The sequence below is a fragment of the Pinus tabuliformis genome, chromosome X, assembly GCF_031772625.1.
Source record: "Pinus tabuliformis cultivar Carrire ecotype Pingquan chromosome X, CPIR1, whole genome shotgun sequence".
In the NCBI taxonomy this organism is placed as follows: domain Eukaryota; kingdom Viridiplantae; phylum Streptophyta; class Pinopsida; order Pinales; family Pinaceae; genus Pinus; species Pinus tabuliformis.
In genome coordinates, this window is record NC_142308.1 from 141783598 (window position 1) to 141855686 (window position 72089).

Sequence of the window (72089 nt, forward strand, 5' to 3'; positions counted from 1 at the left end):
TGAGAGAAGGGGAGTAGGGGAGGATATTTCTCCCACCCAAGTGATTGTAACTACTCTCCAAAAATACAATAAACTAATCTCCAAATAGCACAAGTGGTCCACTAAGAGAGAGCACACCACTTTAAAAATAGGCTAAGACCATGTCAATGATAAAATAATAGCTCCAAGTGGTAGTTCCTCAATGAAAATCTTAAACCATTAGAAAATCTCCCAAAATAGTAAGGGCAAACTAATTCCATATCAAATATTATTTATCATGGTGAAAACATAATGTGAACAAGGCTTATTCAAAGCTATAAGTGGACATTCTAGCGTAATGCACCACCTAGAAGAGAGTGCCAAGAATATGGAATCAACAAGTAAGTGAAAAAGTGGTTAGTTAAATGTAAATGGGGATAATTTGTTAGGGTGCATGTATAACTAACCTACAAAGCACTATAAAAGCTCAGTCACCTCCTCAACATATATGCCAAGGATTAAATGTGGTCAATAAATGTGGCACAAGTGACTGTGAAACATGGCTAAAGAGACCTAACAAGTTCTTTATGAGGGTAACCACTAAAAAATATTATTCCTCTTTTTTAGTATTGGATTTCCTTTACATGTGTACCAAGGGGGAGCATTTGCCTCAAGTTGTGTACCACATAAACATTAAGTTGCATTTCTTAGTGTTTTTTCTTTTATCTAAATTTGCAACTTAGGAAATGAGGCCTCAATTAAAGTTTAGAACCCATGAATAAAATAGGCTAATACTAAACCTAAGGTTTGGCTTTGATTAATTAGTGATGAAAATATCTCAAACCACTTTCGCAAGTTCACCCATGAAGAAAAGTGAAATAATCAAGTATGTCAAATGATAGGTTAGTTATGAAGGAAAAACTCTATGAAAATGGATGAAATGACTCATGTTCCCTCTAAGAGTGGAATATGTGCATAAAATGGATTATGTCTAGGGAAAATGAAAGGGCGGTGAAATAATGGATAGTAGGTCTATGAAAATGATAGAATGATAACAAAAGGGGAATGACATGTACGCAAACCACAAGGAAATCACCCCACCAAGCTAGAAGACACAACAACTAGGAATAAGTCTTAAATCCATCATGCAACAACTAATTTAGAGTGGTAATTGAAACATCACGAGCACAAGATAGAAATAATAAGAGATTTTTCAGCTAATAATTAACCATGAAGTAACACCTATAAGAAGATAAATATACATACTATGCCATTGAAAAAACCTCCACAATGGTACAAACATGACCAATCCATTTGATGTGATGAAATGAGTGAAAAGGATGAGACAAATGATCATGCCAAGTCAACATGTAAGAATGCTAAAGATCAAGGAAATCATTAGGATAACACGAAAATAACATGTGCACTGCAAAAATGTTTATGATCTACAACTAATACATAGTAAGTCCATGAATGTCATCCTGTAAATCAAATAGTTCTTAAACACCCTATACAACATATGGTGTAACGATAGGCTCCAAAAATCCACATCCCAACTATGAAAAATTAGACCCTTATCTTCTTACATGGAGGAACACATAAATCTTTATTTAAAGATTCATCTTCAACAATTTTCTTGCCTAAACAACTAAAAAATGAAGCACCGAAATTAGAAATTTGGAAAGAAAAATTACTCATTGATTCCTTGTCTTTATCACAAGAAGCATCATCTTCTAAATCTGAAATATCATGAGAAAATGGTGTAAGAGATGAAGGTTAGTCCTCCAAGGACCCTCATCACAAATATCATACAAGCTATGTGGATCACAACTATCTTCTCAATGCATACAAAATGCATGTACCAATCCTACAAATGAAGATATCTTCTTGTCCTTGTTTAAATCCATGGACCAATCTAGAGCAACAAAAAAATCATCATATCCTTGTGATTGATACCAAGATTCAACATTACTATCATGAAGGATGTAACATGTCTATTTTGGAATCATTATGTCCATGAAAACTCTAGCCCTACTCATCACAATTTTCATCAACTTATGTGTGTATCCTTGACCATTTGAAAAATCAAATGTTGGATACAAATTATGATCTAAATATGCCATATTTCTTCACTATAAATAGTTAAAATTTGAAAATGCAAGCATAACAAAATACATCATACCCAAAAATGCAATGTGAAGTCACCAGGATGAGTTCTTCAAATGCTTACCAGCTTACCTCATTGTCAAAATCAACAAACCATCAAATTTGGAGTCATCATATGATAATAAGATCTTCAAGACAAAATCCTCATATAAAAATGTGTCTAGGAAATGGACTTTATCCCAGGCAACAATGCCATAATGTTACAAGAAAATCTAGCACCCCATATGATGTAAAGTCCTAACCATCAAGGAGCTATACTTGTGCAGTTCAAGAAGGCTATCCATTATCACCATAATAGCTCTTCCTCTCACTTTTGGTTCGCTCATCTCTAACTCCAAAGGGGCTTCCCTAAGGATAGAATTTCTAAGGCTATAAAGTGGACACACAACGCGATTTATTGAAGAGTAAGCCTACACAAAACAATTTGGTTGCAATATGGATGAGTAAATACATGGTGTCAGGACAAAAGATAAAGGCAGAAAATCCCAAGCCCAAGTGCATAATCAAATCTTAGACAAGTGCAGTGAAAAAAGTATGGGTCCAAGAGAGAAAATGCATGAAAATGTAAACCAATAACTATTTTTGTGCATGCCATAAATCAACCTTAACTTGTTGAAGTCTATTGCACAAATTTTTTCTTGGAAAGATTGGGATACCATTCAAAAAATTTGCTATGAAGGTGATGCCATATTGTGGAGCAACAACTAGGTTCATTACATGAAAACTTAACAACTTAACAACAACAATAAGAGGAATTGTATCCTGATATTACATTATCCAAATGCGACATTGTTCATTATAGTCCCTTCACAAAAATATACAAAGGTTTCCAACAATAAAAATCAACATATGAAAGATGAATTGCACACATCAAAGCGTCACATAAATAATTTGTTATACCTCCAATCTTCCATAAAGCTCCTCAATCCTCAAAGTCTCAATAACCATCAAAATGGAGAGAAATATCCTCTTTATAAGAGTTTCTTGTCTCTTACAATAAGAAAAAATTATCATTCTCCAACTAGCTCCATGACAAGTTAAACATATAATATAAAATGGAGTAGTTAAATCTCTCCTCAATCAATGGTTGACCATGTCCAGGTATGTAGACACTTACCTCTCCAAGAGAACTCACCCTCATCGACATATAAGAAGAAAAATACAATGAAGATCTCCAAGAGAATGTGTACTAGCAAAAATAGGCATGATAATCAAGTCAAAATTTCAATAGTCCACATAAAATGCACCCTCCAAGATGGACAAATGCAAAAAATATATTAAAATCAATTCAACATAAGAGGATGTGCTCCATGGTCTAGAAAAACTCACAAAGAATGCCCTACATGATGCATGAGAGATAAAACAAGAGTAATCATCCTAGAAGAATGCTCCATAACAACCATTCAAAAATAATAAGTGGTCCACAATATGCATGCAATCAATCCACACGTTTGAATCCCAAGGCAACCAACTTCATGGATGAATGTGCAAAGTGCCGACTAAATGGAGCACTCCACAAGAAAAGATGTGGTCAAAGCCCAAAATAACAAGTGGAATATCTCTACATGGTTGCCTTCCAAAATAATGCTCCACGAATAGAAAGAAGACCAAGCAAGAGCACACAAAGTGACACTTGCGGCCATCTAAGAATTACACACTCCTTAATTAAACTACTCCATAACCAACTCTAATAAACTAATATATGTGCCAAGTCAAAGAGGTGAGGGAACTCTCCAATAGAGGTCAAAAGATGCCAAGTGTAGCTGAAATATCCATGCAATAAAAAGAGGTGCTCCCTAGAAAACTACGTCGTGCAACTACCTCAACCACCAAATAATAATAAAATATATCCATGTGAAGTGCACCCTAGGAATAAGTGTCCAAAGTGATTAGACCTTATCAATGCTCATGACGAAACCATGTGTTGTTTTCAAATACCATCAACTAATTCCCCAAACCATGTGTAGAAGAGGATGGCACCCTAGATAAGTGTGCTAAGGTGATTAGACTCCTAATCAATAAACAATAAACATACTCCTCCATAACCACCTCCATAATGATGCTCAACTAACTAAATGACTATGCACCCTAGAGAAGTGTGCCAACCTCTCCAATAATGATCAAATTAATGCATGTAGACCTTGACAATTGTGCCCAAGAAAGAAGTGTTCCATTCAAAACCCTAAGTTTCCTCAAAATGACCCCTCCAACTACAAAGAACTACCAAGTAAAGTAGGGAGTTCAAACAATTAACCTTCAAAATGATGAAATTAACCATTAAATGATTAAATCCACCTCAACATGTATGCACAAAGGTTATTGCTCTAATAAAACCATAGTCCAACCTCCAAATAGTCACCTATTGATTAAATCAACATGAAAATGTGTGCCAATAGGGGGTGCACTCCATAAAATGGTGTACAATGCAAATAAGTTGTTCCTCCTAGCAATAATCCCACCATGGTGATAAAATAGAAGCTCAACCTAGGCTTGAATCTAGGGCATAACAGAAAAGGACTATAACATGATACACCATCAAATTTGAGGAAAAGTCTTAATCACCATCAAATAATAAGTAGGACCCTCGATTAAAACTCTTAATTAGAAAAACTAGATCAAGAAGGGTACTAGTATCATCTACCACATTTCTTCCTAAGTGATATGACTTGCCATTATATCATTCATTAATAATCACCTAGGAGGAAATATGTTTGATGATAGTACCCCTATTGATATACTTTCTTCTAAGTTGAGTTAGAGTTGGGGTACTAATTATTTGATGGTGATCAAGCCTTTTCCTAGGGTTTGGTGATGTATTATCATGTTAGTCTTTTGGTGGTGCCTCCTAGGTTCAATCCTAGGTTGAGCTTCTATTTTATCATTATATTGTTATCATGGAGAGATTATTGCCAAGGAGAACAACTTATTTGCATGGTATAACACTTGATGGAGCACACTCCCTTTATTGACACAAATGTTCATGTTGATTTAATTAGTTGATGACTATTAGAAGCTTGGACTATGGTTGTGTAAGTTTTAAACCTTATGTAGTAATGCAATGCATACATGGATTCTTGGTAAACAAAAAAGTAAAATAATGGCAATCACATATCACGTAGAGATTTACCTTGAAAGCCCAAACCAAGAAAATTCAATTGATCATTTAGGACTGCACCTCTAATTTTTAAATCATTAATCAACTTCATTGTTTACAATACAATATACATGATCCCATAGCATCCAAAACCCCTAATGCATTAACCCTGATTATAATACAACCATAGTTCCTTTATCAGAATTACATTACCATGAGACCATAAAATTGTGTGCCATAAAACCATCAAAGGCAAAAAACCATATCGAGAAACATTGCACAATAAAAACCTATCTTTAATATCTTACTACTATTGTGGAAAAATTAAAAAAAGGATCTCAAGTTCTCAATCCACATAACCAATGTGTTGTGCAAGAGGATATAGGCAATGTTGGTCCCTGTTGGGTTAGTTGGAAGGCTAGGTATCCCTAACCTTTCATTTCTCCTTTGTCTCTTGTTGCCAACATTCCCTTCTAGTTCCCATTATTATTATTATTATTATTATTATTATTATTATTATTATTTTGTTAATTATTTGGCTCTTACATTGACAACTCAAAGTTTATTGTGGTGAAAATGTAGCTAGCTAAGTCAATGAGCGGTCATCATGCTAACAATTGCAACCTCCTACTTCATCTACTTCTGTAGCTTTGAACTACTCTTCTATAGCCTCTTCCTCCATAGTGAGATCAATAACTCTTCTTTTGCAGCCCCTTCAACATCTTCCCTTGCTTTTCAACAACTTCAATAGCTACTTCAACATCTTCCCTTGCTTTTCAACAACTTTCATAGCCGCTTCAATATCTTCCCTCGCTTTTCAACAACTCCCCTAGATTTTTCACAACTTTTGCAGCCTCTTCTTTTGCTAATTATTTTGCTTAACTTGAATCGTATGTCATTTATGTTTGTTTAGGATCCATTTCATTTGTGCAATTCATTTTTATATGTTGATTTTTGTTTTGCTGAACTCTTCTTTTGTAGCCTCTTCTTTTGCTAATTATTTTGCTTAACTTAATTCATATGCCATTTATGTTTGACTAGGATCCATTTCAAATCATTTCATTTGTGTAATTCATTTTTTATATGTTGATTTTTATAATAGGAAACTCTTGTAATTTTGTTGTGAAGGCAAATTGTAATGAACCATGTTCCAATTTGAATAATATGATGTGAGGATATAATCGCTCTTATTTTTGTTGCCATGTTAATCTTCCACCTAACAAGCCTAGTTGTTGTCAGCATGATATAACATCACCTTCATAGCAATATTTTTTAATGGGCACTGCTAGCTATCATAGCATAATTTTTGCAATAGATTTCAGCAAGTCAAGGCTGACTGCAGCATGCATAGCAGCCTTTATTGCCTTACATTTTCATGTGTTTTCCCTCTTCAATCCCTGCCTTTTTTATTCCATTTGCCCAAGGTTTGATCATGCACTTTTGGCCTTAGGACTTTTAACCTTCATATTTTGTTCTCACACCATTTACTTACCCATCCACACTACAACCAATTGTTTTGCTTAGGCTTACTCTTCAATAAATCACCTTGTGCCTCCACTCCATTAGCCTTAGCAATCCTATCCTCTGGCTCCTTGATGCTTGGGATTTTTCCTCATATTAAGTGCTAGATTTTACGGTAACTGACCCAACTACCATTTTTTATATTAATAGTGTTCAGATATGATATTATTGAACCTTGACTTCTAAATCCTGATTGGCACCCCTGCTAGTTTAGGTTTTATAAACCGGTATCTTCCTCTCTTACTACAATATTCTAACGAATTCACAGCCACATGCAACAGCTATTGGAGACTATTAATCTAAAAAATGAAGGGGTTTCCACAAATGTTATTATTTAAATGTGGACTTAAGCCAGTTCCCTTTACTATTGTACCTTCAAGCATGATCTCATTACCTATTACCATCTAAGGGTGTGAGACAAAGGTTCTGTACCACAAAACAGCTAAGAAATTATAGAATTACAACATGCTACAAACCAAATTAAAAAGCAAGCAGCTGTAAATTATAACATGAAATATTCAGTCAAGTGCAAGTACCACAAGGCAATAGCTTGAACATACTTTTCACTAGAAATTGATAACATTTCATTTGTTTCTCAGAAGCAGATCCGCCTTATTATTGTGCAAAGGGAAAATATTCATAGAAATTACTTGTATGCACACAGAGTAAATGAAAACTTTGATGTACGAACATATGAACATCTCAAGATTGTAAAGAGAATATGCAATTAAATGGTAAAATGCATCCTCAAGGAAAGAGTTGCTTACATGGTAAACAAAATGCCTTTGAGTTACCAAGAAAAATTTGACCACGGAAAAGAGGCATGCGAAAAGGGCTCCAAATCCCTCTTGCTAGTTACTGCGAGTCATGCATAAAAGCTAATGATCATTAAAGGGGGTGACTTCATACTGCAATTAAATAGCACTTTTATCCGGAACAACCATTATACAGGGGCTAGATTACTAGTTATTAAACCCCAAGCTTCTTAGTATACGCATCCTGACTCGAATGTTCTTGATTTTAAAAGTTAGTTGCACAGATACTCTCGAAACAAATGATCCTTACTTCAGGGTGTGCTAACCTTATCATTGCAGCATCAAGATCATTGAGACGCTTTTAAGACCTGATATAATTGGTGCATTTAGAGATGGATAAATGAATGATACAACAGCAAAAATAGTTGCCTGCAAAAACATGCAAGTAAATAAGGGACAAATTGGCAAGACCATGCCTAAAAAGCAAGAGCCTTGTGCTCAACAATCCTTCCATGCAATTCTGGGAGGAAGATTTCTACCTCATTAAGGAATACCGAATAGCTATGTTGGATAAGGCCCGAGTCTATCACTGTTCATATTGGTTCCCTTGATACAATTTAGGAAGGACAGATAAGTGCATTAGCTGCATGGAGACAAGAAACAGGAACGAGGGAACTGAACCTGGTAGCAGAAAAATTGTATTCTTCGGGAATCAAGTGATTAATTGCAAGCAAGACACTGTGCGTGCATTAACCAAACAAAAGGCTACTGGTATGACCTTGTAACGATGCCCTTCATACTTTGTATCCTATTTTTCACCTTTTTCCTGTCTCACCTGGCTACCATCATTTACAGCAGCCTCATAACCAGCTGCTGCATCCTCTTCACTGGCATTTGACTTGGGATCTGGCTCATCTTCAGGGTCCTTATCAGGGAAACATTCTGCCTTCAAGCATGGCGAGATCCCTTGGATATGTAACCATGTCATCTCCCACAGGCTATCACCATTAACTGTACTTTTTTGTACAAGCACCCCTCGAGCCTTTAATATCAGTAGCATGTTCTTCAATAACTCAGGAATAAGTTCTTGAAGTTTTTCACTGCCTTTGCCCCTAAGCTTTGCCTTCATGTATTTCTCCATAATGCTGAGCACCCCAAGCCACAGTTTTCGAAAATTAGACAAGGAAGATAACTGATCCAACAACTGCAAAAATAATTTCGACAGGAACTTCACTGCATGTTGAAGGGTATATTCCATGTTACGGTACTCCTTACGAGAGTGTCCTTGGGCAATCTCAAGCAAATCATCAAGCATTGTAAAAATTACTTGATCAAAACATTGTGACCATGTTGACGGTGTTATGTAAATGACCTCTGCTGCTGACAAGCACCGCTGCAGTGACAGTATGCCATGATTTCTGATTTCCTCTCTTGGATCTATGCAAACCTTTCGGAAGCAATGTACAAGTCGCAACCACATGTCTCCTACTTCTTGGGAGGCCTTTGATGTATCTTCTTGTGAGAGACCAACAACTATGGAAGCATGGGAGTCAGTTTTTGACCACTGCACCAGACATTTAACTGACCCAGCAATCAAGTCCAATGCTCGCATAGACCTCTCAGTTGTACCAATCCGAGATTCTGCAAAAGAACGAGCAGCATCAAGGCATAATACATAGTTTGCACGGGTTAAGTGTGCGCCATCTGCCATAATAAATGATAGTGCCTCAAAACCAGGCTCAGAAGCATCTGGATGGCGAGCAGTGATGGAAAGCAGAGATACTACAGTACGCCATCCTATTGGAGATTTAATGTGCCCAGCATTTGTTTTCACAAGTTGCATGATTTCTTGAGTAATGCGCTCACAATACACATCAGCCACCCTAGCATCCAGTTTTAAAATAAGTTGTAAAGATCTTAAAAGCTCGTCTGAAAGGTTTTCCTTGTATGGAAGCAATCGTTGACAGATACGTAAGAGTCCAAAGACAGCCTTTTCTACGAGAGCACAAGGCATACCTGTTGACTGTACAATACCTGCAATATAATCATGAATGCCCTGCCATAGAATCATAATCCTGTCCCGATTATTCAGTGCAATAGCAATCAATAACTCAAGACAAAACACAGCAGTATCCTCATCTTCAGTTGAATTGCCCTTCTGCAGTCTACTTGCTACCCAGATGAGGGCCCTTGTTAATTGCAGCAACGATTCAGCTTGCAAAAACTTACTCTCAGTGAATATGCTATCAATACGGCACTGTTGGATTGTTTGCACAGTGCGCTGTTGTGCAGCAAGTTGCTGTTCAGTTGGCTGGGTCCTTGGTTCATCACTGTCAAGATACAAAAGCTGACTAAATCTACCCATTAACCCTGATGTTCGCCGGCGTGTGCCTATTGAGGGCATATGAGACAGAGATGGACCCCCAGAGGAAACTTTCCCATGTATAGAATCATTTACAAGTTCTGGATCATCAGCTGCATCACTTGCAATTCGGGCAGGCAATAGACCTAACTTGTGTAATCTGATAATACAATCAAGGGTACTCCTCCATCCATTCCGAATATAGTCCCCAAACCTATTGGCTATTGTGAAAACTGCAACAGTCACCATCCTTGCTTTTGTATCATCGCCAAAGGCAAGAACAGGTTCTTCAATAGATGCAGATGGGTTCAAAAGTGTTGTGAATTTACACAGAGAAGCCACCAAGTCATCCAACACGTCCTCCAAACGATGGCAAGCTGACACTTTTGCCACAGCAAGAAAACCATCCACACATTCTTGGGAAACATCTTCATCCTCTGCATGGTCAAAGACCACTGACATGGCAGCAATGGTTGGACCTGATATGATAGAAAACATGTCATGATCAAGGAAAGGTCTAGAATCACAAAGAATGTAAGGAGGAGTTTTCTGAGATTTCCGAATGAGATCAATCCACCGGCTTGGTGTCATCTCAGGAATAGCTAGATTTTGATCATATGATGTTCGGATTTCATTACTCAGAATAGAGTGGTATAGTTCAGACAATAATTCTCTTGGAAGATCTTTCCCACCATTAATGCGCCTGTTATTCCTGATAAAGTCATCTTCTGTCATCTTTCTCTTAACTTGCGCATTATGCTGATCTGTGTTTAGCAGGATCAAGGAGTACGCTAGCACAAAAGCAGCATCCTTATCTGCAAGAATTTGGGGTGACTGCTCATAATATCTTTCTGCAAATGCCTCCATCACTCTCTGTATTTTTTGTGACTCTCCAGGCAACCGGAAGGTCTCAAGAAATGTGCGAAGTGCTGTGTCTATATTCATGTCAACAAAATCAAACATTTTTGTAAATTCCTGCAGCACTCGCACACAAAACTCATCATGATTTCCCAAGAAATCACCCACAAGAAGCTTTTCCAGACCACATGTGTATCTAAAAAAGCAAGCAACACTTTGGGGATCAAGCTTCTCAGGTAGGAGGTGAATGCTTTGTAAGAACTCGAGACCTTTCTTGGTATCCCTATTAAAATGATCAGCTCCAATCATCAACTTCTTTTTGATATACTTTTTGCGGCGAACAAATGGCACCCAATGAGTGGGATCTTCATAATTATCACATGTTACCGTCCAGAAAGGCTCATACTCTTCAATCTCCCTTACTGGTGTTGGTTCAGGAAGTGAAGATGCAGCATTGACTCTGTCTGCCATGCTATGAATGACTGCAATCAGCCCCTCCAATGCTAGAACGTGCATGGCTGACAAAGGGGAATTTACAGGAAAGGCACTTTTTGACAGCAAGTTACAAATATCTTCAAATAAGTTACTGCAAGTAACATCACAATCAAAATTTGCATACATCTCAAAGATAAATGTTGGTTGTCTGCAGAAGTCTACCAGTGCTTCCATTGCAACTTCTTGTTGTTGGTATGATGCACCATACCTGCCTTGTGCAAGCCTAAGTATGACACACGTGAAGAAAGCTTCCAGCTGTAGCTTCAACTGACAGCGCAAATGATGATAGAGATTAAGAACAATGCTACATACCGTGGACAAAACCAGAGGACTTGATGATAATCCCAACTGAATCAGATTACTAAAAAGTTCATCCTGCACCAGAGCCAACAACTTTGGGTGCTTGCCCAGTGCTGATCCCCCTAGTTCAATAGCAGAGTTTATTAAACCCAATGCAAAAAGTGGAACATCTTCATCGAGGGCTAAATGGTTTGATCCGGTTCCTAAACCCACTGTCTCAACGATATTCAAAAGGGAGCATAAGAAGTGTAAAATCTCAATAATGCTAGTAATCCCATACGGCTCCCTAAGAACTCCTAAATCGGCAACCAATATCTTCTCACCAATGCTGCTATCTACCATTTTATCGTTCAATTCTGCTTTAGAATTGGCAGTAAATGAACCATCAAGAGTTAATGTACTTGACAATGATTTATTACTAGAATCGGAATCTGCAATGCCATTATCAAAATTAATATATTTATGCCTATCGCCTCCACTTTCTTTACCACTATCATCCACCTGCAGGAAAAAGTTTAAAGAAATCTAAATAAAATTTGAACCAAATCACTCCAGAATATTGTCTCTGGCTTTATTAGTGCTTACAGAAAAACAGACAAGCATATTTAGCTGAGATGAATTAAAAAAAGTCGAAACAATTTCACCAAGGTCTAGATATCCCCAAATATGTAAAGCCATAACAACCTGGAGTTCACTTACATGAGAATTAAACATGATAGAAGAGCTTTCCACACCATTTGTACATGCAGCAGCCGAATCAAGATCGGGTAAACGAGCAAACATAGACCTCACAAGCTCATGCATGCTGTGACGTGCTGTTCGCTGTAGCAACTCCCCCTTGGTTCCAGCTTGATGAACTACTCGGAAGCATGTATTCACTATGGTACAAACATCCTGGTTACTCAAGACTATAGAATTCTTGCTTTTCATACAAGCCAAAAGAACTTGGAGTATCTTCACCAACACCACCTCCTCTGATGCAGGATCTGTCACTTCAAATCTACAGCTGGTCACAGCATCCACTATAGAACACATTGCATCCTCAACATGGACAGTATTCAAATCAAAAACTTCCATAGTCAAAATCTTGTATATAGCAGATAAGGCAACCCCAGTGATCGGTGCTCCTGTCTCATCAGAACGGATAACATCTAGAAAAGGCTTTAAATAAACAGAGGGATTGATGCTGTGCCATTCTTGTTGCAAGCCGAAAATTTTTCGCCGCAATGCCTTGAGAGAGTGTATGAGTGAATGCTCTAGTTGATCATCTCCGGACATATAATGGCCTGCCCATCTGGCATTTCGCCTCATCACAGCCAATACAGAACCTACTTCTGTGTTTACTATGCATGCTAAAGCCCCCCTTCTTGCTACATTATTGCATTGATGGGGCTGCTCTTCATTTACCCTAATTTCGTTTTGAGTTTGTGAATGCCCCATTGCTCAGCTACCTCTTGTACACTTTCAGTAGTACTCACTACTCAACTAGCAACAACATTCTGACATTTCACAAATACTCTGAATCTTTTGCTTCTGGAAAATACAAGACAATGATGCTGCTGATTTTTTCGACCCCATTCACTGATCAGATGAATGTTGTGATTCATCAGGAGCTAGAGATGCGAAAAGCTCGTGGAAAAAACATCAGATTCCTGCATGCAAGAAGGTTAAATTAGGTCATGGAATCCATAGAACATAACCTTATTAAAAATATTCAAGTCATATTTCGTAGGATTTTCTGCATTTATTAAAAGTTTCACCAGAAACAGCTCAGATTGGGATCGCAAGGAATGGCGTTCTCAATGTGAATTATTTGTCATGTTAATTCTTTAGTCTGCACTGTCCCCATTTTGTAACAGAAGGAACCAATACTAGGCACTTTAACAAGAGTCCAAATCTCTCAAGGCACGTACAAAACCTAAATGCTACTTTATAGCTAGTTGATTTACATGCCATTTGTTCATGCGGAAAACAAGACTCATATGAATTGTCGTAAAATGGAAAATGTGCAATCTGTGACCAAAGAATTCTATGTATGCATGCTGCGTTAATCAGGTTTTCTGTGTCTCACGGCGTTTTGAACTTCCATAGTTGAGAAAAAACCGTACCTCACTACTTTTTGGTCAGCAGGTAAAATATGACATTCAAGATGCGCAAGACAGGTACAAAGACACACCAAACTGTTCCACTCAACAACCTTCACCTACAGAAACTACAATTATCGAACCAGCAAGAAGCAACAAAAGTCACAGAGAAATCATTGCTATCATGACATACCAAAATGGCAAATATAGAGATGAGTACAAATATCCAGATATCAAAAATCCAAGTTAAGGTTTTAACAGCTTCTATCAACAGATAGCAAAGATAGAAAATAAGCTTGTTAGGAACATAGAGAAGATAAAATTGCAGAAACAAATCCACATATAAATATTGCAGGCTAATTAAACGTGAGCTTGTGATCTAATGCCTAAGTGGAGAATTTCCCAGATACATCTCTAATGCCAAAGTGGAGAATTCCCCAGACACATTTGTAATGCCAAAGTGGAGAATTCCCCAGTCACTCTAATTCCAAACTGGAGAATTCCCCAGATACATTTCTGATGCCAAACTGGAGAATTCCCCAGATACATTTCTGATGCCAAACTGGAGAATTCACCAGACACATGTGTCACGTACCTCACTAGTGACAGCAACACTTCTGTGCACAGCTGACAGCAGAGCCAACTATCAAAACGAATCGGTAATGATTATCCAGGCTACCTACTGGTATGCTTCTTGTGCTTGGGTTCATACTACCATCTATGTTATTAGCTACCGGATACGGTTGTAATCACACCCACCAAATAAATGCTAACTTCACATTAAAAAAACACGGGCTAGTGAACTTATCATAGAACCAATTAGATAACACCTTAGCTCCTTCTGAGAAAAAAATCAGACTCGGATTCAATTAAAAAGAACCTTAAATAACAATTAAACCCTAGCAAGCAATAAAATCCCATTTAACCATTTAAGCATCCCATTGAGATCTCTCTCGAGTCTAAGAAAACGGAGGTAACCAGCATGGATCTGGGCTGGATCGGGGTTTATAAAGCTTTGGTAATGCAAATCTCGGGGTAATATCTACAAATCTCTGAGATTTAAAGATGCATAATCAAATCCGGAAGCAAAAAACTCAAAAAGATAAAATGGATTGAGATTACCTGGAGCGACAGATGCATGTGGGTGTTCAATTGAAGCCCTGGCTTTAGATTTTGCTCCGAAAATCAGTCAAATTGGTCTGTAGCTGCACCGGCATTGCCAACGCCAGGACCTCAATTCACCTGTCCTGAGTTTAAAAACATTCATATTTACACCATTGCACAAGACGACCCTCGAGACGAAACAGTCCATTTGCGATTTTCATGTCATTGTAATTAATAATTAATTTTGGTCTCAATGGTCAATTTCCCCATTTGACCTTATGGAGTATTAAATAACAAGCTTTAACCTAAGGCTTTGTACTTATGTATGTTTGGAACAAATTGGTGCTGAGGTGGCTCATAGCATAAGTTGGAAGGAGCAAACTGGTGCTCACCTATCATTCTCAGAGATGGGGCAAGAATGAGATTTATGGTTGTAAAAGTTATTCTGATATTTTGATAAATGTATTTGATTATACTAGATTAATGTTAATTTTAGATGAATAAATATATTATTAATTAAGTTTAATTGAAATGGTAAAAAGCGAGAAATTTAAATTTAATTTACTTGAAAAATATTAATTGATATGTTTATTAAATGTTTTGTTGATATATAATATATGCTAGATTTTTTCTATTTTGAGAATGGTATTAGGATAAATCATTTTATAATTTTTATATTAGGTTAACAAAAGATTTATAGTTATTGCAATAATATATTGATTAAGAATTTAATATGTTATTTGTTAGAATAAAATTAAGTTGATGAAGATAATAATCATTTTTTCTAAACCATTATGGAAAACTAATAATTTTTTTTTTCTAAATCATTTTTTAAATGAAACATATTAGTTGTATTTGGGTTAGCTTCAAATACTTCATTATATAACAATATATTTGTTCATAGTGATAGAATTTACTAGTTATGACGCATGCATAATAGTGTGCTACAAAGTGGTTGAGTGCTTTGAGATTCATATAAAGAATCTTGAGGTTGATCGCATGGTTTGGTTTTCTATGTTGTGTTTCACTCAATATTCTTCTTGGGTTAGGAATTGTAATTGGTGTCAATGGGTTTTACTAGATAATATTTATAAAATGTGAGGAACTACTCGATTTTCCAACTAGGTTTTTCTTACAAAAAAGAAAAAGAAAAAAGAAAAGTGTGCTAACTTTAACTTATATTTAACCAAACAAACTAATATTGATGAGTTATGTGAATTAAAGAAAAATATTATATTAGATATAGTAAACCTTGATAGATATTAGAGAGCATAAATCATAAATCTTCAAAAATAATCCCTTAAACTATAGTCAACTAGGTTCTTACAAAAAAGAAAAAGAAAAAAGAAAAGTGTGCTAACTTTAACTTATACTTAACCAAACAAACTAATATTGATGAAGTTATGTGAATTAAAGAAAAATATTATCTTAGATATAGTAAACCTTGATAGATATTAGAGAGCATAAATCATAAATCTTCAAAAATAATCCCTTAAACTATAGCCAGTTAGGTTTATCTCAGTTAGTTGGGAGGAAGATTGTTATCCTCCCCACCCAGGTGCAATTCTTGTAATTGATATGATGAGCTCATAATAGGTATGTTGTTGTAGTGGATTTGAACCTTGTTATTAAATGACCTTCAGCCTTGTAGAATATCTTACCCTTGCCTACGAGATGAAGGGTGGGGTGTCATGTTACATGGAAAATAAATTCTCTTAAACTACATGATATTAACACATTCACCATGAACAACACAAGAATACAGAGAGAAGAACCTTTTTTTTTTTTTCTCAATCTGTCTACTTCTATTATTATACAAAAAGGAACAAAAAGTTACAGCAAGGCCATAGCCTTGAAAATCTTGCCAAGAGGTTGGCAATTTGCACAAATGTTCATATTCTCAGTTCTCAGTAGACCTCCATCTGTGATTTGGCTTCTTATAAGACCTGAAACATTGCTGAACATAGACAATATAACACGATGCATAAATGACACAAAGACATGCAGAGACCTGACACTAGCATAATTCAAGATACAAAACAGAGTAGTGTTCCTACTTCTGAAGCTGCCGAGAGCGGAAAACCGGACAAGGTCAATCATCATCAGTGGTATAGGGTTCCTCAACGACCCTGCATCCAAATTGTAATGAGTCATCCGAGTCGGAGTGAAGAACCACCGAGCCTGTTGGTTCTCTCTGAGCTGGCTCGCTTGGACCTGCAGAGACAGCCTGATTCGCCATAGAGGAGCTTCCTATTGCTGGACGCTGACTGTCTATTGGAGTCGCCCTCCTCTGATCTACCGGTATTTCAGGATGTGCTTCTCCCTGGCCTCTGAGATCTTCGCATTTTTCAATAGTGACGGAGACGATAAAGGTGGAATTAGCAAGAGTACAGGGGATGCGATAGCGAACCGTGGGGTGGGCCGCATGCTCACAATCATCCCTCCTACCACGCCCGCGACCTCTGCCTCTACCAGATCTGGTGACAGGGGGACTGCTTCGCCCAGGTTCCAACACATCCGTGGAAGAGTGTGTAGGAGGGGTTGACCGCTGAGAGATGGCACGTCCCCGGGAGCCACCTCGCCTGCTTAACATCCTGAGCCGTTCTTGCGGCATTGCAAGGTGCAGAGGTTTATCGAATGAGCAGAAACACGGAGGGTAGTAACCAAATTCAGATTGAAACCAAACTCCCACTAAGTCGCAGGCCCCTGGAACCCGAGCTCGGCGTTTGAATAACGCTCTTGAACCTGGAAAGGGGTCGGACTCAGACACGCTAATGGAGTAGCTCAGAGTGACACAGACCACAGTGATCCATAATGCTGCAGAAATGAGCGATGGAGCCGCGGGAATGTAGCGTATATGGTGCGCCATTGCACAGTTCACCATGAAGCGGGTGGAGGAGTTAAGAGCCTGCATTAATAACCTTGTGTGAGACCAGCTCGCTCGTCCTGCGCAGTACCCCGTGGCATGCTTGGGCAGACACCTGCCCATGTGACACACCACCTGCCTGCCCTTTATGCTTTCAAACACCCGCATCCGGGAGAGAGAAGAACCTTTAAGGTAGGGTAACACCATCAATTACTCCTCGTGGAAGGAATTATTCTACAAATCATGTTCGATACAAGACAATACAATCCAAAAAACCTATAATACAATAATATTCATGTATATTTTCTCATGAATATTGTTATTAGTTTATTCCAAATATCTTATTATTATAATTTTTCATTTTAATTACATGTTGAACCTATTCCATTTATAGCCACATTACATTCATTAGCCCATTGAGCACTTCCCTACCTACCACATAATTTCATATTATACTCTAATTGTGTACAAGTTTGGACCAGAACTAATAACATACTATGTGTACCTTCACCCCCAACCCAACACATACTTACATTAACAAAGCCTTACTAGTTATAGTTTTAGCTTATATTTAACCAAAAAAATTAACATTCTTTGAGCTAAAACATAAAATAATTTCAAATAACCCAAAGCATCAACTATTATACTCTAATTGTTGCACTTGTTGGACAAAAAATTATAACACTAACATATAGATATATTTCATTGTTAATTGGGTGTAAGTTGACTTGCTATAAGGAAATGTTGTTACCCTCTCCACATAGGTTCAAATCTCACTTCATGACATGTTTTCTCTCAGTGAGACAAATGTTGAAGAGGTATACATGATATGTTTATAATTTGTTGATTTGGCCTTATAACCTAAAGAGTCTAGAGCTTACCATGGGTACCATCCTCAGAATGAGGAGAAGTGCCTTATTTACAGGTACCATAATTAGAGTGAGGGAAAGTGCCCTATTCATTAGTAACATTCTCATAATTAAGTGAAGTACCTTGTTTACAGTTATTATCCTCAAAATCAAGTGAAGTGCCATGCTTACCTATGATATAATACCTAAAAAGAAGAAGAAAAATATAAATTTAATGTCAAAAATTATATCAAAATAATTGTGTTAGTATGATATTGAGCTCTCCCTCAATTACCTTTTATTTATGCAATTATGTATAGATAGCTAAGTATTACCTCAAGCTATGCTATTTAGATCACCAAGTAGTATTGAACATGTCAAGGGTTGGGTTATTAAAACGATTACCTCTTCAAGATAATTCTTTGGAATTTATCATCAAAATACTTGGCAAGATGAGTGAAGTAATTTCAATATTTTATAAATGAGAAACTATTTAAGCCTTTCAAAAATAGTTGAATTGTCTAAATATTAAGAGTACATGCTACTAAAGCACGTTGTGTTGTCTTCAACCACAATTAAATTGTTTGAATATCAAGAGAACATGCTACTGAAACACATCATGTTGTCATGAAAGGTGTAATTATTGAATGACTTATGAGTGCTCACTATTGAATCATTAAATTGTCTCTTACATAGCTCATGAAATATTAGGATCCAAAGACAAATATTTGGGTACCAATTTGTGAAGTCAACTAGGTGGATGAGGAGGGTGGCACTTGTAGATGCATTCAACATAGTTTGTTAAATAAAAATTATGTTAGTACAACGTTGTTGTGTATGGTACATTTTGCATAAGTTACTACTCTATGGAGGCCAATGTTAAGAGGTTCTAAATCAACTTGTTGAGCTATTGAATTTAAATGAGGGTACCTTTAAATCAAATTTGCAAGCTTTTTGTTAGAAAGTGTAGCAAGAAAGGTTCATTTGACTTTAGCCTTAGTCAAATCGAGTAATTTGATCTTCCACATCAGCAAGATGATTGGGATTGTAGTTAACTTGTGTGACATGTCTTTGTCTACTATTTTACTCAGTAAATTCGAGTTATAGGCTAGAAGTAGAGTTGTGCATGTATTGATTGCTAAGATTTAGTAATCTAGTTGAGTTATTGTTAGTTGAACTCAGTTAATTGAACTCTAGTCACTAGTTGAGTCAGTTGATTAGTTAAGATTGTTGTTAACTCATTGATCCCTTAGTTAACTAGTCAATCAGCTAAAAATCAACACAATCGTGCATGGAATTCGAATTGCCTAGTTGAGGTGGAGGAAAAGGCATGTTTGTATTTATATTTGTATAATGTTGAGTGTACAGTGCTTTTGCACTAAGCAGGTGATCAATTCCTCAAGCTATTGCGCAAGGAAATAGGGAATTTCTCCTATTTTTTAGGGGCTAATTCCTCCAAGATTGTGCAAGGAAATAGGAGGTTGGTTGAGGCTTGAATTGGCTAAGTGTTGGCCAGAGCAAGTTAAGAAGCAAGAGAATAAGATTACAGTGTAGGGTGTGCTTCAAAGTTGAAGCAAGACATTGTAATTGTTTCTCTTTTCATCTGAATTAATGCAAAGCAGCGGAGGGGTTTTTCCCAGTTAGGTTCCCCTATAAATCATTGTGTTCTTGTGGTTTTAATGGTTGCATGTCATTGCATGTGTTTCTAAATTGTGATTTCCATTCCACAGTATTGTAGAGGAAATTTGTAATCTCTTGTTTTCATTTCGAATTCATCAGCAGTAGCAAATTTCTATTATTTTCTACATGGTATCATAGTAGAAATCACACTAGAAACCAATCAATAGATCTTCTCCTTCAAATATTTCGATTTGCAAATTCAATGAAGCAGTTTTCTTCCGTGCGGGAAAATGTCTTTCAACGGATTGAGATTGGAGTATGCCTTGGAGGGAACCTCGAATTTCATAGCTTGGAAGAACATGATGGAAGTTATGCTCGATGATAATGGAGTTTTGGAGTACAACGAAACTAACATTCCAAAACCATCAGTGTCATGCCCCCAGGCCGGCGGTAGTCTTTCAACCGCTCTTGGCAAGGTGCGGCACCACCGAACACTTTCTTTTCACCAGTACTTCTGTTCGTGGACTACACCTAACCATTAGTCTGCTTAGTTTTTTTTTTGCAACCAAGTACTATTATGTTTCCTTTATACCAATGAACACCCATACACATTCATTATCATCAACAATTATAAACGAAGAACACAATTGCACAGTATAAAGGGAGGGGCAACTCCCTGAATAATGAGTATTCCTGAATACAATATATTATAATGTTTACAAAGCTTTACAAGTATACTTGGAAACACCAAGTTTCATACTTAGCCAATTTTACAACTTCGTCACACCATCGTGTGGCAACCAAGATTTCCTTGCCCAAGTCGGGCGGGCGCGCCCTCACACGAGCTGTCTTTTCGCAATTCACAACCGAACCTTGTTTTGTGCATGACGGGCGGGTGACTCCACCAAGTCACCAAGACACCCTCTTCCTTCACACCCGGCTTCACCAATGTTCCACTGTTCAACCTTCGCACAGTAGTCTCACCCAAGTCCCACCATTTACAACTTTGCACGACGGGTGGGCGCTCACCCGAGCTACCCAAGAACCCGTGCCATTTGCGGGCGCCCGACACCTTCACTCGTGCACGGCGCCTCTCGCCTTCCTTCAAGACTCGTGCTGCCTAAACGAGCTGCCCAAGACTTGGGCGCATATAACCTGCACCTTCTCTTCTTGTTGTTGCCCCTTTACCTTGCACTACTTCGTAGAAGACTTGTGAACACTTGCCTTCACCCGCGCTCCTTCCGAACAGTGGGCGCACCTACCCGGGCCTTCACCCGAGACTTGTGCGATTACCTTTGTGCGACCTTGCCCAAGGTTGGGCGCATAGAGCTATGCCTTCCCTTCCTCGCTGCGGCTACACTTTAACTTCGCACTTCCTCCTTAAGTTGCTTTTTCGAAAGATTGAGCGATTCCAAATGCTCCAACAATGTGCTCAATATATATGCATTGTAGTGTGTTGTGCCATTACCATAGGCAACCCTTGTTTCAAGCTAACTGACGCCTTTTGTATGTCTTTGCGGTTGGTCGGCTCATCAACCAACGCTCCAATTCATAACTTCCACTGTCGGCTCGTTAAGGATGAACGCCCTCACTCGTTCATCGTATAAACCATGTAACTCGCTCCTCCTCTATGCACATTTTTACTTATCACTTCACGCATTTGTTCCAAGCTCGCACTTTGCTTATGTTTTCCAACTCAGCCCTTGCCAAACGAGTTGCACCTTGTGCCGGAGGTCGCAGTAAGAACCGCAGGTCCTTACATCCTCCCCCACTTAAAATCATTGTCGTCCTCGACAATATCTTGTCCCGGCAACCAACTGTCACCAAGATCACCATACCAAGGTATACACCCCATCGGTATGTCATACACCAGAAATCATCTCAATCCATGACCATCGACCATCTCGTCGCAATCTCCACATGTTGCTCCCCATCGTGGAAGGCTGGTCCCTCCATCTCAAGCTACATGCTTCCTACAACCTCTTGTGTCGACCTCATCATGTGTCGTCCTTGTGTGAACTGCTGCCATGATACTCCAACACAATGCTAACACATCTCTATACATTGAGCTCCCTCATGTTTGAACTAGTTGGGTAGCTAATCCAACTGTCATGCTCAAACCATGAGAATGCACATCCTCATGCCACCATTAGTTGTTTCTCTGAACATCCCGTCACATCCTCAACTCGATCAAGAATCCATCTCCATACAAGTGTAAGCCATGCTCAGGTCCATGAAGTAGTCTCCATCTCATCTACAACATGTTGTCCATGATGTTTTCCATCCAACAACATCATCCATCTGCAAAACATCCATCTCCTCAAAGTGAAGAGATCATCTTCTCAAACTCCGACTCTCGATGTGCCACATCCAGGTCCATGAAGTCACCTCCATCATATCTGTATGTGCCATCCCTCAAGTCTTCCATAGAAACAAGTATACACCTGTCTCATCTATCCATGTGTTGCCCATGATCATAGATCAATCAACTTCCATGTGTCAAAAGTGGTTAAGTCTCGGCTCAACCCATGCCCAAGTGTTGTCACCAAGGCATCATCATCGTTGTAACTCCATCACTCCAAAGTGTCTCATATCGATCCTCCACATCAAGTCACTCTTCCAAGCCACACCCATACATGTACTTGAAAGTATGCACCCCATCCTGCATCAAAGTCTCTGACCTCAGCTCCTCAATGCATCAGATCCTCTAAGTCCACCATATATGAAGTCCCCAAAAGTCACAACAATCTCATGTCATCGTGAGCTCCATAAGCCATCCCAACCAACACTCTAGCAAGCATACAAGTCTCAGCCCAAAGGTCTCTGCAAGATTCCTCAGCTCTCCATGTAGTAGGAATGCTCCATAGTCTGCTCATAATTTCGTCCGAGTCCATGGCCTTGTTGTACAAGAGTGTACAACCTCTCCATCGGCTCATAAATAAAACATCTCCACGTCACATCAGCAAATCTACCTCCACAACATCCCTACCTTGGCACTCCTCATTGGATGCCCATAAGTGACACCTCTACAAGTGCTCCTGCCTAATGTCCCTGCATAGACTGCCATGCTCCATGTCTCCAACTTGATGTCCATGACTTAGTTGCCCATGTAGTCCAACCAAGTAGACCCATCACAATAATCGATCATCTTCATCCAAGTCTGCAATCTTCGGTCTAGTGAACTCGGTCACCCAACCATATCATCATCATCATGAGTCCCTTCCAGCATAGCTCCCCCACTGAAGGTTCCACCAAGACTATCTCTTGGTCTCGGCCATGAGAAGTCCACCCAAGTATCATCATACCTCAAGTGTGTGCCCTTCTCCAATATGTCCATGAGTCATGCCGTGCACTTAGCCAATTCTCCATGTGGCTAAAGCATGACCCAATTCCTCCGCAACGATCATCACGTTCCTCCCTTGTCATGGGCCTTTGTACCTTCTGCCATAAGGTCACAAACAACCCCAACAAGTCCTACAACAGTAAAAAATCCTTGCTTCTCCATACAAGGTCTCATCATAGACATCCATGGTAAGATGCTCCCTAGCATCAGCAAACTGGCTTTGCCCTTCCCTGCATACGGTCCATCTACCAAATGCTCAAGTGAAACACAAGTATCAATTGTACTTACATCATCATCACGAGATTCCTCCATGTGAGTATCCTCATCCATCCATGTCTGCAAACTGCATGATCCTAGTCCAACTTGATCAATCTCAAGTTCATCTTCCATCGTTGTCACATCTGCAACATCCTCAATCACCACGGCTTCCTCTTCCTTATCATCGCATTCTGCAGCTTCCTCCTTATGAGTCAAAGCTATGAAATGCTTCTTCTCAAGAGTTAGCCATTTCCACTTCTCTCGAATCAAGTCCTACCTTATCTTCAATTCCTTGAGTTTTGCATCAAACAAGTCCACTTCCTTTGCAAGTCGATAGGCTTCGTCCCTATTCCCGTCAGAAATCCCTTCCTTGACCAAAGCACGAAGAGCATCCTTTGCTTTGAACAAGCCTTTGCCCCATTCTGCAAATCTTTGTTCAACCTTACTTGATTCTTCAAGTAGACTCCCTTCAAATTCCTTGAAGGTTGCAAAACCCATTTCCTGCAAGATAGACATCCTTCTTGATTCTTCACCAAGTTGCCTGCAACCATGAACTAGCCCTTGTTCCACTTGTATGTGAAACCAGCTTCCTTCACCTGCAAGTACCTGCTTCCACTGTCATCAACTATCAAGTGCTTACACACTTGCTTCACCCAGCTTCCTGCAAGACTTCTCCAAGTCTTCAGACTAGCTCTGATACCACCTGTCATGCCCCCAGGCCAGCGGTAGTCTTTCAACTGCTCTTGGCGAGGTGCGGCACCATTGAACACTTTCTTTTCACCAATACTTATGTTCGTGGACTACGCCTAACCATTAGTCTACTTAGTTTGTTTTTCGCAACCAAGTATTATTATGTTTCCTTTATACCAATGAACACCCATACACATTCATTATCATTAGCAATTATAAACGAAGAACACAATTGCACAGTATAAAGGGAGGGGCAACTCCCTGAACAATGAGTCTGCCCGAATACAATATATTATAATGTCTACAAAGCTTTATAAGTATACTTGGAAACACCAAGTTTCATACTTAGCCAATTTTACAACTTCGTCACACCACCATGTGACAACCAAGATTTCCTTGCCCAAGTCGGGCAGGTGCGCCCTCACACGAGTTGCCTTTCCGCACTTCACAACCGAACCTTGTTTTGTGCATGACGGGCGGGTGACTCCACCAAGTCACCAAGACACCCTCTTCCTTTGCAACCGGCTTCACCAATGTTCCACCGTTCAACCTTTGCACGGTTGTCTCACCCGAGTCCCACCGTTTACAACTTTGCACGATGGGCGGGCGCTCACCCGAGCTACCCAAGAACCCGTGCCAACTGCGAACGCCCGACGCCTTCACCAGTGCACCTGCACCTCTCACCTTCCTTCAAGACTTGTGCTGCCTAAACGAGCTACCCAAGACTTGGGCGCATACAACCTGTGCCTTCTCTTCTTGCTGCGGCCCCTTTACCTCGCACTACTTCGTAGAAGACTTGTGAACGCTTGCCTTCACCCGCACTCCTTCTGAACAATGGGTGCTCCTACCCGCGCCTTCACCCGAGACCTGTGTGATTACCTTTGTGCGGCCTTGCCCAAGGTTGGGCGCATAGAGCTGCACCTTCCCTTCCTCGCTGTAGCTACACTTTAACTTCGCACTTCCTCCTTGAGTTGCTTTTTCGAAAGCTTGAGCGATTCCAAATGCTCCAACAATGCGCTCAATATATATGCGTTGTAGTGTGTTGTGCCATTACCACGGCCGACCCTTGTTTCAAGCTAACCGACGCCTTTCGTATGTCTTTGCGGTTGGTTGGCTCATCGACCAACGCTCCAAGTCATAACTTCCACTGTTGACTCGTTAAGGATGAACGCCCTCACTCGTTCATCATATAAACCATGTAACTCACTCCTCCTCTATGCGCATTTTTACTTATCACTTCGCGCATTTGGTCCAAGCTCGCACTTTGCTTATGTTTTCCAACTCGGCCCTTGCCAAACGAGTCGCACCTTGTGCCGGAGGTCACGGTAAGAACCGCAAGTCCTTACAATCAGTATCAGATGCACAACAATTAGCCCAGTGGAAGAAGGATACAACAAAAACCAGGAGGATCATCCTAGAGGGTGTAAGAGACCACATAGTATCAAATTTAAATGGAAATGAGACTCCATTTTCTATGTGGAAGATCCTCACTGAGTTATTCGAAAATGGTGGTGATGGAAAAAAAATGGCATTGAGGGAAAAGCTCAGAAACATCCACATGCAGAAAAATGAAACCATTCCATATTACCTCTCCAAATTCACTAAGTGTCAAGATGAGCTTGGAGGAGTTGGAGAAAATGTGTCATCTTTTGAGCTAGTGAGCCTAGCTTTGCTAGGCCTTCCAAAATCTTGGCATAGTTACCCGGACTTTGTAAATGGAAGGGATAAATTTCCAAATTGGGAGAGACTTTGGTCCGATTTGGTGCTGGAAGAAATTCAAAGGAACACTATAGATGGAGTAACATCCAAAGTTGAAGTCGAAGAGGACTTTTCTTTAGTTGGAAAATGAAAGGATGCCAAGGGAAAGAAGGCCCAAGATGAGTCAGATTCCAACCAAAACAATGGAAAGAAAAAGGACCTAAGCAAAATAAAATGTTTTCACTGCCATGAATATGGACACTATGCAACCAAGTGTCCACATAAGAAATCTAGAAAGGAGCCTATAGGAGGAGTGGGAGGAGAAGCCCTAGCATCTCAATATGAGTTAGATTTCACCCTCTTTTCTTGCATGGCAAGCACGGTAAGAGGGAGTGATTGACACCTATATTCTAGTGCCTCATACCATATGACAGGAAACAAAGAATTCCTCAACAACCTAGAGGAGAAGGATATCCAGATGCAAATAGAACTTGGAGATGATAGGAGGTACAATACTCAAGGAAATGGTACTGTCACCTTTAAGAGGGAGACGGGCTCCCATCTTCATCTGAAAAATGTTATGTATGTGCCGGGGCTAAAGAAGTATTTGATTTCTATAGATGGATTAGAGGATAGAGGCTATGATGTTATTTTCAGTAAGGGGAAAGCCTGTCTGAAACATGTAGCTATTGGTCAAGTGAAACAAATTGGAGTTAGAGTGAAAAATCTTTATAATCTAGAGGTATATTTTGACACGCATGCAGTTATACCTCTAGGAGTGAAGTGGGGCGATGTTGAGCCTTAACCCCAGAGTTGCAAATAATTGGGCAAGAACCATAGGAGAGAAATTGCAATTGTAGTATACTTTCCTCATGGATCATTACCTTGCTACAAGGGTCCACAATGTTTAGTAGCAGAATGATCAATGTCAGTTGGTGTAGTCAGGTGCTGAGGAGCATAAAGGAGTGTTGATAGAAGTGCAGGAGGCATGATGCAAAATTAACATCAGTGCAATTTTCCCGATAGACAGTTGCAGATGCGCAGGTGATTCAATATTTTGGTGGCTTCTCAATTGTAGTTGTTGCAATAGCAACTAGAATAGTGAGAGGTAGTGCTACAGTGCATTCCACAGGTGCAGGATAGGGATGGTCAAAAATCCCTTTCTTGCTAAGAGGGAGTGTCAGAAAGTGTAGCAAGAATATATCAATTTGACTTTAACCTTAGTCAAATTGAGTAATTTTATTTTCCACATCAGCACGATGGCTAGGATTGTAGTTAACTTATGTGACATGGCTTTGTCTACTATTTACTCAATAAATTCGAGTTATAGGCTAGAAGTAGATTTGTGCATGTATTGATTGCTAATAGTTAGCAATCAAGTTGAGTTATTGTTAGTTGAACTCAGTTAACTAAGCTCTAGTCACTAGTTGAGTCAGTTGAAGGTCAGTTGAGTCGTTAAGACTGTTGTTAACTCATTGATCTCTTAGTTAACTAGTAAATCAACTAAAAATAGACACAATCATGCATGGAATTGGAATTTCCTAGTTGATTTGGAGGAATTTGGCATGTTTGTATTTATATTTGTATATTGTTGAGCGTATATTTCTTTTGAACTAAGTAGGTGATCAATTCCTTAAGCTATTGTGCAAGGAAATAAGGAATTCTCCTATTTTTTAGGGGTTAATTCCTCCAGGATTTTGCAAGGAAATAGGAGGTTGGTTGAGGCTTGAATTGGCTAAGTGTTGGCCAGAGCAAGTCAAAAAGCAAGAGAACAAGATTACAGTGTAGGGTGTGCTTCAAATTTGAAGCAAGACATTGTAATCGTTTATCTTGTTAAAAAATGTAGCAAGAAAGGCTCAATTTTACTTTAGCCTTAGTCAAATTGAGTAAATCGAATTTCCACATCAACAAGACAACTTGGAGGCAGTTAACTAGTGTGACATGGCTCTTGTCACTCAATTAGCTCGGTAAATTCAATTTAGAGGCTTGGAGTTCATCTATGCATGTGTTGGTTGCTAAATTTTAGTAATATAGTTGAGTTATTTTTAGTTGTATTCATTAATTGACCTTTAACTACTTATAGAGCCAGTTGAAGGTTAGCTATGCACTGGGACAACATTATGACTCGGAGATTTGTTAGTTAATTGATCAATCAACCCAAAATATCTCATGCATGCATGGAATTCGAATTGTTAAGTTGAAGTGGAGGAGATAAGACCAGTGTAACATGAGTTGTATACTAGTTGAGTGTACGTTGTTGCATGAAGTCAGGAGATCAAATCATTGGCAATTGCACAAGGAAATAAGGACCTCCCTATTGTTTAGGAGCTTGAATTTTCTCATATTTTCACAAGGAAAAAGGAGGTTGGAGGAGCAGATAATTGGCTAAGTGTTGGCCAAAGTTTCTCATTCAGTAGAGAGAGCAATTATTATTTTGCAGGTTGTGCTCAAAGTTGGAGCAAGTAATTGTAATAGTTTCTCTACTCAGCTGATTAATGTAAAGAGGCTTGAGGGGTTTTTCCCAGTTGGGTTTCCCTAGAAATCATTGTGTACTTGTGGTTTTACGTGTTGAAATTCTATGCATGTTGTTCTAAATTGTGATTTCTATTCCGCGGATCAGTAGAGTAGAATTATGTCTCTTGTTTTTCAGTTTGAAATCTTGAGCAGTTGCAATTTCTATCAAATTTCTAGATGCTATCAAAGCCTTAAAATCAACTTAGAACCAATATTTCGAACTTGTCCCTCGGAAATTTTGAATTTTCAACTTCAATGTAGCAACTTTTCTTCAGGATCGGGAGAATGTCTTTCAACGGGCTGAGATTGGTGTATGCCTTGGAGGGTACCTCGAATTTCATAACCTGGAAGGACCAAGTAGAAGCAATTCTATATTATAATGGTTTATTAGAATATGTTAAAATTGACTTTGAAAAACCCCAACAGTCTGATGAACAACAATTAGCCCAATGGAAGAAGGATGTTGCAAAGGCCAGAAGAATTCTTCTGGAAGGTGTGAGAGACCATGTGGTCTCAAATCTCCATGAAAAAGAGACACCATTTTCTATGTGGAAGACACTAACTGAGTTATTCAAATATAGTAGAAACCGCAAAAAATTGGCCCTGAAAAACAAATTTCAAAACATTAGGATGCAAAAGAATGATATTATTCCACAATATCTCTCTAGGTTCACACAGATTCGAGATGAGCTTGGAGGGGTTGGGGTGAATGTTGCAGAAGATGACCTGGTGAGCTTAGATCTTCTAGGCCTTCCAAAATCCAGGCACAACTACCAGGACTTTGTGAATGGAAGGGAAAAATTACCGAATTGGGAAAGGTTGTGGTCTGATTTGGTTAAAGAAGAGTTCAGGAGAAATACCAAAGATGGAACATAATCTAGAGCAGATGATGAAGAAAAATTCGCATTGGTTGGAAAGGGGAAGGATGGAAAAGGAAAGAAGACCCAAAGCAAGCCTAAATCCATCCAAAATAATGGAAAGAAGAAAGACTTGATCCTTGGTTGGAACAAACGCTCTAGAGCCCTGGAAGGCTTGGGTAGAGACCAATATGGTGATGGTTTTTTTATTTCCGATCGTGAGGTGGAATCATTGTTTGATGGGTTGAGGTGGTTTGGCCTTTGGAAGCCCTGGATGGTTTTAATTGATGTTTTTTATGATATCCCACATTCATGCTTGGAATATGGCATGGGGGTGATTGGTTGAAGAGAGATTTGGCTCAGCCAAGTCTATGGTCAGGTGGTTCATGGAAGTCTCGAACCTGGTTGGCCTTTACATCATTAATATGAGGTTATTTCTCTTTGTTATTTCATGTGTAAATGTACTGGTTTATATGTGGATTCTATGGATGAGGTATCCTTGATATTTCTATTGTTATTATGTTGGTTATAAGCATGTATTATGACAGTGATGATGTATGGCTCTCCTCATGTTTAAATTTGAAAATGAATGAACAGTGTATCTATGACCTAATAGATGATAATGCAACTAATGATATAGGGGAACAATGCTTCTTAGCAATTCTCAAATAAGTATGAGACCCCTAAGCTCAGAGATGTTGTTTAAACTTGTAGATTACATATTTGTGACATGTTTGACGAAGTGCCTGTAATGGCTAGTAGGGGTCTAGTCTAGTCCCTGTCAATTTTTTTACAAATGTATCATTGTTTTGTTGTGTAAATTCATTTTTGAGTCTTTCATTGAGTTCTAGGCAGTGACTTGGGCTCTGGGCCTGAAAAAGTGGTACAAATCCCAAAGTTGTAGGCACAGGTTTGAGGAGAAAAGTCCCTAGATGCATGCATACGCATGTCATGGGAGAATCTAGAGCTTCTAGGACACATGCTTATCCATATCAAGGGAGCATCTAGGGGTTTAATGGTCTAAAAACTCAGTGGGACCCAAGGGATGGTACCTAAGTGGTTGGGATGGCTTCTGGGAATTCTGTAGCTTATGTGGAAGGTTTGTATGGTGTGTTTCCATTGATTCCACTTCCTTAATTGACACATAGGGAACCAAATAATATCATAGTAACTTCTCGTCACATGTTTACCCCAATTGGTTGGTTACTTGGGTATATGTGGGAGGAGGGTGTTACAAAGTGGTATTATAGCATGGTTCACCCCTCATACTGGATGGGATGTGTGTTGGTCATGCATTCATGTCGGTTTCATGTGTGTTTCTTGTGTTGTAAGGTCATGTGCTTGTTGCATTTGTATGGTATGGGTTATGGTTGCAGTGAGGTCGCCATGGGAAGTTGATGGTGTTGTTGTGGAGTGCGTTGTCATGAGAATATGGTGATTATGAATTGCTTATGCACGTTAGTATTTGCATGTGGTCAAGTATACAATGATGTGGTGGTCGTTGTCATGCATGAGGTCATGGTATATGCAGTTGATATGGTCATGCATTGATGACTGGACTCTAGCTAGAATGATGGTTATATGCTTATATGCTTATGTGTTATATTTCTATATGTTGTCATGATTATGTTATACATGTATTATGATGATTTGTTGATCTTGTAGACCAGGTATCCTCTCCAGGTTATGCTAAGGTACGTTGGTTTATTGTGATTTGGTTTAGCTGACATGATATACCCTGCAAGAAGAATATCGAAGATGACTAGCAAGATGGTAGGCTATAGTTCCCAAGAATCTCCCTATGGATCATATGAGTAGCGTGATGTCGGGAATTCTTCTGATTTGGTAGACACATTGAGAAGCTTAAAGGTAGAAATAAGGAGTTTTAAGGCAGACAATGATATAATCATACAAGCACTGGAGAAACAAGCAGAGGCAAATGCAGTGATACTTCAGAGTTTGTCAGAACTACAACGGAATAGACCCCTTCGGATCAGCCATGGGAAGGTGGACAAAACTAATGGGGCATATGGAAACAGGTCTCATGGTGAGTACAGTTCGGATAGAGATGACACGATTAGAGATGGAAGATTGTTAGATACTATGGATAGGAAAGGTGATAGACACATGTACTACTCTAGTTTTGGTTCTGACAGGCATGATGATCGACATCGTTATCACCCTTACAGGAGGAGTGACAGGGGATATTTTTCGGATGATTTTAAGAAAGCAAAGCCACCACATTTGATGGGGAGATGAAGAAATCACAGGATGCAAAGGCATGGTTGCTTAGCATGAGGAAGTTCTTTGGGTTGCATGATTATGTAGAGAACATGAAAGCCATAATAGCTACATTCAATCTCAAAGGTAAAGTAGATATTTGGTGGGAAGATATGAAGAATGTCAGAGGTATTCATGAGGAGGATTTGACTTGGAATGAGTTCGAGAGACTATTCAAGAAGAAGTACCTAACAGAGAGATACTTTGATGACAGGGAAAAATAATTCTATGAGCTAAAGATGGGATCGATGACAGATGATGAGTACACTAGCAGGTTCTTGGAGATAATAAGGTATGTGACTTACCTTAAGGAGGAGAATGCCAAGATTCAGAGATTCACTAGTGGGTCACCGATTACATTCAAAGACAGGATTGAGTTCGATGAGCCTAGATCATTGGAGGAGGCCATCTGAAAGCTAAAGCATTTCTATGAGCAATCAAAGCACAGATATGAGACTAAGCCAGACTGGAAAGGTAATGCAAGGAACAAAGGAAAATGGGACAAGAAATGAGCAAGACATCAGGGTACATGTAATAAAGAGAATGCAACGTCGTTTAAGAATTTCAATGCATCTGACAAAGGACAGGGACTTCAATCTGAGGAGCAGAATAACGAGTTCGTGTGGTGTTGTACTTATGGAGGAGAGCATCGTAGGAGAGATTGTCCACAGTATCAAAGTGGTAGACCGTAGATCTATAGTGCTCAAGAGGCACAGATAGTGGGAGATGTTGGGAAGAGTATTCCTAGGATATATGAAATGCTGGATAATAGACAGGCATATCATCATGCGTCTATTATTGATATGGATGGTAAGGTTTGTGATCAAGTTATTTCTATTTTGACTGACCCTGGATCTAATTATAGTTATGTTAATCCTGACCTGGTGGATAAGTGTGATTTGAATAAAGAAGTGCATGCAGAGTCTTGGTTAGCGCAGTTGGCTACAGGTACCAAGAAGAGAGTTCATCATTGGGTAAGAGCTTGTACATTTGATTTGAATAATATGCCTACCTCAACACATTATAATGTATTTCCATTTTGATCATACAATATGTTGTTGGGCATGGATTGGTTGTACTTTCATAGAACCAAGGTGGATTTTTATGACATAGCCATTAAGTGCTTGGATGAAAATGGAGAACAAAGAGTCTTGCGGGGTAAGAAGAGAGAAACATTTGTTATAATTGTGACAACTATACAGGCCAAGTGTAGTCGCAGGAAAGGGTGTGTGTTACTTGCAGTACACATTTCTAGTGACAAAGGTAAGGAAGTTGAGGATTCAGATGTTTTGAGCAGGTACCCAATTCTATAACAGTTTCGAGATGTATTTCCTGCAAATATTTTAGAGTTTCCACCTCACAGGGAAGTAGACTTTTCTATTGAGTTGGTGCTAGGGGCAACTCCAACATCAAAGGCACCTTACAGGATGAGTACACTTTAGTTGGTAGAGTTGAAGCTACAGTTGAAGGAAATGCTAGACAAGGCACACATTAGGCCAAGTGTATCGCCATGGGGTGTACCAGTGTTGTTTGTGAAGAATAAGGGTGGTACTATTAGGCTATGCATTGATTATACGTAGTTAATAAAGTGACCATCAAGAATATGTATTCGTTACCGAGGATTGATGACTTGTTCGATCAGTTGAAGGGAGCAACAGTTTTCTCAAAGATTGATCTAAGATCTGGATATCATCAGGTACACATTAAAGAAGAGGACATCTACAAGACAACTTTTTGGACCAGGTATGGGCATTATGAGTTTGTTGTAGTTCCATTTGGTTTAACTAATGCTCCAACTACCTTTATGTGCTTGATGAATAGTGTGTTGCATCTGTATTTGGACAAGTTTGTTATTGTGTTCATTGATGATATATTGGTATATTCAAAAAATGAAGAAGAACATGCCAAGAATTTAGCAACAGTGTTGAGATTGTTGAGAGAGCATCAGTTGTATGCTAAGCTCAACAAGTGCAGTTTCTTTCAGATTGAGGTACACTACTTGGGACATGTGGTTTCCAAGGATGGCATAGTAGTGGACCCAGAAAAGGTAAGAGCTATCATGGAGTGGGCAGCTCCTAGGAATGTGGATGAGGTGAGATATTTCATGGGGTTAGCAAGTTATTACAGGAGGTTCATCAGGAACTTCTTGCAGATTTCTTATCCTATCACATCATTGTAGAGGAAAGGTAATAAGTTTGAATGGACAAAGGAGTGTGCAGTTAGATTTGAGTAGCTTAAGCAGTTGTTGACACATGCACCAGTGTTAAAGATTGCAGATCTGGACAAAGAGTTTGTAGTATGTACAGATGCTTGTAAGAGAGGACTTGGTGGAGTCCTTATGCAAGATGGATAGGTGGTATGCTATGAGTCACGGAAACTGAATGAGCACGAGCATAACTACCTAACACATGATCTTGAGTTGACAATGATCGTACATCAATATAAGGTGTGGAGGCACTATCTTCTTGGAAGGAGGTTTGTATTGATGAGTGATCACAATGGTTTGCGATCTCTATTTGACCAACCGAATTTGAATGGCAAGCAGGCTCGGTGGTTGGCCACGATCAGTGAGTTTGATTTTGAGATTAAGTATATCAAAGGTAAAGAGAACAGGGTGGCAGATGCTCTTAACAGGCGGATACAGGTAAATCACATAGCAACTATGAGCTCCTATGGGACAAATTTATAGGATAGGATCTTGCAAGCAGGTCAACAAGATGACAAGTATATGGAGATTGTGCATAGGTTGTAGCAGAGTACATATACATGTATAATTAGTGGTATGGGTACAGGTGCAGGTACATATGTAGGTGCACAGGATGTGGACTATTGTCTCACGACAGACGGATTGGTTAGATTTAGGGACAGGATATATGTGTCAGATAGTAGTGAGCTCAAGAAGGTGATCTTAAGGGAGTTTCATGTGAAACCATATTCAGGTCACCTAAATTATTAGAAGATGTTGACAATAGTGAAGAAATTCTATTATTGGCCAAATTTGAAGAGGAACATAGCAGAGTTTGTGGCTATGTGCTTAGATTGTCAGCAAGTGAAGGCAGAGTGTAAGCATCCAAGTGGACTGCTACAACCGATTCCACTTCCAGAGTGGAAATGGGAGGTCATTTCCATGGACTTTATCATATGTTTTTCGAGGATAGTGAGACAACATTTTTCCATCATGATAGTGGTGGACAAGTTGACAGAGGTAGCGCATTTCATTCTAGTGAAGTCTACATTCTCATTAAGTGATGTAGCACAAGTCTTCATTAGGGATGTGGTAGATAACATGGAGTTCTGAAGAATATTGTGTCAAACAGGGATGCAAAGTTCACTTCCAAGTTTTGGAAGGAGTTATTTGCAGTTTTGGGCACATAGTTGGCCTTCAGTACAACTTATCATCTGCAAACATATGGACAGACAGAGGAGGTCAACAGGATATTGGAGGATATGTTGAGGATGTATGTGATGCATTAGCAATGAAAGTGGGAAGAGTATCTTCCATTGGTAGAGTTTGCTTACAACAACGGGTACCAGGAATCTTTGAGGATGAGTCCATTTAAGACATTGTATGGGCAGAGTTGTAATACTCCCATCAATTGGAGTGATCTAGTTAACAGGGTGTTGATTGGACCAGACATGTTGGCAAACATGGAGTAGGAGATGAAGGTAATCAAGAAGAATTTGAAAGTAGCACAAGATATGCAGAATACTTATGCAAATCGAAATAGGCTGTTCAAGGAGTTTTAGGTTAGGGAACTGGTGTACTTGTGCATCAAACCGAAGAAGAACTCCTTGTGGATTGGATCATGTGCCAAGATGGCACCCTGATTTTGTGGACCTTTCAGGATTATTGAGAGGATTGGGCTAGTAGCCTATCGACTTGCACTGTCTCCAACAGTGAAAATCCATGATATTTTCCATGTGTCATTGCTTAAGAAGTATGTTAAAGATGTTGATCATGTGACTAACTAGTTTATATTGCAGGTGGATCCAGAAGGCGAATTCCAGCCAGAACCATAGTGTATTTTGCAGAGAAAGGTGTTCATGCTTCAAAACTGAGCAATCGAGCAGGTTAAAGTGGAATGGAAGCACTTTGGGCCCAATGAAGTTACATGGGAGATGGTAGATTAGATGCAGGCTACGTATCCTTCCTTATTTGCTAGTTGAGCAGATGTTTTGGTATATGTCTTATGTACATGTTTGAGTGATGTTTGGTATATGTAAATAAGTATATGGATGTAAATATTGCCATGAGCTATGTTATAAATCTCCAATAAGTGATATGGGTATCATGTCATTATGATGTCATAATTTTTATGTTGTCATGTTGGTTTGCTTCTGAGCAAGGTGATTATTCTAAATACTACAATGAGCTAAGTTATAAAGCTCTATGGGAAATATGTTTTGCTTACGGTAGCCTTGTTGGTTGTAGGTTTTGTTGAACACCAGGGGCGGTGTTCCCCCAAGGGGGAGGGTTCTATAACAGCCTTGATGAAAATTTCATGTAATAAAAGTTAATGAAGGAAAAATAATAACCACGGTTGATGGGACACTTATTCCAAGCTGAATGTTGGGCAAAAGCATAGTGATGGGGATCATTGGTGATTAATTAATGGCTAAGGAAATTGGCTAAGGCAATTGCAAAGGCTTTAGAAAGGAAAAATGATATTTTGGCACATTTATTTATGAAAATAATTGAAATTAGGAGAAAAGGGAGGTGAAAGGTCATAGGTTGCATGTGAGGAGGAAAATGAAGGAAAATAATGGAAAATGAAGAAAATAGAGGCCTCATTAATAAAAAGGATTCTGAGGATCAGTTCATAGACTTTTGTTAGTTTAGTTTTGGAACTCTCTCTCTATTCTCTCTCTCTCATACTCAGACATTTAGAGTTTTCTTCAAGAACTCCTTCTTGCGTGGCAAAATTAGATTTTTTTGGCTTTAGGAAAATACCGAACTTTCTACACTTTAAGAAAACTTGTCTAAGATGATTTAAATGATCAATATCAAATTTGGAGTAGACTGTAATATCATCCAAGTATATCACTACAAGCCTGAGTTTTTCTTATGAAAACGCTATGTCCATGGCCCTTTGAAATGTAGCTCAAACATTCATCAACCCATAAGGCATCTTGGCATACTTGAATGCACCCCAAGGTGTAATGAAGGTTTTATTCTCTTGATCTTGTGGATGAACTAGAATCTAATTGTACCCAGAAAAACCATCCAACATGGAAATTATTTCAACTCCTACAACATTTTATAGTGTGTGACCCATCTTGTGTAGAGGGTAATTATCTTTCAAAGAGACTCTATTCAAGTTCCTAAAGTCCACACACAACCTAATTTCTCCATTATTCATCCTCACTGGAACTAGATTGGCTACCCACCTAGAAAATATCAAGGCAATGATGATTTTTGCAGCAAGTAACTTTTTCACCTCTTTTTCTATTTAAGGAAAAGACAATGGATTTATCATTCTGAGCTTCTATATGAAAGTAATTTCATTTTCTTGGATTGGAATGGTATGATGGATAATGCTTTTATCATACACTCTCAATTCCTCATACTTCCAAGCAAAAAGTTTTGTAAACTCTTTCAATAACTCAACATACTTATATTTTTCCTTTGCAGTCAATGATTTGGACAACTTGACCAATTTAGGCTCTTTTTCAGTCCCTACATTGCAATCCTCCAGCTCACTGTCATTAGGAGTGACCTTTGGTTTCACTGCAACATCATTATTGTCAAACAATATTTCCAAATGAACTAAGCCTCTAGGAATGAAACTGTTCTTGAGTTGTATTATCTTCTAGTTTCCTATGGAATTCAATAACTCTGTTGAACGAGGGCCCAAATCTGGTTTCTCTTCGTCATCTTCGTCAATTAGTGTAGTGGAAAATTCATTAGTCATTTCAAGAAATATTATGATTTGTTCATCATCTTCAAAAACTTTCTACTATTTAATATTATTTGGAATTGGTGGCTTGTGTTTAACTTCAATCCGATACTTCTTGTTTGGATACACAAGAATTTTTAAAACACTAGTTGATGTGGGCAAAAAATCAACTATATAATTATGATCTCTTGTTATAACTGAAATATTATTTCTGAGAAAAATTACCAAACAAATCCCAAACTTCATTCCTGAAATCCCTCATCCTTGGGTGCTTGATATGATAGACTCCTTTAACTTGATTTATAACTAATTTTGAACCCCTCAAAACACAAATTATTTGGGCCCTATGTTGTCTTAGTATATTCAACTCAATAATTAAGGCTTCATATTCCGCAACAATATTTGTAACTTAAAAATACAATTTAAAATAACACAATTGACTTTCATTCTAAAGTGAAACTATCTAAATATCTGCCCTTGACCCTTATTTACATGTAAGTCCATCGAAATGCATATTCCACATTTCATTGTCATCAGATGCTTGCTCCTTTTGTTTTTGAATCGGATCATTATCATGATGTTTCTCGTCTTCTTCAAAATAGAAATCATTATACAAAATTGAAGAAGCCACATTTGTATCTACAACGTAGATAAGATTATTATCAGGTTTAGATTGGATATTAACCATATATGCTAGTTGAACCTCTTTGTACATCCTCCTATTCTCACCAAATACCAGAATAGAAACATAAAATATATCCATCTGCAAAGTTCCTCCCAACTTTGATGGCCATGATCTTGATAGTGATATCCCAAATCTAGGTGGAATGTCAGAAAATACCACATCCATCATAATTCTCTTTGTTGGAATTTGAGACAAATTCACAACAAGATCCTTAATCAACCCTAAGCATTTAACTTTCCTTGATTCGAAAGAAAACAAATCCTTGTATGGCCTAGTAATGTTAAGTCCCAAATTGTCCATGACAGATTTTGGAATCAGATTGTGTGATACTCCCAAATCTAACATAACATTATGCAAAATCAAATCATGAATATTGAAACTGATATAAAAAGGGGAAACTTCTTCATCAACATCACTCACATGAGGGCCAAAAAGGAAGGTGGGAGAGTCATCCTAAATGTTAAGAGTGTCTTGAAGATTAATATTAGGTAGTTGATCTCCTCCTAGCTCAAAAAATGGAATAGAAATTTTAATATTGCCAATTTCGTTCTCAAGACTAAATGAGGCTGATAATTTTCCAATTCTCATATATTCACATCCTTCTTAGCTTCAAAAACCTTCTTCGAAGTGTCTTTCTTTGGATCTGGTTGTTTTTTTGGACTAGTCGAAGGCTTATTTTCTACAAGATTATTTGGCTTGATCACAAGATTTTTGTTCCTAAGGTTGTATTGTTTCTGGAAATCAACAACTGCATTTTGATATCCCTGATGTACTAATGGGATTCTACCATTAACAGATCATCATCTCTCTCATTTGAGAACATAGTGGATCTATCATGTTCTTCTTTGGTCAAATACACCTTATTTTCATCATGGTCTAGGCAATGAATCTGCTCCTTAGGCTCATCTATAAATTCTTCAATGGAAAAAATTTCAATAAAAGGAGATCTAATTTTTTGTTGATCGTTGTAATTTATTTGATCTCTTTGTCAAATCTGTGGAACTAGTGACCTTCTAAAATTCGGTTTTCTGATTTGTGCTTCTTGTTGGTTTCCAAAAGGAGGTAGATCGTCTAAAGCCAACTTATCAACAAGCCTCTCCATTGTCTTTAATAACATATCAAATTTGGGATCTTATTGTTAGAAGTCGAGGGTTGATTTTCTTCCTTGGCTTTCCTTTTATCAATTTCAAACTTAGTCCTGATCTTTCTTGATGCCATGTAGTTCAGTTTTGCTTCCACATTGTCATTTTGCATATTGTTTAGTGTAGCAGATCTTCTTTCCATCACTAGAAATTTGAAATCACTAACAAAGCCATTGACATATGCAAGCTTAGAAACAACAAGGGAAGGCTTAACATCAATAGGGATTGTATTGTACACTCACGTGAATATGGTTGAAATTTCCTGAACTATTTTAGCACTATTTTTTTTTTAGATTTGGGAATTGATTTAAGCATTGCAAAGGATTTTTATTATCTTCCCATTTTTTGAGAAAAGTTTCTTCAAACTGCAAAAAAATGCAATGCTATAAGAAGTAAGAGCGCTGAATAATTTCTTAGCCTCTCCAGTAAGGCTTTGCACAAAGAGTCTCATATTAACACCCTCACGATCCACCTCCTCTAAATCCATCCAATCATTAAATCCATTCAAGTGTTGCTGGGCAAAAATGTCTCCTTCTCCATTATAGGTCATAATATGCTAAGAGTAACTTTGGGGAAGATCATGAAGTAGATGAAGAGTGAGATGTGCATATCTAGCAGTCTTGATTCTTGGAGGGGCGAAACCTAAAATGGGAACTGCTGAAGAAACATGAATCAAGGGTGTTGATAGGGGAGTTGTTAAACTCTAAGTAAAAATAGGGGGAATGGGACTTTTATTGTCTCTGATAAGTGATTTCTATTATTGATAGGAAGAACTTGAAATACAAGGCTTAAATAGTTATTTGTCAAAAACAGTCTTTGTAATGGCTTCTGCCACATTTACCCAAGTTCACCGTCTTTCTAGGGTAAACATGAGACGAAGAGTTACTATGACATGACTCGACCTCCAAGATCCAATTATGGAAGTGGGGCTGACAAACCAACAACTCACAACATCCCTGAGGGCTACAAGACACTTAAGGGCCAAGGGACCACCCTAAGTGACCATTCCCTAAGTTGGAACTACCTTTTCATAAGTTTAACCCCCAACCAAATACATGACAAGGCTTGGGTGAGCTTATAGGCCTCCAACCACATTCACAACACTGCCACCATGCTGTTATGACCCAACTTGCCTAGTTCAGAGGGTGTCATCCTAAGATCCGAGACACTTTGCTAGGCTAGCCTCTAGATTGTTAAATTTTCTAATTGTTCAATGTTGTATCAACTACTTTAGCCCAAATTTATCTTTTCATTAACATTGCATCCAATTATTAGTAGTATAATCAATCATAAACGTAGATGAAGAAAGAACAATATATGCAATGATAGAGAAGACAACATCACAACCATAAGAGACAACATATTGGTCTAAGACCAAGGAAAAACCCCATAAGGGGGAAACCCTTTCAAATCTTCTTCTTTAGTATATCATCATAGAAATATTTCAGTAGTTAGTACAATGAGCCCAATACATATGATTTACAGCGTAAAACAATAAATCAGATCTACATATTTGTTATAACAGCAAAGAAACCCAAATCTACCAAATCACTGAAGTTGATTGAAACCAAGATGTCAAAACCCTAGATCTGAAGTGGGTTGCCCTCATCAACATTGTCTATGGGCGACTAAAACTTCAACGTTGCTCTCATGAATACAGTATGCGAGCGATTGTGACTGTAGAGTTTCTCCTAGGAGGTCTCTATGCATGCAACTCTAGCACTAAACTGCAAAGACCCAAATTCGCTCCCTTGTCGAGTTGTGAGAGTGACCAAAAAGCTAAAGTCACACCATGGCCATGTTGTGTGAGCGACTTGTATGACAGGGTTGCTCCCAGAGCTACCTGGTGCGAGCGACCAGGGACCAGATCCTTCCGATTTGCCTCTGAACCCAGAGTCACTCTCACTAAACTGTCTCTGAGTGACCAGAGATCCAAATTTTCTCTCTTGCCTACCCTATGCCTACGACCGAGGATGGAAAAATTTTGTTTTGTGCCAGCGACCGAGATCCAGAAAACCCTAACCCAGAGAGAACCTTCCGCTTGTACTTTTGAACCCAATGCGAACTTCTACCGATGAACCTGTGCGAGCCAAAAAGAGAAGAATAGAAACATGCATTGATCAAGTGTGTTCAAATGAGCTTGAGGTCGCTTCCTTTTATAGGCTTCCTTGAGGGTTTACTTGGAGTTGAGGTTTACCCAAGCAGTTACCCAAGTGGTTAGGCCCAACCCATTCCATAATGAATGAATGAATAAAATAATTCAAAACTTAACTTCCACTTAACCAAATCGAGTGATCTTTAGGTCGATTTTGGTCCTCTCAAAAAGGGGAATTCAATGCAACCATAATCTTGGTCATCTGAGTTGTCCAATGTGGAATTTGACCCTAGTTGGAATTCCTAATACATAATAGAAATTTTTCCAAACACATGGAAAACATAGAAGCTACAAGTCATGAATGCATATCTCATCAGAATAGTCTGAGATTCATATGAGAGTGACCAAGAAGGCTCTATGCCATCTCCACATAGCTAAAACAACATTTATTAGTCTATACATTCATCAACCAATCAAATATTCATCAAAAATGTCAAGATCCATAGATAATACACATCATATAACCAAAAAATAACCGACATAGAGACCATGGAAGCTCAACCATAATATCACCAATATAATCACTACAAGTATTCATGAATCACAGTAGAAGAGTAACTCTTATTAATATATGAAAATACCAACCAAGTCAAGGACTTCCACATACCACCTGACCATATATTGGGCTGAACCAAATCTCTCTTTCAACCAATCACCCCCGTGCCATTTTCCAAGCATGAATGTGGGATCTCATGGAATAACCAAAACAAAACCAAACCAAGGATTCCAGAGGCCAAACCACCTCAACCCTCATTAACAGTGATTCCACCTCCATGGTCGGACATCAGTAACACCAACCATATCGGTCTCTACCAAAGTTGTCCATGGCTCCAGGAACTAGTAAATCAACCCATAGCCTTCCAGGACTCCAAATCATTTGTCCAACCCAGCTCTAGGGACTAGTATCTCAACCCACCAAGGGCTATAGAGTGTTTGTCCCAACCTATGCTCCAAGACTAGTAACTCAACCCAAGTTGTTTCAAGGATTCTAGAGCGATTTTTTCCAACATGTTGTAACTCGTTTAAATTGGCCTGTGTTGTATATATCTTACCTTATTTAAAAATAAATAAAAAATAAAAAATTTCAAATACTCAAGTACAAAAAGGAAAAGAGGTGAAAAATAGTTTTAGTTTTGATCATATTGAAATGATTTAGCTTTTATTAAAGTATTTTATTAAGGACTAATCATTGGCACCGAGAACTTGTCATAAGTAACTTCATACAGCGAAGGTGGGACTGTGTGCCGAAAACTGCAAGGTTAAAAAACAAAAAAGTTGAATATCATAGATGGATTATAGTGATTGGGCCTGCACGATGGTGTAAACCCGACACCATAAATTGATCGATAGTTATCGCAAGGGGTGCCTCCGCAAAGACTTGGAGTTGGATGTGTTGACTGTTAGGAAACCAACTCACAAAAAGATAGAAAAGAGAGATAAATGCCTTAGAATTCAGCCTCTTCAAGGGGCAACCTCCTTTACATTACACAAATGAACAATTCTTGGATGATACAAATGACAAGACCTCCTTTCTATATATAGGAGTCAAAGGGGTCATAATATAATCAGAGTCGACATAACAATAATAATGTAAGGGCACAATAATAACAATAGTGGGCTTATATGGGGCACAATAATAACAATATGGGGACTACATGGGCACAACAATATAATAAGGGGGTTGTAATAATAAAAATAAAGGGTTACACTAGTAGTATAAGGACCTAACATGCCCCTCTCCTTCAAAAAGTGTTGTCCTCAACGCTTGAGTAGTTCTTGATGCTTCTATATAAATTCTTGTCCTCCCATGTGGAATCTTCAGCGGGTAAGTTCTTCCACTTGATGAGATACTCTGAAATTGATCTATTTCGTAGCTTTCAATTTCTCGGTTCTGTGACTACTTCAGGTTCCAATATGATTTTTACTTCCTTGTCAAGTTCTTGCAATACTATTTGAATTGGGATCTTCTACAACTTTTGAATGAGTTCCCACTCCTTTGGGCATATGGATATATGTAAGACCTAATGTTTAGAGGAACACTTCGTGGAATCAAATGAATAGCATGATCATGATCACGAATAGGTGGGAGGCCTTTGGGAGTCTCAAATACCTTGGAATGATTGTCCAAAACGTTTTGTAGATCTAGAGAAATACATGATTTCGATGTGGGATCCTCTAGTGAACATAATTGTGCAATTACACCCCGTTGTTCTTTATTTAGAGTCTTTTTCATGTTGCTACAGTTGATTATCTTTCCAGGTTTTCCTTCGATACCCCTCAATTTGACTTCCTTTCCTTCCCAACAAAATATCAAGAAAAGTTCTTGAAAATTAAAAGCTATCGTACCCAAAGATTGTAGCCATTGGACTCCTAGTAAAACATCAGCACCACCCATTGGAATGGAAAGCATTGGGCTATTCAATACATATTCTCCCATGGATAGCTTGATATTATGGCACTTTCCAGAGCAATTTATGGTTCCTCCACTTGCAACCATCACTTGACACTCCAGTGCTAGATATAGGAAGCAATTCAATTCCTTGGCTATCTTACAATCAATAAAATTATGGGTACTTCTCGAATCAATCAACGCTCTTACCTTTTTCTTCTTGATATGTCCTTCTATCTTGATAGTTCGAGGAGTGGTAATTTCTTCCAATGCATTACAAGATATGGTCAGATTGATTTCTTGAGACTCGATGTGATATTTCAATTCTTGAACATTTTTCTTCTTCATATGTCCTTCTATATTGATAGTTTTAGGAGTGGTAATTCCGTCCAATGCATTACAAGATATGGTCGGATTCATTTCTTCTTTCTCGATGTGATATTTCATTTCTTGAACCATTTTCTTCTTGATATGTCCTTCTATCTTGAGAGTTTTAGGAGTGGTAATTCTTTCCAATGCTTTACAAGATATGGTCGGATTCATTTATTCTTTCTCTGGGGTTGGTTCTTGGTGTATATACTCTTCTTTTGACGTTTCTTGATCCTTGTCTTCCTCCTCTCCACAATCAATGTAAAATAATTTCTTCTCAGCACACTTATGACCTTTAATGTATTTTTTATCGCAATTGTAACAAAGCCCTTTTTCTCTTTTTTCTTCCAATTGTTGTGGTGTAACCCTTGTAGGTTGTGGAAGGCTAGGAGAAACAACACTTCCATATTTATAGTTGTGAGGGGTAGACTTCCTTGTTGCCATAATTTTACTTTCCACTTTGTAACAAAGCCCTTTTTCTCTTTTTTCTTCCAATTTTTGTGGTGTTTCTCTAAAGAAAGTGTTGCTCTTTGTATCCTCATAATGTGCTATCATTTCCTCCATGAAAATTGACCATGTAACAAGTTGTTTACGAGAAAAAATCCCTTTATACCATAAAAATTGACGCGGTTCTAAATATGAAGATGCAATACATACCTTTTGTAACAATGGTACACCATGTAGATCAAAATATTGCTCCATCTGTAGTATCCAATTTACTGGATCCTTTCCATCAAACTTCTTCATATCACCTTTTCTTGATTTCATGAGCTCGATGTTGAAATGACTGTAACTCTGTACTTTCAGATCTCAAAGTTCTGAAATTGTTTCCTGCAGTAACCCTCTGAGTCCTCTTTCTAGCCCCACAAGTCTGATCAGAATTTGATTCTCCTAAGATGACCTGATTATATAATGTTTCAGTAGAGCGAAATTGTACGACGTGTCACGTGTCACTGTTTCGACCTTTGGATATGAAAACTATGCACAGAAAACTACAGTCTGTCCCCTTTCTGTAACTTCTTACGAAATTTCAATTTGTTGCTCATAGAGAAAGTTATGACGATTTTCCCAAGGTCACCATTTTTGGATGTAATTTGGGAGTCTGCAAAATCCCTAACTTCCTTAGATCATATATCTGAAAATATAGCGAGACAAGATCTGAAATTCGAACTTGAGATTCAGAACGATTTCTTCTCAAATTGGTTTTTTCTTTAGCTTCTGAAACCTCATAGTGAAAAGGTTATAGCGAAAACACCACAATAACCTATTTTAGATGAAATTCTGGAGCTTACAAAAACCTTAACTTCCTCATATCATATCTCTGAAAATATAGCAAGACAAGATCTGAAATTCGGACGTGCGGTTCAGCAAGATTTCTTCTCAAATGGGTTTTTGTTTTAGCTTTTGAAATTTCGCAGAAAAAAAGTTATAGTGAAAATACCACGGGGGTCATACTAATAACAATAAGGGGTTACACTAGTATTATAGGGACCTAACATTGACCCTAGATCAACAACCCAGATTAACTACAAAGGCACTACTATGAAAAATCCCCCATACAGAGGAGTCCCTTACAGTTGCGTCATTAGGTGAGCCAGTTGCATAATGAGGTGAGCCGGACCCCACCCATTTCTCTGCCATGTCATTCCCCTTTTTCCAACTGTCATCCAAATTTGTCCAATCATTCATTAAATTCAACCTGCCAAAAATTTAAAATTCCCACAAAATAATAAATGTTGTTTTCCCTCACCGTTATTCCATCTCACCCATAAAAGCTCATTGTCGAGTCATTCTTTTTCACTTGTCCTCTCGCTCTGGCTTTCAGAGACTTCGAAAACTCCAACTAGCGTCCCAATCATCATAACTCGTAAGCACAAGGTATTTATATCACAATTAGTCATCATATAACTATTAAAATGGCCAAAAAAGCTACTTTAACTAGATCATCCTCCCATATTCCCCTCATGGACACAGAAAGGGACATATTTGATACTATCTGTCCCATAAACCACCTTGAATTTTATCAGCATATTCATCTAAACCAGTCCAATTCTCCCATTTATGTTGCAGTAATAAGGTCAAGTGTTTTGTCAGCATTTATTCCTCAGACCTATCTCTTTCTAGAGTTTATCCATTGGTTAGTCTCAACAATATATCCTCATAAATGCTTTGTTATGAATAGATTAGGAGAAAATAATTATTAGGTTCTTCACTTCTAATCCAACAAGCATTATGTTATCCTTTTGCGAATTCATATTTTTCTTTCTCTGAAGAATCCCTATCTGCGTATTTCCAAGATCTATTTGGACCAGAGTATGCTCTAATCATCTTCACGTTATTTATGATGGAAATCAATTTTCTTTAGATTCATATCAATTTCCTTTAGATGATTTTGTTGAAGATGTTAAACCTATTCTTCAAATTTTAGCCAAAATTTTGGGAAAAGAGGATACGTAGTGATTGATAAAGCAGTTTTAGGGATGTTTAGTGTCATGATGTTGTTTTAGATACACCTTCTTTTTGGGAAGGAGTGATTAATGCTCAGTTCATGAATATTTCACTCACTGGTTGCTTCAGATTTCCCTCCCTAATAACTTATCTGTTCCTGTACACTCATGTTGAAAGTTTTATGCATTTGGGGTTGAACATTATGGATCCTCACAAAAATAAGCAATCAGTAGTCTTCTATACTGATACAATAAGGAGTGATCCTAAAAATGAAAACCTGTTTGGTTTTTCTTCCTCTTTCCTCTCAGTAGTATATTCAATTATAAATGGTTCACTTGCACCATGCATATTACCAAAAGCTCAATCTCTTCTTCAATTGAGAAAAGATGCAAAGGTTGGAGATTGGTTTTCTTTTGAAGATCATGTAGAAATCAGATTGTATGGAGCTGAAATTGTGCCCTACAGGTTGCCAACTTTTGTTCCTATGAGGTTGTTTTCTTTGGAGTTCATAAGGAAGAGTTTAAATGTAGATCAAATACATTTTGTGCCTGCAAGGAAAGGACATATTTTTAGATTACCTAGAACTATTGGATCTTTCATTGTGAATACTAGACAGGCAGCAGAAGAAGTCCAGAAAATGTTGGAGGAGATGAATTTATTGCTAGGAGAAAAATGGGCCTATGACCCATGTCATATAATTTCAAACAGAAGAGTGGAGAATGGTTATGCCCCTTTTATACATGAGTCTAGACCAGAAATTGAAAATTTGGCTAATGAGGGACAATCTGCTTCATCAGGGGGCATAGAGATTGAAACCCCTCTCCCTACTAAAAATAATTTGAAGAGAGGTAGAGCAGAGGTGATTGATTTAGATGAAGAAGTGGATAGAGAAGCAAAAAGGGCAAAGATGTCTGATGAAGCTAGTTCATCATCAGTTCCTGGTTTTCAATTGCAGCTAGGGGAGACACTTTGTACACCTTCTTCTCCTATTCCAAAAGAAGCTTCTCAAAGTTCTATGTCTATAATTAAACAAATGTTTTTGCAGGTTGAGGAAAGAAACAAGAAGATTAGAGAGAATATGGAGTCTCAGTCAAAGGCTCAAATTTCTTCTGAATATCAAACAAGGTTATTGTCAGCCATGGATTTAGAAAGAAGTCAGTTGAAAATTTCTTTTTCTCATCCTTTAGCAATGTTTGTATCATCTTCAGCAGGTTTTAAGACTGTTAATCTAACAATAGATGAAAAGAAAATTCCTCTTCCTGATAAGATCAATCTTCATACGCAAACTGGTCAATTGATTTTTAATGATTTGAACAAATCTTTCTCAATTGCTACTAAGGAAGAAGGTCTACTAGAAAAAGTAGTGATTCGGTTGAAGCTTAAAAAAGCTAATTCTAGAGCTCCAAATATCAAAAATTAAGAATTGAAAATACTGATTGTTATAATTGGAGTGAACCCAAAAGACAAAACTGCAGTCCAAAAACTATTACAGGGTGTTGAAACAGAGATTCAGGTGTTGAGGAAGAAACTGAAGCTTCCTTCTGTAGAACATCCAATGGCTACAGAGGTAGCAGAAGTTGAAAAAGAAAAAGAAATGTTGGTTCAATAGATTTTGCAAAGAAATGAAGAGGTAACAAAATTAAAGGAAATGAATCTTGCTCTATAGCAGAAGATCGATTCACATGTCTGTACAATTGTGGTAACAACAGACCCAAAGGGCCCCACTGCTAAGTTAACTCGGGTTATGACTGAGTTACAAATTGTTGAAAATGATCTGAAGAAAAAGCAAACATATTTAGAGAATGCTCTAAAAATTGTCAAATCCACTGAGCAAGAATTTCTCATGTCCAAGGAAACTGTAGAGAAATACAAGAAATATTATCAAATTTCTCACCAGAAAATGAAGGAATTAAAAGAAAAGGTGAAAGGAAACAAGTCTCGTATATAGGCAAGGGAAATATTGTGGAATGATATAATTAATATAGTGAAGAACATGTGGGAATTTATGGTCATCATGGAAGAAGAAAAAATCATTGTTAGAGACTTAGAAGGAATCATCATGACTAATAAACAAAAACTACAATAAAGAGCCCAGTTTGCTAAGAAGATGATTGGTTTTCTAAATTCTACTAGGTTTGCACAAGAGTTAAAGTAATTTGGGGTAGGGGACAAAACTGCACATATAATGGAAATCAATAAGATGATAGTGAAGAATTCATATAGGAAGACAACAGAGAAAAAGCTAAATGAAGTCAAGGAAGCAATAATGAAGTTCAATGTTATTTTTGACAAAAGAACTGGAGTTGGTTTACCATCCTGTTGGGACCAACAAGGAAATTTGTTGCCTTGGAAAATATATGAAACATTATCGGTGGAGGCTAAAAGAAAAATTAGTTCCACACATGAGAAGACTGCAGTTCTTAAAGGAACTACCATGGTTAACTATTTGCATAAATATATTCAAATCCTCTGGATGATGAAAACTCTTTTCATTGAGAATCCAACATAGAGTAGGGTTATAAATTTCAAGATGGCACATGTAAATTTTATCAAATGCCCAATAACAAGTACAAAAACTTGGAGAAAATGCAGGGAATGGATGTTTCCACAGAAAAACACTACAGAAGCAGAACCTTCTACTGTCCCGCAGTCACATATTATTGAATCATGAAGTTCTTTATTTATTAAAGTTTTTATTTTATGAAGTCATGTAATTTTTATGTTTTAATGTAATGATTGAATGTAAGGTAGTTTAGGAAGTTGACAGTTCCCATAATTGTCCTTTTGAAAATTTTGTATAAAAGAACTTGAAGAAGATGAATGAAGGTTCCGAAATTTTGGCACCTTGGGAGAGACTACAGTTTGTATTTTAGATCTTCATATGATATTGAATAAAGCTTTTCACAGTGTTTCCATAAATTGATGGTTATGATTTCTCTTCTTTGTTACATCTTATATTTTATTTTCTTCATTGAAAAGAATTGAAGCAGTCAGGCTTGATTTTGCAGTTTTGTGGTTTTAAGTTTCTGTAAATATAAGTTTAAAAGTTCTTAAAAAACGTTCTTGTTTTCGAATTCCATTTCATGCTAATTACATTTTCTTCTAAATTCAAAGATAAGATATTCTATATAAATAGTCTGTTATCTAAAACTTTCACCAATACTTCATACTATCTTCTGTCCATTTGTATTCAACATTTGAAGGCCACTTGAGAGGCATTGTTCATATATTGAAGACTAGAGGGTTATCAATAAACATTTTGGGGTTTTACAAAATGATGGGACAACAAATTTATCTATTTTAAGTTTTCATTGAATGTCTTGGGCACTAATCTCTACTCAGCCAGAGATTGTCCTCCAAGGTACAAAACTTTTTAGCATCGTTTACAGGAAACAGAGACTCGAAGTTATTTTTCCCTGGGTTTTCATTAGGATCATTTCTTTGATTAGTGAGAAAAGAAAGTGATTAGGTTGAGTTTCTCATTAAAAAAGTAGACCTGGCTCAAAAAATACCACACACGAGGTCAAATACCTCGCAGAAGAAAGCCTCTGTTCTTTCTGACCCAGAAAAAATAATTTCTAGGAGAGTTTGGAAGCCCAAATCACCAGTTACTCCAAACCCTACTTTGTCTGCTCCTAATACTAGTTCTGTTCATCAATTATCTATATTTCATTCAGAAGAAGTGATAAGAAATCTTGAATTTTTCAAAGAAGATTCTACATCTCCCCAAACAGTTTTTCCTAAACCAACTTTGGAAGAAAAGTCTCTTGAGTCAGTTTCATTTTCTTTTCCATAATTTCAAGATTTTTTTTTTTTTTTCCGAAGAAAAGAGCGCGTAATTTCCATTAATTTCAGAAAATTACATATTGTAGATGCTGAAACGCATATGCTGTAGTGTGGGAAAACCACTTACAATAACCAATACTTCTGAGAAGTATGCAGATAAAGCCCTCGGACAGGGCATCCAGAAACAGGGTATGTAAACCCCAACAGGAGTATACGCCTACCCAACAAGCTAATAACTAATAATAACAGTAAATAAACGATAACTCAAAAACCCTCAAAACAGGGCAGCAAGAAGAATGGATCTGTAAACCTCAACAGGAGGATACCACAACCCATCTCATTCTAAAAACAGAAAAATAACAAAGGCTCCTGTAGATAGAGCAGAAAATTCGAATGACCGCCAAGACAAAGAGGAGAGGCACGAAATGGAAAAAGGGCAGCCAGGATAGCCACACCCCCCACCCCCTCAACTCTCCTGCTGAGAGGAAGCCAGAGGAAGATACCGCCCATGTCCAAAGAAGCCATAAGACATGGCCAACCAGTACAAGCCATTGAAGAGACGACACGAATCGGTGTAGAGATAGATCCACACCACAATCCCTCAACGCTTCCAATAACTGTCCAGGTAAGCCAGCGAAAAACCAAAAATAGTAACCCATAGCTCAGCAAGTGAACCCATCAGGGCCCATCAGGAGCTATGGTGATTCGGGTCCGGGGGCAGAGGCGGCTGGGGCAGCCACCTCGCCCCCATAAGGCCAAACAAGCCCCCGCTCCCGCTCCAAGGATCAGCACTGGTTAGGAGGAACCCGCAAAATAGAGGGTCCGAAGAGAGCCGAAAACCCCGAAGATCAGTAGAGAATGAAAGCAGCTCCGCCGCCGCCCAAAAACAGAGCACGAGAACCGGAACTCTGCTTTAAAACAGAATCGCAGAAGATGAGCCGAAAGCCGCCGAGATTGGTCTCACTCCGCCGCCGCCCAAATGCAGTGCTCAAGGCAAAACCGTAACCAGAGATGCGCTGAGGAAGATCCGCAGGAAAAAGGGTAGTGGTGGCCAAAGTTGAAGCCTCGTCACAATATACTGGAGCCGCAGAAACTTCGATACCCCACCAGGTGCAGCGAGCCCGTCGGAGCACCAAGCGAAGTCGGTAGGGGGCGGCCTGAAACCCAAGGTAGCCATGCCGCCGCAGGCGCTAACAACAACCAGAGCCGAAACGGCGAAACCCTAGCCCGCGCTCTCAGCTTCTCTTTCAAGAAGTTACAGCAGCTGATTTTTCAATTTCATGTCAATATGTTTCCATTATAAATCAACCAGTTCCTATATCAGTATTACCTCCTCAGTATTTTGTTTTTCAAGTAGGTAATTCTTCTACAACTAACTTGAATTCAAACCGATGAATGCAATTCCCCAAGATTATCTTAAGTTGCTTCCCCGTTTCACAGGAGAAGATGAAATCACAACAAAAAAAATATTGCTACATTTTGTGCATTTGCTGAAAACTTGAATGTTGAATTTTTAGATGTGGTGATGAGATTATTTGTTCAGTCGTTGGATGGGGAGGCAAGGAAGTGGTTTAAAACTCTTCCTACCAATTCTATTAATACATGGGAAGAATTGGAAAATGTGTTTACACAACGATGGGGAGAGAAAAAAGACCATGGTTATTTTCTAACCGAATTCAATGCTATAAAAAGGAAGCCTAAAGAGGAGGTTAATGAATTCATTAAGATATTTAATAAATTGTATAACAGTCTACCTGAAGAAATTAAGCCACCTCCTACAGGAGAAAAAGTAGTATTTGCAGGAGCATTTGATTCTGATTTTGGTTTCACCCTAAGGGAGAGGAGATCTCCTACTCTGGACCAAATACAAACTGATGCCCTTGAAATTGAAGCCAATTTGTCTATTGTAGGAAAAATTAAGCCAAAAGAATTAGAGCAGGATAAAGGCAAAGGAAAAGAAGAAGAAACAAAGTCTGTCAGTAAGTCAAAAGATTCTCATGAGCAGAAACTAGATGAAATGACAAAAGTCATTAAAAGTCTGTCTAATAAATTGGTGAAGATGGAATTGGAAAATAAGAATGCACCAAGACAGTTTCAACAGATGCAAAATAGGAATTTTAACCCCCAATTCAGGAGACAACCACTACAAATTATGTAGAGGGATAGAAAGGATCAAGATCAGATCCAACCTCTCTTATATATAGAATATGAATATGAAGATGTAGTAGAAGGAACTTCAAAAGAACAAGAAAATCAAATATATGCATTGTATGGAGAGGAAGAAGATATTATTACAAGTGAAGATTTAAATTTTGTGTCATGTGTTTCTTTTGATGAAGATGAAATTGAAGAATATTTCAAAAAAATTACTGATCTTATGCAAGTAGAATTACACAGGAAATATGACCTTAGATCAAGGAAAAGGTTAAGGGTGCAGGATGGTGTGGAAGAAAAAAAATATACAATGTCTCAACGTATGGCGACTCCACAACAACTTTCAAGACAACTTGATAAAGGAAAGAAAAAAGTTGATTCAGTCACAAAAACTACATTTCAGCAAGGAGAAAGCTCAAAGGAGAAATCAAGTACGGGAGTACTGAATTTTCAAAACAGAAGATGAATGATGAAGAACAAGAAAAGCTAGTGAAACAGGGTCATTCTTTTAGCCTAGAAAAAGAGTTAGAAAAGATCAAAATTCAAATTCCTTTGATTGAAATGGCTAAAACCCCAGCATATAAAAAATAGATTTCTAGATTTATCAATCTCTCTCAAGATGATCATGTGGCAGACACAATAAATTTTCAAGAAGAGAGACTAGTGGTAATGCTTGGCCTTCATGTAGAAGAGGTGGGTTCTTCCACTCCTTTCTATATTTCTTTACTGGTACATTCTTTTATTCTTCATAATTGTATGTTAAGCTCTAGAGCTTCCCATAACTTGATGCCATTATCAATTGTGAAACAATTGAATTTGCAATTCACTAAACCTTACAAGGATATTTACTCATTTGATTTTAAGAAGGTTAAATGTGTGGGAGTGATTAAAGATTTTGTTGTTTCCTTGGCTCAAATTCTAGCCAGAATTCCTGTGATGGATGTGGTTGTGGTTTAAATTGGGAGGAGTCTTGAAGTTGGACTTTACATATGCAATAATCCCTATCTTTGGAGGTGAATAGAGAAGATTATACATAGAAACCAGGTTTATTAAAACTATTACAAAGGAGGGTTCAATTAATTCTCCTATGTACAGTCAGGAAAAGGATGACTTTTCTTGTTTTATGTTGCAAGAAACAGAAGAAATTGTTGAAGACAGTAAAGTGCAGCTCCCTTCAGCAGTTGAAAGCAAGGAGCTGACAGCCAGTGGAGTCTGGAAACTTTATTTTGATTGTGCTTACTCAAGAGATGGCAATGGAGCAACCAGTACTTTTAAACCTCCTCTCAATCCCATATTAAGGTATGAAGATGAAATCAGACACAGGCCATCTATCCAAGATAATATAAACCAATGGCAGGTGTTTGAAGATGAAGAACATATCAAAGATTTTGTTGAAGTGATTGGAGAATTTGCAAACTTGGAAATTGATGAGGAAGAAGAAGTTGAAGAGGAACAAAAGGATGGATTATATTCTAAAGATTCAGTAGGAAACCACAAAATTATGTAGCTTAAGGACAATTTAATACCAAAAGGATTGGTGCCCTTTGGAAAGGTTGTTTAATGAAAATGATGTTGTGTTGTAGCGGCTACAACCATCCCTCCAAAATTTTGGCTCGCATGCGAATTTGGGAGCCTACCTTGGATCTTGTGATTGATCGTTCCTTGGTCACTTGTTGGTAAGGTGATGATCTCAAGCCTCATCCTTTATCTTAAGAGTTGTTCACGTTCTCATCTTTATGTAGTATGTGTCATCTTTGGGCATATGTATTGTTATTTGTCACACAAAATGAATGTTGTTTTGCTTCAAGGGAAATCTTGTGCGTATGAGTTGTTTTCATTACATAGACATGTTTCACATTCACTTCACGCACTTTTGTCATGAAGGTTTGTGTATTAAGCAGAGTATGTTTTATGCATTCTGGATGGTCTACACTGTATCACTAAGTGTTTGTGTGTGATCATAGTTGAGTCCTATCACTATTAACATATGTTTCACTGATCTCACACTTAGCCAATTTCCTAAGAAACCTAGCCTCATCCAGCTTCCGGGAACTGTGCACTTTTCTTTTGCAACACTTAAGATTTTTCCCTTGCCTGCTGGAACTGCATAGTGCACAGAGACCCCAGCCTCCCTTAGCATCCAAAACTGTGCAATGGTTTCCTCCAGTGTCCTTCCCTAGCCGGAACCCACTATCTTCAGAAACTACACAATGTTGTCCCTCAGCTGCCCAACCAGCACTGCTTTCCATAAATGTGCAAAGCAGTCCAATTGTCCTACAATAAGAAACTACGCAGAGGTGTCCTCCCAGGATCCCATCCCGCAGCAGTGCCTTGCATCCAAAAACTACATAGTATTTCCTCTTAGCTACCTGGGTTGCATTGCACTTAGAAAATGCCCAGAGGTATCCTCCCAAAACCCCATCCCACAAAAGTGTCATGTGCCTCAAAACTGCGCAGTGTTGTCGAAGTTTCCCTATCTATCATGCATTCAGAAACTGCCTAGATGCACCTTCCAGGGCTTCATCTTGACAACAGTCACTACCGCTGAAACTGTGCTAATTTGTCTCTCAGTGACTACAGGAAAAGGTGACATGCTAAGATCACTCCCAAGGAATTGAAGAGAAGGACCAAGAGACTAAGTGACATCAAAAGATTAGGACCACATACAAACTTCGCCAGATGCATGATCATCTTGAGGGTAAGTATGGAAAGTAAAGAACACCTTTCGAAGTACATCTCTTAGTTGAGTTTGCAAGACTGCTTGTCATTTCCATATAATCTTGTCTTTAGTAACATGCATGTGTAAGTCATTTCATGTGTTTCCTCTACATGTCTTTCTTCCTTTTCTCTTGTTTGACCAACTGTCATCTTCGGCATGTTGATTGCCATGTTATGCTTGCGACCTTGTTATGGTGATATCGAAGGTTTGTCTTCATGTGCATGAGTTGTTTCAATTATGTAAACACTCGTCACACTCACACACAATGTTGCAAGCACTATCACACAAGTGTCATCACGGTCATTTGAGGGTCTATCAGAAGTGTCACACTTGTCGCTTTCACCATTAGACAGTCTTGCAGTCAGTCACACGGAGCATGTGTTGTCTTGTTGTTTGAGGTGTCTTGTTGTTGAGTCAAGTTGAGTGTGTGTTCGCAAGGTCATGTATACACGAGTTCACTCGCTCACACACACAACCATTTTTTTGAAAATCTATCGAACGGACTACCCTCCACTAGTTGGACCTCCACTAAGCTGCACTATGCAGTCTCAGCCCTCAGTGACCAAGAATGGTTGCCTAGAACTGCAAAAAGCTTGAGGTCACCCTCTAGGCAGTATGCACTACACAATCCTGGAATCAACCTAGTTAACTGTCACCCAGAACAACACATAAGTTTCCCAAGAAGCCATCTTAGTCTTCGCTTCCCGCAAACCTATCTATCAAGCCTCCCACTGGTCAACAGGAGAATTTGAATTAAGAATTGACCCAGGGTTTCACTCACCCTCAAAACTGTGTAGAAGTTATCAGCCTGCCTACTTACACTGTCTGAAGAAATTTTGCACACATGAGGGATAGGCACTCGCTACCTATCATTGCACTGTCCCAGGTAATTGTGCATGCAAGTTTTGTAATGCAGTCCCCCTGCCGGCCTCCTTGCCACTCCTCTTGAAAATTGTGCATTTTTTCAGGCATTCCACCTGCTGCACGATGCCCCACTTAGCCCAAAAACTGAACAAACATCAACTTGCTTGACTACCACCCAGATCTGCGTAGTTCTGACCAACAGGCTCCTGCAACCCAATCTCGGCCTCCTTTGGAAATCTGTACAATTTTCACTGCCATTACCTCCTAATTCTTGCGTTGCATTCTCCAAAAAAACTGCACAATTCTGCCTCCCAACTGAGACATATCCCGTAGATGTAATTGTTGTCCCGAACTACTCATCCCAGCCTCCCAGTGACCTCTGTGCAGTTTTTCCTGACAGTGTCATGAGTAATTGTAGAAACAAGTACGTGGATGAGACATGGCATGACAACGAATGGGATGAACAAGGAGCACATGCTAGAAGACTCACTCGCGGTTAGACGAATACACAAAGCATACCAAGTCGCAATTGAAGGAGACACATGTGCATGCATGAACCATCAAGTGAACACCAAGACCATTGAACAATTCACACACTCTGCCATGTGGAGGTGAAGCTATGGTACACCATGAGCACACTCATCACTCAGCAGCACAAAAACTCGACATGAACAACACAACCAGCATGTGCATACCAGCAGTGTCATGTCGAGTTGTGTCATGAGTCGCCTCGGCCACATCACTACTTTGGGTCATACTTGTGTAATCAATGTAATGTAATATGGAAGTCCAAGAGACCCACGAATGAAGTTAAAGAGTCATGTAAATTGAATAGTCATGAGGGAAGTCAAAGAGTCACAAGGGCTAGTTTCACCCTTGCCTATATATACCCCTCATTTGTACATGTAAAATACTTTTCACCTTGGCTCCTCCCACATAGCCTTGAGGGTCTGTAATCTTTTCTTTGAGGAGTGAGCAGTGGCTCAAATGCTCTACTACTGGGGTTAGTGATGTATGGTGTATGAATGTGTCTTGTAACTTTCACTTAATTCAAAAGCCTGTTAACACGCCAACACATTTTCACACATGTATTGTATTCGTTTGTAAGACTATTCTTTGGATGCTTGTAATGCATGTTGCTTTAACTTGTACTAATATAGTTGAACTATTTTGGTTGTTTTAGTGTGTATGTTGTTGGAAATGTGTTGTATCATTTGTTATTGTTGTCTCGCCCGTGTGGACTACTCCGTTGATGCTCGACATACCCATTCTTGTAAACTTGTTATAACGGTTGTCACACTCGTGTGGACTACTCCGTTGGGTGTTGTATGTGTTATTTGTTCACCTTGTGTTTGTGACTATTGCATCCATGTGGAATACTTCACTGTAAGCTGCGCAGATCCTATTGTGTGGTGTGTCTATACCTGAGTTCGGACTACTCCCTTTCAACTTGAGATTCACTCTCACCCTTCCCCTCTACAGTGAAATAACTTTGACACAAGCAACACTACGCACTCACCAGGCACACGAACCTCGTTGTTTGAAGACTAAGTATACCACTCTCATGTGATGAAAAGAAAGATCTAAGGCATATCTTTAAGATAATGGAATCTGGGCCATCATATCAGATGGGACTCTGATTCAGGATGTTTTCGCTTATAGATGTATAGAAAAGAATTACATGTAAAATTGCAACTTAACATGAAAATGTGCACATAAGAAAAGAAGAAGTAAACACATAAAAGGCACAAAAGAGGACACCAAGGCTTGATAATGGAGTTCGTCCAATTCAGACTACGTCTCTTGGCCCAACTCAACAATGGGGAGGCCTTTCTTATTAAATGGCATGAAAGAACAAGATTACATTCATCAAACTTGTCCACAAGAGGCTTTTACCTCCAATCTGCAAGATGGCTTTGAAATGAATGCCTGATGATGGATAGGTAAGCAACACCAAAGCGTCCCACAGTAAAGAAAGGGGCTGGAGTATGTAAACTATCCAAAACAGACCAACTTGTGCTCTCGGCCTCCTGCGAAATAGCGTGCTACCACCAAAATTGCCTCCCCCCGTGCTCTTCCATCGACTGTGTTTTATAATAGATACTTTGGACATAATCCCATCCAAATCGAGGCTTATCTAGCTCATAACAGAGGTTGGTAGAGTGGAATGATTGGCGGGTGCAACCGCCTCTCAAAATGGTCTTTTTATCATTGAGGTGATAAGACCTCAAAACCTCGAAAAACACTGAAAATCCGCCTCAAAACCATATACCGAGACCTCAAAAATCATTAAATCGGGCTTATTTTCCATATCGGGTCCACATTGAGGTCGCAAATCAGCATATCGGGGATGTCCCTATCCTGGTTATCGGGAATGACCAACCGCCGATATTGGTGTCAGCCGTTCGCGTCGACATCCCACACATATATCGCCCCAGGTGTCCGATAATGGTTCCGCCGATCCAATTAATCGCCGATCGCAACCTGCCACCACCGATATACATATATGTAAGACCTTTGATCAGTTACCTCTGATCTGCCGATCTGATCTGATCAGATATCAGCGATTGGGGGTTCCACTGCTCCTTGCTTAAGTCTGCCTCTATGCGACCTTCGATTACGATTTGGCCTTAAAGGCTTAAGACCCATTTTCAAAGGAAAATCCTCATTTTCTTAAGGATCGAAGAATCCTTCTTTTAGCAATAACTCCATCATCTAAACTCGGATTGAAGTACCGTTTGTGCCATTGGAATCAGGAAGATGAGATATCCGCTCTGGTTCTGAGTTGACTTCATTCTACTCACTTTGATTTCTGAGTTTTTCCATGCCATTGTATCTGAAGATCCACCTGGATCAATCCTCCCCATTGAGGAGATTTTGGACCATCAAAAGCTTTTCATTAGTCAATTGACAAGTGAGGGAATTGTCCCTCACTTTCTCTTTCTCTAGCCATTTGGCCTTGCTGGGATGCATTCCCTTGAATCCAACTTGAAGGTACTCTACATCTCCTCGCCATCAAGTCCTGGTCCTTCCATCGAGGATGATGTCTTCGGGCAACTCATCGAGATATTCTGGTGCAAAATCATTGACGGTAGGAATTGTGCCCACCTCATCAGTGTCCATGATCAAAGGTGGTTCATACAGCTTTAGGTTCTCCACATTCACTACTGAGTACATTTGCATATATACCGGCAAGTCAAGATGAAAGGCATTGTTCCCAATCTTCTCCAGTATGGTAAATGGTCCCTATCGGATTGGCCGCAACTTCTTTCCTTCTCCCTTCATCCTGTCTTGGCTGATGTGGAACCACACCTTGTTGCCCACTTGGAATTGATGATCAACTCAGTGTTTATCATGTCGAGCCTGTAGAAATTTTGAATAATATGACACATATTCACAGAGATTATCCTGATTATACACTTATAAGCGGAACATGCATAATACATAACCTCCTCTAGGTTGATCATCAATTTACAGAAGCAGAAACATTCACAGGTACACATAGAAGCATTAATCAAACTCATTAACACAGTATGTATCCAGGGGAAAGCATCTCGCTAAAAACCCCACACTATCTGTATATTATATTGATTGAATCATGTAACATTGCAAAGTACAATGCTTATCACAAGCAATCCAGTATCAGCTCCACCTGTTACACACAATACAGCTCAGATCTGATCTCCAAATCTATTCCACTGCTTGTCTGCCTCTCCAGCTCAATACCTGCTCAAGAACTGATGAGAATGGCTTACCAAACTCGTATTTGACTTGCAAATAATCACTCACACTCTGTTGGACGTGAGCACAGGCTACAAATCTTGATATTGGCCAATTCATTGGCATACTCAATCCCTTTGATTGTGCAAATCATCATGCATAGCTATAGTCACAACTGATAACAATCTGATCCTCTAACACCTGTCCCTGCTAAACTGAACATGCACTGACATGCAACTGAGTTAACTAATGTATTCTATATTTTCATTATGAGTTAATAACTTGTGAATTAATTAATAACTAATTCACCCAACTCATCTCTAGTCTATTGATCAGTTAGACTAAATACAACTAGTTTAACAAAGCTAAACTGAACACAACTCCATCAACTGCACCTCCAGTCCACTAAACTCAACTCACTTGAGTTCTAACTGAAGTCCTGCATGAAAATATTAGTCATCCCATAGGTACCACATATTTCCCTCTGGGATCTGCATGTACCACATCCGTAGCTCATCGTGAAGTGCTCTAAGAGAATAAGATCAAGTTTATAGTCCAAATATTATTATGAGACAATAATATTTGACTTTTCTATTTTTGACAGCCAATCTAAAAATAGACTTTGATCACTCACACTGTGATCACTCACACTATGGTCACCCACACTGTGATCACTCACACTGTGATCACTCATACTGTGATCACCCACACTATGATCACCCACACTGTGATCAAAAATAGAACTTGCGTCATAATTTGCCTGCGGGCCCACTTAGTGAAGGCGACTCCTTTCCACTAAGCTCCATCATCTTGTTGCATTCTCAACAAGCATTTCTTGTTGCACACTTTTCAACACTCCCTCTCAACAAGAAAGGCTTCCTCTCAAACCCGATCCTGTAACTTTGGAATGTTCTCCATGCAACACATCTGGCCGGTCCACTTGCTCTGTCATCAAAGTCTCTGATTGCTATTGCTTCTGTCGACTGAAAACTCTGCATCTCTGTGCTCTTCAGTAGCTGACTGCTCTAGCCTCTGTCACTTTGATCTTTGACTGCATCTGTGCTGCTGCTGGTTCTATCTCCTAGCATTGCATCCGCACTGCACCTCCCAACTGACCTCCCTGTTGGGCTAGAAACACCCTCTGATGCTGAAGCTCTACCTGCTACTGACAAGTGCTCCCTCTCTGACATCTGTGCTACTGCAACATCTCCATGCATCTCGCACCATTGCACACCTCTCTGTGCCACCTAGCACTGTGCAAAACACTTGTGCCTCTCGCATTGCTACAGCCTGCTAGCTATGCGCTGTCCTGGGATTCCCTGCACTGTCGCTCTCTCTGCCGCTCCATCCGCATCTGTCTCTACCCAATCAATCAGTTCCTGCTACTACACATCAGGGCTCCCGTAGCAAGGTCTCATCCAAGAGGTTGGGTACCTCAAGGATCCTGCCCCTCCTCCTTGGGACGATCAATCCACATCACCCCACCTCCTACCTGGAGGTATGGCTGCATGCGATCCCTCAGCCCATCTGGCTCGAATTTTCCCCCTACTGGAGGTCTCTGGATGAGTAGATGTCTCTACTCGATCTCCTCTCAGCTTCCCCTGTTGTGGCTCCTCCACAACCTCTTGAATTTTCTGCACCAATCATGGCTCCTCCACAATCGTCTGAGACTTCTTCTGGCTCTGCATGTTGAGAGGTAATATATGCTCCCTCTCAACCACCAAGTCTCCGTCAGTTGCCTCGCTACTCAAGGCTTTGCATGCATCTTGAACCTCAAGAGCATACAGGTTCTTGACCCATGAACCCTCCTCATGACAACGAAAGCATCGCACTTTCGATTTTTCAACCCTCTTCCCACCACTGGAAGAACTGGATTCGGAAAGAGAACCCTTCTCCTTCCCCTTCTTCGCCTTACTCGCTAAGGCACAACTCTCCTCATCATGCATAGATGAAGAACTGTCTCTGGTGCGCCCTCTAATCTCCTCCTGCACAAGATCCGACCAAAGTCTCTCCCATCCTGGTAGTTTCTTCCTTCCATTCACCGAGTCCTGGTAGCTATGCCAACTCTTAGGAAGGTCAAGGAGTGCTAGACTCACCATCCTCATTCGACAGTCACCCCCACACTTCCCAGCTCATCCCGGCATTAGGTGAACTTCATGAGGTATTGGGGCATACTGTCTCCATTCTCACACTAAATGTTTCTGAGTTTATCTCTTGCTTTGGAATTAAATCCGAATGCCACCAGCTCAAAACTCAACCGCTTCCGATCTAGAATTTGTGAGAACAAAGTATTTCTTGTACAGAGATCGACTGTATGGGGATTCACCAGATATCTCACCTTCTAAAAGAAGGATGAATCTAGAGGCTACCTGGCCCAATTACAGACTCTGCCTGAAGAAATAAAATGTAAACACTTTCTGAATAATAGATCCGATGATCAATCCTCGCTTGATATCCTGTAAAAATCTCTTCTACAAATCAAGCAGCTTCGATACCATGTAGAAACTTTTTCTACAAATCATCTAGCTCTGATACCAAGTAGAAATTTTGAATAATATGACACATATTCACAGAGATTATCCTGATTATACACTTATAAGCGGAACATGCATAATACATAACCTCCTCTACGTTGATCATCAATTTACAGAAGCAGAAACATTCACAGGTACACATAGAAGCATCAATCAAACTCATTAACACAGTATGTATCCAGGGGAAAGCATCTCGCTAAAAACCCCACACTATCTGTATATTATATTGATTGAATCATGTAACATTGCAAAGTACAATGCTTATCACAAGCAATCCAGTATCAGCTCCACCTGTTACACACAATACAGCTCAGATCTGATCTCCAAATCTATTCCACTGCTTGCCTGCCTCTCTAGCTCAATACCTGCTCAAGAACTTATGAGAATGGCTTACCAAACTCGTATTTGACCTGCAAATAATCACTCACACTCTGTTGGACGTGAGTACAGGCTACAAATCTTGATATTGGCCAATTCATTGGCATACTCAATCCCTCTGATTGTGCAAATCATCATGCACAGCTATAGTCACAACTGATAGCAATCTGATCCTCTAACACCTGTCCCTGCTGAACTGAACATGCACTGACATGCAACTGAGTTAACTAATGTATTCTATAGTTGCATTATGAGTTAATAACTTGTGAATTAATTGATAACTAATTCACCCAACTCATCTCTAGTCTATTGATCAGTTAGACTAAATACAACTAGTTTAACAAAGCTAAACTGAACACAACTCCATCAACTGCACCTCCAGTCCACTAAACTCAACTCACTTGAGTTCTAACTGAAGTCCTGCATGAAAATATTAGTCATCCCATAGGTAACCACGTATTTCCCTCTGGGATCTGCATGTACCACATCCGTAGCTCATCCTGAAGTGCTCCAAGAGAATAAGATCAAGTTTATAGTCCAAATATTATTATGAGACAATAATATTTGACTTTTCTATTTTTGACAGCTAGTCTAAAAATAGACTTTGATCACTCACACTGTGATCACTCACACTGTGGTCACCCACACTGTGGTCACCCACACTGTGGTCACCCACACTGTGATCACTCATACTGTGATCACTCATACTGTGATCACCCACACTGTGATCATCCACACTGTGATCAAAAATAGAACTTGCGCCATAATTTGCCTGCAGGCCCACTTAGTGAAGGTGACTCCTTTCCACTAAGCTCCATCATCTTGTTGCATTCTCAACAAGCATTTCTTGTTGCACACTTTTCAACAGAGCCTTATAACGGGCTTGACTTTTTTCCAAGTTCTCTTGCACTGCTTGGTGAATCAATTGGATTCTCTGAATGAACTGCTGAGATTTATCCTTATCATTACGTCCACTGGAGCCATCCTCCCTTCCAAAGACCATATCAAAAGGGTCCTTTGGAAGGTAACCAAAACATGTCTCGAATGGTGAACGTTGCATCGATGAATGTACTGCTCGGTTGTAGGAATGTTGTACATGGGGGAGATGTTCATCCCACAACTTGGGATGTTTCCCACAATAGCCTCGTAATAAGTGTACCACAGTATGGTTAACAACCTCTGTTTGTCCGTCGGTTTGTGAGTGAGATGTTGTGCTTCTTTTTAGTTTGGTGTCCATCATCCTCCATGAGATGGTCCAGAACTTCCCAAGGAAGCAAGAGTCTCGACCCGACACAATTGATGTGGGTAATCCAAAGTGGACCCAAACATGCTGAAGGAAAAGAGAAGCAGTCTGCTCTGCAGTAATATGCTTTTTACAAGGCATAAGAATACACATTTTGCTAAAATGGTCAACGATGACATACAAATAGTCGTGACCCTTCCTAGACAAAGGTAAACCTCCTACAAATTCCATTGACACACTTTCCCATGGATGACTTGGAATAGGGAGTGGTGTGTAGAGCCCAAGTTTTCTATTAGAGGGCTTTGAAACAGAACACATCACACAACCCTTTACATAGCGAGTCACAATGTTTTTCATATGAGGCCAAAAGCAAAATCTTTGTACATGACATAAAGTCTTCTTCCAAACACAAGAGAGTTGTGGGCCTCTTGAATTACATGCACTCTTTCTCCTGTGGGAATACACAATTTACCAAGGTGATACAACAATTTCCCCTGCAAGTGATAATTGTCCACTTGTGAACCATGGGTTAGTTTTGCATAAACCTCCTTAAAGTCATCATCATTAGCATATTGTTCAGCATAACTTTCAAAAGATAACGAAGCATTATGCAAAATAATAGAAGTAGAAATAGGAGGGCGAGATAGCATATCAACCACTTTATTGCTAGTGCCCTTCTTATACTTTATTACCAGATGAAACTGTTGAAGAAAGCCCATCCACTTGAAATGACGAGATTGTTGCAACTTGGTTTGTGACTAAAGGTACTGCAAGGGCTGATGATCTGTATGGATGATCGTCTCCTTGCCAATCAGGTAGTGTTTCCACTTTTTGACACTCTGCACCAAGGAATAAAGCTCCTTGTCATAGGTGGGATAGTTTATCACAGCTTGAGAAAACTTCTCATAATGGTAACAAATCGGCTTCTTTTGCTGCATTAGTATAGCTCCCATAGCATAACCACTGGCAGCGGTTTCAATCTCAAATGGCTGTTGGAGATCGGGTAAGGCTAAGACTGGCGCGGTGCTAATTTTTTCCTTCAATGTTTCGAAGGACTTCCGCTGTCTTCCTCTCCATTGGAAGACCTATTTCACACTTGTCAATGTGTGCAAATGTGCTGCAATAACAGAGAAATTAGCAATAAATCTACTCCAATACTGGACTACACCTAGAAAGCTATAGACCTCAGTTACACTAGTAGGCTTAGGCCAATTTACAATTGCTTCAACTTTAAAGGGATCAATTTTTAACTGACCATGACCAACAATATGGCCTAGGTAACACAAAGAGGTTTTCCCGAACTCACATTTTGAAAATTTTACAAAGAGTTTTTCTTTTTTCAGCACATTAAGCACTTTCTTTACATGACTCACATGTTCAAACCAATTCTTGCTAAAAACTAGTATATCATCTAAATATACAAGAACAAACTCATCAATGAAAGGCTGAAATATATTATTCATAACCCGCATAAAGGTGGTTGGAGCGTTGCAAAGCCCAAATGGCATCACCATCCATTCGAACAGCCCCTACTTGGTTTTGAAAGTGGTTTTCCACACGTCCTGCTCCGCAATTCGGACTTGGTGATAGCCACTGCGCAAATCCAACTTTGTGAAATATACAACATTTTTTAATTGATCCAATAAATCATCTATGCATGGGAGGGGATAGCGATTTTTCACTGATATTTTGTTGAGCATGCGGTAGTCCACACACATCCTCCAACTGCCATCCTTCTTGGGCACTAGAACAATCAGCGAACCGCATGGAGAGGAGCTCGACCTGATTACGCCTTGGTCCAGCAATTCCTGCACTTGCCGCTTGATCTCCTCCATTTCAACTACCGACATCCTGTACATGCCGATATTTGGCAGAGGGGCGTCATGTAATAGGTGGATTTCGTGTTGGATTTCCCTCTTCAGAGGTAGTCCTTGTGGCTCCTGAAACAATTCATTATAATCAGAAATCAGTTGCATTAATTCCTGTTTATGCTCCCCATCGCAGCCCTGGAACGCATTAGCGAATTCAACCTCCTTCTCCCTTACGACCATAAGCATGCATGTTTTACTGGAATGCACCAGTCATTTCATCTGCCCAGCGCTTACGAGGCTAACATTAATCTTATTTTGATGATCCCGCACTATGTATTCTACCCCATCCTTGATGATGTGATATTTATTCTCGTGGCAGAAAAAGACTGCTTTCTTGTCATACAGGTATGGGCTCCCTAATACCATGTCACAGATATCCAGTGGGATTACATCCATTTCTACTTCATCTACCAACTTAGACGCAATCACAAATTTTACCTTGCACTGTTGGGTTACATTCAATTTAGCTTTATCATGTATCCATCCCAACGAGTAAGGCTTTGGGTGCGGTTTTGTTTCTAAGCCAAGCTTCTTTACCAGGGATTCTACAATTAAATTTTCTTGGGACCCAATATCAAACAGAGTTTCTACTTTGGTGTGATTTACTACAACTCTGATATGAAATAATTCAATTCTTTTTCTATCATTCGAAAGGGACTCATCTACAGAACTGGTGCTTCCATGTGATTTAGAATCAACAGGAGGTGTAAGGGTACCTTTTGTTCCCGCTGCTGTGACCAATGCTTCATCTCCCGAATTTGATCCAAGGTCTTGTTGTGCCACTGCCACTGTTTTCTACTCCCCTTTTCCTCCATACTTCTTTGGACTCCTTTCTGGGTGCTGCTTCCAACAGTGATCATCATCGCGAGCTTCTTTCTTGCATTGATTGCAATAAGGCTACTCTCCCTCTTTGGATGCTGCTATTATCTTCTCCTTCCCCTTCCATTTCGCTTTAGATTTGCCATTGGGAGGTTTGAACGATGGCTTTCTGGACTGGTCCTCTCTTTCATTCTTGCCCCTGTTCTCAATATGACTTGCTTTCACACTAGCTGCGTCAATAGTGGTTGCTTCAAACAACAATAATGAATGTCGAATATAACTATGCAGTGAGCCAATATACTTAGTTACAACTTAAGGTGTATCTAGTGCAATACCCAAATTCAGTGCTTGCTTCCTAAATTCTTCTGTAAAACTCTGAACATCCTGCCCTTTGCCTTGCCTTAAGTATTGCCAATTCATCAAAGCTTTCTGTTTGTATCCTAACGGATAAAACTGTTCCTTTAATGCAGAAGTAAAATCAGACCATGAGGAAAAGAGCTTACCCACATTTGTACTGCTCTGCAATTTGCTCTCCCACCAAACGAGAGTTGTGCTACCCAGATGTAGAGAGGCCAGCTGGATTTTGCCTCATCCTCAATGATTTGTCTGAATCCTGCAGTAAACATCAATCTACCTGATCCAATTGTTAAGCTTTTCTGCGATAGTTTCACCATTAAACACACGAAGATCAAATTTAACATCTAATTTAAAAAAAGGTTTCTTAGATGCATCCTTTGGATTTCTATGATTATGGTGGTGAGGGGAAGAAGAACCTTCACCACCAAAAGGAGAAGGAGGGGGTTCTTCTCCACCATTCCCATGTGCTGAACCTTGTCCTTTTGGGTACCTCTCTTATGCTTTTTCCAGTCTTATGACTAACTGACTGATATTCTCTACCATTGAATAGAAAGTCTTTTAGAAATTGCGCTCCTCTTCAATACGAGCTTCCTCTTCAGCCATGTTTCTTCTTCGAGGTGCACGCCTTGCCTCTGGATCGAAAGGTGCTAAATTCCATTCGCCTCTTTGAAGCCTGCCTCTTGTTAGCATACAAACATGAAATTCACATCTAAAAAGCCTTGCTCTAATACCACTTGATCCAGGATGTTTTCGCTTATAGATGTATAGAAAAGACTTACATGTAAAATTGCATCTTAACACGCAAATGTGCACATAAGAAAAGAAGAAGTAAACACATAAAAGCCACAAAATAGGACACCAAATCTTGATAACACAGTTCGTCCAATTCGGTCTACGTCTCGGGCCAGCTCAACAATGTGGAGGCCTTTCTTATTAAATGGCATGAAAGAACAGAATTACATTCATCAAACTGTCCACAAGAGGCTTATACCTCCAATCTGCAAGATGGCTATGAAATGAATGCTTGATGATGGATAGGTAAGAAACACCAAATCATCCTGCAGCAAAGAAAGGGGCTGGAGTATGTAAACCATCCAAAATAGACCAACTTGTGCTCTCGGCCTCCTGCGAAACAACGTGCTGCCATCAAAATTGCCTCCTCCCGTGCTCTTCCATCGACTGTGTTTTATAATGGATTCTTTGGATAAAATCCCATCCAAATCGGGGCTTGTCTGGCTCATAACAGAGGCTGGTAGAGTGAAATGATCGGCGGGTGCAACCACCTCTCAAAATGATCCTTTTATCATTGAGGAGATAAGACCTCAAAACCCTGAAAAACACTGAAAATCCCCCTCAAAACCATATACCGAGACCTCAAAAATCATTAAATCGGGCTTATTTTCCATATCAGGTCCACACTGAGGTCGCAAATCGGCATATCGAGGGTGTCCCTGTCTTGGTTATTGGGAATGACCGATGGCTGATCGTTGATCGCCAATATTGGTGTTGGCTGATCACGTCGGCATCCCACACATATATCACCTTGGGTGTCCGATAATGGTTCCGCCGATCTGATTAATCACCGATCGCAACCTGCCACCACCGATATACATATATGTAAGACCTCTGATCGGTTACCTCTGATCCGTCGATCCAATCTGATCGGAGATCGGCAATCGAGGTTCCACTGCTCCTTGCTTAAGTCCACCTCTATGCGACCTTAGATTGTGATTTGGCCTTAAAGGCTTAAGACCCATTTTCAAAGGAAAATCCTCATTTTCTTAAGGATCGAAGAATCCTTCTTTTAGCAATAACTCCATCATCCGAACTTGGATTGAAGTACCGTTTGCACCATTGGAATCAAGAAGACGAGATCTCCGCTCTGGTTCTGAGTTCACTTCATTATGATCACTTTGATTTTTGAGTTTTTCCATGCCATTGTATTTGAAGATCCACCTGGATCAGAATCCTACACCAAACAATGTGAGGTCTAGTTGGGACTTCATACCGAGGAGATCCCATGAATGTTGGTGGATCCAGCACCGTCAACATTTCTAGCGCTAGAAGAAGGGCCAGGTGACAAGTTGAGCCCGTTGCATCTAGTTTGAATCTCCTATCAAAATGGATCGTACACAAATTGTGCTTCCGGGGTGTTTCTCCCATTTCTCCCTTAATCCACTATCACTCCCCAATGAGCTTCTCAATCACTTTCCCTTGTTAAAGTTTGACGGTGAGGACATGACGTCCATAACCAAACATATTTATGATTTTCTTCATTTCTACGAATCTCATGAAATCAATAGTGAAGATCTTTTTTGCGTACTTTTCTTCCTCACCCTTGAAGGTCATGCTAATTGGTGGTGTCATACCCTAACACCTGCTTCCATCCATTCCCTTCTTACTCTCCTCAAGGAGCTCCATAAAGCATTCGATAAGTATAACCACTAAGATGTCTGTGAAATAATCTCTCATTTAAGAATGAAGCCTGGAAAATCAGTTGAGGACTTTGCTACCCACTTCCTTCACCTCTATCACAAAATTCCCGAACAATTTTTGGACCTTGACTTCATAAGCCAAGAGTTGAAACACTTGGTTCATGGTTCCCGACATAGTGAACCTCCTAATTTCCCTTCTCCCTCGACTCTTACATATCATGAGGCCCGTTAGTTTACAGAGGAGGAGCCCAACACCCAGTTTGTTCCTTGTCCTCCTCCCTTTCCGGTCTCAAAGTGGGTGCCCCCAGCAGCGATTGCAAAGTTGAGAGATTTGCGTGGAGGGTGCCCCCTTGCAGTAGTCACAAAGCTAAGAAATCTACGTAGCATGTTCCCATCCCATCTTCTGAGTTGTCTCCCACTCCAATGGATGAAATTCCAGAACGGCTCAAAAATCCTATGGCGAAGACTCATTCCTCCATTCTACAAGAGGACATCATCGTTCATAACCCAAGTCTCGAGCCTGATCTACATCTCTACTGTCCTCCATCATCTACAAGCCATGACTCCTTATACCATGACTCTCTTGATCAATCCACTTCACCAGCTAGCTATGTGCATTCTCTTGATTCTCAAGTTGCTGGCTCAAATTGCGGTCATGTGCAAGGCAGTCTCATTACACAAGCGAAGGAGCAGAAAGGTGAAGATACAATCAATTCCTCCTATATGCTTCGAAATGGTTCACATCAAGACAATGAGCTTCCATTCTTTAACGATTCTCAACTCACTAATCTTGGTGAAACATCATGCACAATTACTTATTTTGATCAACCTCTAGTATTGGGTTCTCATCACTCCCATGCTTTCGTATGTTGTGATGAACGCCCAAGTACATCATGTGATCTGTTGTTCTCTCATGTATACTCTAACTCATATCTAGAATTCACACCGGTCAAAGCAGACATCCATATTGAAACTTCCTTTGCACCTCACTTACCTATGTGTCCTACCATTCACAATGCATCTACATGTGGTGGATATACTCCCTGTTCTCTTACTTCTTCATCTGATGAGTTATCTCCTTGATTGACACAAGGCAATGAGGTTGTCCATGATGTAAACAATCTCAACGCACAGGACTCTTCCCACTCGTCATCGTCTTGTATGTTGCATGAAGACAACTCGTCAAGTCAGCTTGCTGAAGCTGAAAAGTTTGATGAAGCCTGTGACAAAGATGGTTGCTATCCTAAGAGCAGTTTTGAAATCAGCAACAAAAACGATCCTCAGTCCATGCATGATCTGGTTCACATCTCAAAATGTGATTCTTCAATTCTGGAAAGTTCCGGGACATGCCATGGAGTTGAGGCACTTCAACTTCTATTGATGGTTATGTCAGGACCTTGTGACTCTGGTAAGCCCCTCAAAACGAATCAGTTCTAGTTTCTCATGCATAATCCATCTATCTGCATGGTTGCACTCGACGTGGACCCCCGTTTAAAAATGTTTACTATTCTAGGTTTGATATTTCAAGATTTCAAAATTTCACTCATGACTGAATCCATGAGTCTGTTACAGTGTGTCCATCTTCATGCATGTCTCTTACATCCAACTTGGGTTGGGAGTGTCCATCTCTCATGCAATCATGGAACTGTCAAGTTGATTATCTCAAAGATTGTCTTTGTCTAAAATCATACTTATCGGATGTCTCTCTCGTGATCAAATCCTTAGTCTTCTTGCAAATCTTGCACTTCAAATCTGCCCGCTCATCACACTAGTAATCTCCCTGTGTGATGACGAGCGCACAAGCTATCACGCGAATCAAGTTCCTCTCATTTCACCACACCCCAAATGGCTTCACACATTCATAGTGCTGGCATCCTTTCTACATTCCTATGATGACCATGATGCCTGCATAATTTTTCACCAGTTGCAGGTGGGTGTTCTGTCATATCTAGCACACAACGAACTTGGTTCCATCATTCAGAGTGTTCGCAAGATTGTTCAAAAATTTTCTTTATTCATGTTAAATTGGGAATCTGGCATCTCGACCAACTCGTGAATGTCATGCAGTTTATCATTGTCTCAACAACACATCCAATGACAATTACTTCACACATTATGATCTTCACTGTGTAACATCTTTATCCTCAAACTTCTATCAAGCAGGTGAAGAACTTCATCCTACGCTGATGGCTATGGAAGGTCCTCATTGTCTTGACATGACCAATGAGAATGATCATATCTATCTATCCGTACCATATTCCCATCGTGATCCCCTATCTCGAATTGGAAATCCATCTTTTCAAAGATCACGAGTCTTTCAAAATGGTCATCACCAATTTTATGATCCAATCATTGAATGGCTAGAACAATCTTACTTGGCGATCCGTGTTGTAAGTAACAAGCTTGAGTCCTTCCTCGCGCTCGCTAAGAAGCTTGGTGCAGATCAACACACA

General features: G+C 39.3%; 2 protein-coding genes across 3 annotated transcripts in view; both read right to left on the reverse strand.

Moving 5' to 3' along the window:
• Positions 1–3265, reverse strand: part of LOC149138859 (uncharacterized) — a 30769-nt gene extending 27504 nt beyond the window's left edge. Inside the window, exon 1 of the mRNA XM_089450515.1 lies at positions 3242–3265. Within this exon, the coding sequence (XP_089306641.1) occupies positions 3242–3265 (24 nt within the window). The remainder of the gene's footprint in view (positions 1–3241) is intronic.
• A 4438-nt stretch (positions 3266–7703) lies between these two features.
• LOC149138860 (ARF guanine-nucleotide exchange factor GNOM-like) lies at positions 7704–14922 on the reverse strand. 2 transcript variants are annotated; one of them, XM_089449610.1, is made up of 4 exons: positions 14716–14922; positions 13618–13721; positions 12209–13161; positions 7704–12010 (listed from the first exon to the last, which is right to left on the reverse strand). In XM_089449610.1, exons 3-4 carry the CDS (start codon positions 12947–12949, stop codon positions 8303–8305), a joined length of 4449 nt encoding a protein of 1482 aa, XP_089305736.1. In that variant the 5' UTR covers positions 12950–13161; positions 13618–13721; positions 14716–14922; the 3' UTR covers positions 7704–8302. The 2 variants fall into 2 exon arrangements, with proteins under 2 accessions (XP_089305736.1, XP_089305735.1); XM_089449609.1 differs by lacking the exon at positions 13618–13721.
• Between the last annotated feature and the right edge of the window lie 57167 nt (positions 14923–72089).

Coding starts and splice junctions, on each gene's coding strand:
- LOC149138860 (XM_089449609.1), bottom strand. CDS start 12,949: ATGGGGCATTCACAAACTCAAAACGAAATTAGGGTAAATGAAGAGCAG. Junction 12,011..12,208: donor CTATCATGTTTAATTCTCAT/GTAAGTGAACTC, acceptor TTTTTCCTGCAG/GTGGATGATAGTGGTAAAGA.